Source organism: Taudactylus pleione, unplaced genomic scaffold (genome assembly GCF_031769625.1).
Source record: "Taudactylus pleione unplaced genomic scaffold, aTauple2 ptg000170l, whole genome shotgun sequence".
Taxonomy (NCBI): Eukaryota; Metazoa; Chordata; class Amphibia; order Anura; family Myobatrachidae; genus Taudactylus; species Taudactylus pleione.
This window is the reverse complement of record NW_028284572.1, coordinates 2,000,714-2,072,802: the sequence shown is the minus strand read 5'-3', so window position 1 is coordinate 2,072,802 and position 72,089 is coordinate 2,000,714.

Sequence of the window (72,089 nt, the reverse complement as noted above, 5' to 3'; positions counted from 1 at the left end):
CTCCCTGAGCTTGCCTGGGTTTCCTCCAGGTACTCTGGTTTCCTCCGACAATCCAAAAACATATTGGTAAGTTAATTTGCTTTTTACAAGTAATTAACCTTAGTATGTGTGTATATGTGCACATGTGGTTTTGAATATAGATTGTAAATTCTACTGGGGTAGGCACTGATGTGAATGACTAAATATTCTCTTTAAAGCAGATGTAACATGTGTGCACAATATACTGTAAATAACTGACAATAAAGAAATAAACAAATAATGGTGTCTTACTTTTTAAAATACAAGTGCATACACTACAAAACCTACATTTGAAAATTCCCACTGAGGATAATGTTTCCAGCCATGTGTATAATTAATCGTGTTTACATCTGACTCTGACAACAAAATCATTAATGCTGTAAAACCTCCTGAAACGAATAACTGGTTTGTTCCTAGATTTAACATGTAACAATTTATAGACTATATAGAGACTGCAGACTATATAGGGAAATATTGTGTTGTATTATATTGTTTGTTATATTGCGCTAAAGATATCCATACAGCCACTATGATATATGCTCTATATTTTAGCATCCAACTTACTGCATTTTTTAGAGGATGTAAAAATGAGGTATTTGGGCTTCCTCAGAGCACAAAGATCAGGGTCAGAAAAACTTGGGTGAAAATTTAGGGTTGCTCAGTGATTTAATATCTCCTGCTATCACAATTGATTTTTGTATATACCCAGGTCAGATACTGTAATGCCTGTTTCTAGTTTTATGCTAGAACCCAAAGGGCCTATACTAGGGAGCCAAGAGAATGACCTAAAAATCTTGCTACCTTACTAACACCTGTAGAAGAAAATTGCTGAACATATATCATAAATTAGATTTTTAGAATATTTTTAAACTGGTCATAAAATAATTTTTGAGAGAAAGCGCTCACATTGGTGGTATTGTATATCTGAAAATGACAACATCTCATGCAATTAATCTCCTTTTTTCACATACTGTAGCTTTTTTCACATACAGATTGGGTCAGATCTCTCCAATAAATTTGCTTGCTATTTAAAATTTCCATCTTCCCATATCTTCCTATAGCCATGCCCTATTTGTTTTCTTATAATGACCTTATTATTATATTCTAGAACATCAATCATCTCTTTGGGGGACATTTACTAACTTAAATTAAAATAAATTGCATATTTTAATTAGCTTTGATGTATGGTTTATAAACTGTAAGATATACTACACACATCAATGAAAACAATCTGAAATCGAAGTGGCAATTTAAAGCAATACCATTGCATTTCGATTGGTGAATGTGTTATGTCATGGTTGGCCAATACACACAGCTAAACTGTCACTTACAGTATTAGGTAAAGAAAATGTATTAAATTGTGCTTTATAGAATGGTAGAAATAAGTATATAAAGAAAATATAAACTAATTTAAAGTCACTGCAATTGCTCATTTGAAACTTGAGAAAATAACGGAACACCAGCGCTTCAAAAATTAGGTGCAGCAAATATATACAGGGCTGGTCCCTATCACGCTTATTAGAATACAGAATGAAAACAAAGTGTATAAAATGTGCACCCTCTTAGGTTACTATTTATTTATAAATGGCCTATAAACACAAAGCATATTCATTGTCCAAATGGAAAAATCTATTTGTTCTGATATATTTCAAAACTCCACCAGAAGTGTAATATCCCCAAAACAATTCCTAGGGTATTTATTCAAATTACTCTGTCTCTTCTGTTTCTGGTTGTTTTAGTCCTTTTGCCCAACCACTCCATATGGGATAAAAAATATGAATGGGAGGGAAAACAAGGTGCAAATAGTAAAGTACCATTTTATTGGGGAAAAAAGGTAACAAAAATAAAAACACTGCTTCAACAATCCTCCATTCACAAAAACAAGGTGTTGTACCAGATTTTAGGGGTGTAGTTTCCACACACCCAAGTTAGCATGAGCAGTAAAATCCAAGGCCTCTCGGGAATGGTCCTGAACACCTGCTGGTAGTATGGAAAAGTCTCCCCAGATGTAAATCCTGGTACTTTTTCTCCTTGCTGTTATCCACGTTTCAGTGGATATTTGATGATATATAAGTTATTCCTGCCACTACACATACATACCTTGAAAAAGACTCCTTTATGAGTTAAAACACATCAGTGGATAGAAGCAAGTACCAGGAATTAAATCTTGGGAGACTTTTCTGCACTACCAGCAGGCATTCAGGACCATTCCCGGGAGGCCTTGGATTTTACTGAACATTCTAACTTGGGTTTGTGTAAACTACGCCCCTCAAATATGATACACTGCCTTGTTTTTTGTGAATGGTGGATTACTGATGCGTTTTTATTTTTGTTACCTTTTTCCCCAATAAAAGGGTATTTCACTATTTGCACTTTGTTTTCACTTCCATTCATGTTTTTTTTTATCCCATATGGAGTGATTGGGTCAAAAGACAGAAACACCTAGAAAGAGAAGGGAAAGTGGGATTTGAAGAAATATCCTAGGATCTTGTTTTGGGGATATTACACTTCTGGTGGACTTTTGAAATGTATTGGAACATATAGATTTTTCCATTTGGACAATGAATGTGTTAATTGGTCATTTATAAATGTATATCATCTTAAGAGGGTGCACAATGTATACATTTTTCTTTTCACAAATGCTCATATGTTATGAGTGTCACCAAGCTACTTGGTGCGGTGGCTACCTGATTGCCTGTGTGCAGGAACCCCCACATTTAACAGCCTGTTCTATTGTTTGTGTTCTAGTAACACAATATTTACATAAAGCTGACAAATTTGGGTACTACCATAGGTGGTTTACTCTGCCAAAAAAAAAAATCACAAATATTAAAATTTTGCCTCAGTGTTTGACTGTGTAGGATCACACAAAACAGAAATAAAATCAGTTATTCTGTGTTAGAGGGGAGTGTGTTCCTGTGCTGCCTCCTCCTCGCTCTATGGCAGTGACCCCAGATGGATGACATTACTGTGCATATGTGTCACAGCGCATGCCATTGTGTTAGAGTGTCACAGTATAGCATACACTTACAGTGCTTAGCTCCATAAAGGCATTATAGGCATCATTGTGACCACTGCTGTTAACCCACTGTATACCACTATGTATATTACACCACTGCTGTTTAACCATGTGTTTCACTGCTGTTACAAATATGCAAGCCTGGTTAAGTACATTCTGTGTGGACTAACCTCCATTTTATATCTGCTAACATCTATTGTAACCTCCCAGATATTACCAATAGGTTACATTAATAGGTTATGGACCCAGGTACCCCATATGTAAAGAATATAGAAAAGTCCTGCATTTGAAGTAAGAATACAGAAACTGCTTAATACAGCAGCCATAATAAGATTTGCAAAATTAAGAGGCTCAGAGAATTACTCCATGTAAAAATTAACTATGGAAATGCAGCAAAATCTGGAAAAGCTGTGGAAAATTATAAATGATCCAGGTGACAATGGAAAAATCCTGATGAAGTCAATAGAGCCATGGAAACCATTATCCTAGTTGTAGAACAGCACCTGTACTCCATAATTCATGGGAAAGTGTCAGTACATGACATGTGGATAGCTCTGCAGGCAACATATGAAGGTAAAGGTTTAATGAGGAGGATAAACCTGGGGTTTACATTGTATAGTACCAAACTGAATGCATGCAGAGACATGATTGAGTACAATGACTAGATGTTTATCCATAAGAAACTGTAAATAAATAAATAATAAATCCATATCCCAGCAATTGACATCTGTAGGAATTCGGGCGCATGACGAGGAGGTTGAAATGGTGTTGCTGCAGAATTTTATGCCTGAATTTATTTTTTTGCTGGTGGCTTTGGAATCCTGAGACATTTAGCTATCAATAGAAATTATGAGGGCTAAACTGCTGCAGTTTCAACAACGCATACTGGTTTAGACATATTGTGAGAGTTCTGCTTCACTCACAAAGATCTCTAAGCTCAAAAGGCATAAGCACAAGTGTTCATATGTAGACTCAAGTGGTGCACAGAAGAAGCATAATAAAATGAACAAATCAATTTTAAATGTCACAGTCTCAGGAAAGATTGGTGTTATATGGACTTGAGAGCCACAAGTCATTTCCATGGTAATCATGAATGGTTTACATTATTGGGTACATGTGACCCTATGTCAGTCAAAAGAATAAGAGACAAGGTCCTTACAGCTACAAAAGTCAATCATGGTATGCCTGAGAATAAAAGGTGAGACCTTAGTCAGAGACATCTAGGATGTGTAATATGTACCAGATTTGGGGACCAACTTTATTGCCATAAGTGTCATAGTAGATAAAGCATTCAAGGTCAAGTTCACTGAGGTCAAGTATGTTGTGCAAAATAAAAGAGGGACTGTATTAGCAACAGCAACAAGGTGCCAGCAACTATATGTCTGAAACACAGAGGAGTGCTATGCAATGGCGACATCTGATTTGAGCCAGTCTATGGAGCCATGGCATAGACAGCAAGGCCATTTAGTGTATGATAATTTCTAGAAACTCCATGAGAGGCCAGCATGTGAGAGCTGTATAAACAGTAAGCAAACCCACTGGCCCTTCCTAAAGTCAGCAAATAGAGCTGAGACACAAATAACAAATGGTGTATAAAGATGTCTGTTGTCTGTTGGAGGCCCCAATATTTCCTGACATTCATCTATGGCTTGACTGACACACATTTACTTTATTAAAGTTAAATGTGAAGTACAGTAGTAAGCAAAATAGCAGACTACAAAAGTGTTGCGGAGACTCAAACAAACCAGAAATTTAAGATTTTGTGATTTGACAAAGGCAGGGAATATGGAAAAAAAATGTTGCCATCTTCCTGATGAAATATGGCATTGAGCACCAGCTAACCATTGCATATAAGCCAGAATAGAATGTTGTTATTGAGCAAGCCTGCTCCACAATTGTGGAGAGATTATGGACTATGCTAAGTGATGCAGGCCAAGAAACAGTTTTTGAGCAGAAGCCGTGTTTGAAGATCCATGCACCCATAGTAGCTGTGAAAGGTAAAACACCACAAGAGGTGTGGTTTGAAAGTAAGCCAAATGTCAATAATGTATTGATTTTTAAATTAAATCTCTTTTAGCCACAATATCTTGAAAAAGACGCTTAAGGGCGTCGAAACGCATTGATAAAAGTGGCATATAAGGAGTCCGTTATTGGTGCATGGCACAGACCCTGTTATTCACCTATTTGAACCCGGGTCTTTGTTCCATCTTGAGGTGATCAGAGGACTGTATTTGAATGATGGTACAGATGTCCTATCTCTTTTTTAGAATTTGGTGTCTTTTAATAAAAAAATGTTTTTATACACCTGGAGTTTGTTTTTCCCTATATACATCCCTTTGAAGTGGAAGGGAAGGGAGGAGACTTAAAGATACATTGATGAGCATGTCCCATGTTTATTTATGTAAGCATGAAATGTAAGCTATTTTACCATTGAAAAAAATCACAGAGGTGTTTGGCTGGAGAATATCTATATTGGTTTCTGGGACCTTTCACCTGCAGTAATCTTGGAAAAATTCTAGTCCTCATCAATATACTGTATGTGTCTTCTTTCTCCTATTTATATTCACTTGCATTGGAGAGATACCATTAGTGGAAGAAAGAAGATTTATATCTGTATGGAACAACTTTTGGTGCAGTTGGCACCCCCTGTTTTTGAACAATTACAAAAGACTTTGGATAAGGTGGTGTTATATCTGTGTGTGGGTGGATTGCAGCCGGGAGTTGTCAGCACCTGTACATTGCAAAATATTTTCTTTTCAAATGTCAATCATCTTTGAGTCTTTTGGTGCAAAGCATATGCACACATATCTAAGGAGAAGATAAGTAAGCTGTATCCCAAGTCAATTGAGTGTACCATGATTGCCAAAAAAGAAAAGGTTACAGGTTATGGGACAATACAAACAAAAAGCTTAGAAATTTGCAGCACAAAAATCACAACACAAGTTTGTGAACTTGTGAACAAGTGGGTCTTGTAAAACGCTATATGTTGACAGAACTATTGACTATAACAAAGCAAGTCTTGTTGCTAAATGATACATACAGAAAACTGAGATTGACTATGGGGAAATCTTTTCACACACTGCAAGGTACAGTACATTGGGTTTAGTCATTGCCAAAACTGCCATGCATGATTTATTGCTGTACCAGTTAGAATTGATTAAGCTTTCTTAAATGTACAGTCAATTTAAGAATTTACATGGAACCTCCTGAGCATTATGATGAAAACATGGTCCAAGACAGAAAAAAACTGTTTATTAAAAAAAGTATTATATGGTCTGAAACAACATGGCCATTGGTGGTATATTAATTTAAATACTGTACTATTAGAGATGGGCTTTGTGTCTTTACAACAGGACAACACAGAAAAAGTTTTTCATTATAATAATATATGTGGATAATCTGTTGCTAGCAGGTCAAGAGTAGCATATAGCCAGTGTCGAGCATCAGTTAGAACAGAAATTCAAGTTATAAGACCTGGAGCCTGCACATCACTTGTTAGGCTTAAGGATCTTAGAAATCTCGAATGTAGGAACTGTCACAATTAATCAGCGGTGATTTATTTAAGCAATACATATGAAGTAGGCAGATGTAAAAACATTCAGTACTCCATTGACAAATGCACTAAAAATTCACAAAAGTCATGTAACCAACAAGCAAGGCAAAGATATAGGATATATAAAAATTTCCTTTAATTTAATTTATGCAATTATTTGGGACTCGCCTAGATATCACGAAGGTTGTCAGAAGTGTGAGCCAGTTTGCCATTAAACCTGCATTTGAAAGAATCCTAAAATATCTAAAAGGTTCAACTTCCTTGAAATTAGAGTTCTCTAAATCTGGGAATTCTGAATTGAAATAATTCTGTGATGCCAACTGAGGATCAGATGAAGATGACCATTGTTCTTACATGGGATACTTGTAAGGATACTGGATTTCAAACTCTATACGCACCTACCTATACCTTCTAAACCCTGCCTATAAACCTCTAAAATTGCTGCTATTTGTGTACGCAGCCATACAGTAAAATAAAGACTTTAGACCTTGAACATGTGTTTCCAAAGCACAAAGTTTTATTCAAGTAAAGGACAGTCAGTTACATGCTGTGATCTAAGTACAATTTAGCGAAAAGAATTATACAGACCCAAGATACAGTCATACATATGCATGCGCTCTGGACCAGATACCGGCATCAGCAAGAAACCTCCGTCAATTAGCAATCAGCAAGAAGACTCCAGACTGGGGTCACAACACACACATTAATACCCTTACAGAAACAGACAACACAATAGAGAGGTTTGTTGCTGATCCCATTGTTTCCCAGTGCGGGTGCATCTGTTACAGGATATTTAACAGGTTGATTGAAATGGACACAGAACAGCCTCCAACAGCTTGTTGCCTCCTCTATTCCCCCTGCATGCAAATCTAGGCTGTTGGTTTCACAAAATACATTTTGGTGCTTTATATCTCTACGGTCCATAAGTTGAGAATGCATGTTGCGATCATCACACCGATGATACCAGAAAGCTGTTGAGAAAGTGCAGATCAGTATAATACCAAACATGGCTTACTTATCACGTATTAAACCTTAGATACCAAAATAGCCTTTATTTCACAACATTTATAATAAATGAATAAAACTTGGATCTTATACTTTAAAGCTATGGAACCTTTTATGTGAGTGTGCATTATGTAAGTATTAGGGGTTTGGGAAAAGATGCTAGTTAGGTTTATCTGATTTGGGGCAGATGTGCACGCATGCAGCTAATAAACAGTGTTCGCATGCAGGACATTGTGCATTCGCTAATGTGCATCATGTGATTCTATTTATGATGGATTTAGATTTAATATATATATATATATATATATATATATATATATACACATATCTCATTTCTTACTAACATTTTCAAACTGAAATGCAAATGTGTTATGGGCAGTGAGCTTCACTCTCAAACAGGGTGGAGACCCCCAGCGGTGAAGCTGGGGCCCATTCTGTCTGATAGTGAGACTAAAACCTGTTTAGGATTCAGACAAATTCAATTGTGTAGATCAATGTCTGGGTTATATTACAATTGCCACAGCTCATACACGCTATATGTAAAATGCTCACAGTATTCTGGTGTATTGTTAGTTGTTTTCCTAGTATACTGTGTTTTGGTCATGGTATCAAGGTTGTCCCCAGAATGGGCTTTGTGTACATCAGGGCATGATTTCTGGAAGGATTACTAAAAAGTGTTCTAATGCTAATAAGTCATTTTTTTATGTATGTTTAACACTGTCGGTATGTGTTTGGGGAAGATTGTTACTCTGTGGTTTTCACAAAATGGCGTTGTGTGATCTATTTCTAAGATGGAGTCTTGTCGCCATTCATGATATGGCGTCGTGCAGATTAAGATTGTAAACAGATTCTGCCTCAGCTGATTATCCGGCTTTGACACTTGTTTGCACTGGCATGCACTGCAGTGAAACAAAAAGCAACCTACTCTTACAAAAACTGCCAAGGAAGCTTTATGCTTAAAAATACTTTGTGTGAATTGTCTTCTAAGTCAGGAAAAGACTATCAAAATAGAGTGTGACAATAAGGGTGCAATTGACTTGTCCTATAGCATCAAATACCATGGGCAGTCTAAGCACATTGCTTTTAAACATCACTTAATTTATGAGTTACAGGAGAAGAAGACTATCAGCTTCACCTGACCAACTAGGAACCTCCGGAAGCCAATTCCTGTGCAAAAGGTACCCCTGGGAGGGTTTCAGCCATTGGGGTTGGATTAGTCCACCCTCTCCCAAAATACAGGTGCTCCCACATGGCCTTCTAAAACCAGGTGTTCTTAAGATAACTCCATAGAGGTGGAAATACTTGCTTGGGAAGCAGTGCTCTAGCACTGCTTGGTGTTTTGCACTTTAGAGGTGTGGGCTGGGATCGAGTTGGGTCTAATGGGGTCCTTGGAGCCCTATTTCTAGGCTTTCCAATGCCACCTTCCCTGAGTTCCTACCCCCTCTCACCATGGAGCTAGAGTTGCTCAACAGTGGGTACCTCCATGGGCTGTTGGCCAATGTCTGCTTAGGGTGTGGGGACTGGCTTCTGACAATAGCAATTTCTTGGCATGAGCATCTAAATTCACCAAATTGAAAGGGGACATAGGTGAGGGTCCCCTCTGTTTACCGAGCAGTGACACAACATTTTAGGAACCCGGGAAGGGACCAATTAAGGGGTTCTCTGTTAAAGTGAAGGTTGTTCAATGGGAATGTGCTCCAGAGAGCCCAGGAAGGGCTCTTCAGGTAGCCAAGGACCTGGGTGACCTTCCCCCCATGGGGCCCCTAGGCTCTGAACCAAAGTGGTCTCTCAAAAATACTGTGAAAAATTCAAAGTCAAGCCGGTCTGAGACTTGACCCTGGATTGTTTCAATCCCACTGGGGACCTTGTAAGGCAGGATCCTGGATTTCAAATACCACCCCTATGAGCTTCTGCACTCACCCTCCACAGAGCTAGAATCAGTCGACCATGACTCCCAGACCGATTGCCAGAGGTCAATGAAAATTGACTAGCCTGACTTTCATGATCATAATTTGGTGGGGTTGGGACCTAAATTCACCTCTTTTAAATGAGCCCTGGAAGGGAACAAGGAGTGGCATTCCAGTAGAGTGTCTGTTGTTCCACAGGGAAGGGCTCCACAGAGCCTGGGGTAGACCCTGATAGTAACCAGAGGTCTGTGTTTCCTTCCCCCATGTTGACATTATGCCTTGGGCTCTGAACTGGAGAGTTGACACCAAAATCACTTTGAAAAATTCAAAGTCAAGCTTGTCTTGGATCGGTTTGGGCCCATTGAAGCCCTTTTGGTCCTGGATCTTGGCTTTCAAATGCCACCCCCCATGAGATTCCACCCTCTCCCCTGTGTAACTAAAGTTGGATACTTCCAAGGGCTGAACACTGGTGTATGCATATTACCCAGCTCTTGTAGAACTCTTTTTCTGGACATGGGGGTTTCAGGACCCTCCCCCAAGATAGCCCAAATTTTAAGTCCCTCTCTGAATTAATGAGGGTGTAAGTATCTTCACTCCATGTCTACCTTAAGCAAATGTCAAGGCGATGAATGCAGGCTGATTACATGGTTGCCAGCCTAAGTAGCTGAGGCAATGGCTTTTTAAGACTTAAGCTCCTAGAACTCCTCGTGGGGTGATTTTATAGCAAGTGGTATCCTTTGCTGTATTCAACCCAGACAGGAGTTCCAGGAGATGCAGTCCAGAAAACAGCACTGGACCCTGGAACTGTAGGGGGTGTTGCCTAATTGGGGGTGTGATCCTACAGAAAAATTCAATTAAATAGTATGTGTGGTATTGCAAAGCAATGCCAAGTGCTGCACAGGGGGTGCCATTTATCCCCCAGCCAGGTGCAGATCAAAGGGGTGATTGGTGAGATTGTTACTGCCACATCATTATCTTACCTCGCTCCGGCAAGTCGGTCCCTCCTCCTCAGCAGCACCATATTCCCAGTGAAATTCAGGAGGATGGTGCATGTAAACTAGGGAGTAAAGACTCTGGCTTGAAGATGACGTTATGGAGGAGTAAGTATACTCATGGGAGGAGGGCCAGACCCGGGTTCGTGCCGGGCTCCTGCTATAAGCCAGGGCCTGGATAATTAGTACCTGTTCTATTCCCCCTCTCAGCGCCCCTGGCAGTATCATCACATCTCTGATTGCAAAACACAGCTGTGGTCATGTTGCTGTGCATATTAAAGTACCTAAAAAATAATAAAATAAACATTTTTAGGAGTAGATTTAATAAAGCTTCTAAAAATGAAAAGTGGAGGTGTTGCCCAGCAATCAATTAGAGTCTAGCTATCATTTCGCTATTGTATCCTAGAAAATGATAGACAGAATACCCTTGTCTGTATTAGAAGCTTAAGTAAATCTACCCTTTAGTCTTGTTAAAATCAAGTGGTTACAATTGGTATTGGTTCATAATAGGCAAATGGCAGAAAACAGGGTGATATTGCCTTGGCTACTTGTGCAAAGCATCCCCCGAAAACAATACATTTAGTTTTTTTGCAAAATGCAAGTGGTTAAATTGAAAGCGTATTTTTTGTGTGAATGACAGTGTAAGATCTGAGGGTCTTTGCAGCAACCCCTCTTGCAGCCCCCTATCAATAGTACAATACCTTAATACAGATGTGTGCTTATACAACTAGCATCAATACACCATATGGCACAAGACACCGGGCACTACTGAATGCTCCGAGAGGTGTAGAGTATCGACTTTTTGTTTACATTTTGCATCTTGTTCACATCACAGAAACAGCAAAACACTGCTCACAGTGTACTAGATATTTTGGGCTGCGACTTTAACTGCACAGGAATTAGTTTTGAAAACATACAAAGTTGCAGGTGAAGCATAATGGAACTTGGTATGAGAAAAAGCCGCAGTTAATGCATTGTAGCACTTCGTACACAATTCAGACTCATTCCCACACAGATGTGCAAATGTCACACATCAAATTGATCATTGCAATCTAGCAAAATAGTTTTGTTGCTCCCAATTGTTTTATTTATGCAAATAAGATGCTAATTTTGAGCAAGAAAGATGCTTGGCATGGCTGAGTCAGGTGCTGTTTGGTGCAACTGAAGCCTCAGAACCTGATTCAGCACAGGACAGAATTGCAAAGCTGAATGCAAGCAGTTTTGCAATTCTGTCCTTGCAATTATGGTAATGCAGCAGGAGGCATCATGTCTCCTGCAAGCATTACTTATCTGAGCTGCATCCAATGACGCAGCATTGTATAATCAGTGATTACATCGGCCAGCTAAGTGACCCACAGGGTCGCACAAGCTGGTCGCTGCAGATCCAACAAAGAGGCCAGTAAATCTCCATCATCAGATGGAGATCCTGGCCTCTTCCCTCCCCCACAACAGTGGCGACATGCCTCTGTTTTGGGAAATGGAGGCCGTCGCCACCCCCACTCACCCACAAACAGCAGCAGACCATCAATCACTGACAGTCTGCTGCCTTTCTGCGTGCAATCATGCAGGACCCATACTGCACAAGTGCACCATCGGCAATCTGCATTCAGCAGTGCACTAGCATGCACTGTTGAATCACGCCCTAAGCGTATGAGAAAACATCTGTGTTTTTTTTTACCTTAGTCAGCACTCCTTTTTTCGAAACAGTTTTTATTCATCACTATTTGCCTCAAGCTACATCATACTCAAAATAATGGAAAACTGCATCATACTCAAAATCATGCCCATAATGACTCATGCCCAACTTTATGTATAAAGAAAATGAATGGCCTGTTGCTAGATGGTCCCATTTGGGTTTGGTTGGTTTATTAAAAATATAACTATACTAGCAGCATAAGACAGGATACCCCAAAAAGAAAACCCCAACAAGCTGTCCAGGCAAATCCCAATTAATGTATTAAATTAACATTAGATTATAGTACAGAAATGCTGACATGCAACAGAGTAGGACAAACCTAAAACTTTGCGCACTTCTAATAGGATATCAAACATAGTAACAAGTAAATACAAAACTGTAAGATAACCTAGGAACTGTGCAACATAGTGGATGGAGTTGTGGTTCTTCTTGTATGGAATCTTGCAGATAAGGGGGGAAAAAAAAGAAACAAGAAAAAATAGTTTGTGACAAATAGTCTCTCATATAACATAAAGGGATGTGAATTCCTCCCCTGAATATGAACAATGGAGATGATCGTACCGCACTCACGTTCAGGTATTATAAATTCCTCATATAAAGGTATCACTGAAGCACAGTTAATAGTTGTCCGCCATACCTTTTTCCATTCATATATGTACCAGAGTAGCATTTACTAAATGATCATATGAAAAGAACACCAAAGTGTACAATTTTCTTATCAGATCAAACAGTGGGGCTTGGTTGGTTTGTCATTTGTTTGGTAAAACACTGAGAAAACTATGAATACGAATCAGATAGGTTCCCATGAATAATAGCAGTAAAACTGCAAATATGCAGTGGATGACAAATTAATTATTATAATTAGTAGCTGTGAACATATTTGAGCACAGTAGGGATTTGTAATTTGCATGCATTCTGATAAACAATGTTTTTTGTTGTTTTTTTCAGAAAAAGATGCTAAATACAGAGCAACAGTATTAAAAAAATCCCACTGAAGTTCAGTATTACAGATTCTGGCAGTAACAGTATCAAATTATATAATGCTGAAGAGTTAAAAATTATGTAATCACCTTGACATTTAATGACAGTTTGGCCTGAACTCTAACCCCTTCCATCTGTGTCAGTGATGTCACTTGAATAGAGTTTCAGCGTAGAACACATGAACACATCTACAGTCTTCAAATACTTCTGTAATTTCAAATACTTATTCAAAATGCTATAACAGTATAGAAGAAAGGAAAAAAGCACACAGACAGAGAGATAAATAGCACACTATAGAGAATAAGAGGAGAAAAATTGTCAAAAAGCACAAAGATGAGAAAAGGTAATCTTAAGAATAATCAATATATATTCAAATCAAGTGATAATAAGAGAAATAGATGAGGGGAGAGAGAGTGGAGTTAGACAAGGATATAGAGGAGGAGAAAAAAAGAGTGGAGGTGAGCAAAATAAATAGCGAGAAGGAGGAGGAAAGGATAGATAGATAGATAGATAGATAGATAGATAGATAGATAGATAGATAGATAGATAGATATAGTAGATAAATATATAGAGAGAGACCCCAGGCAGCTCCAGGGACAACATCTAGTTTTTGATACAATTTGCTAGAATGCTAAACATTCTTTTAGAGTACACACTAGAGGGTGGGCAACTTAAGTAAACCATTGTTAGTTTGTGCAAGGGACTTTGGTGTCTATGTACTAAGCCTTGGAGAGAGATAAAGTGGAGGAGTTAAAGTACCAACCAATCAACTCCTATCATTTTCCCACCACAGCCTGTATTGTGACTGCCTGCAAAGTGACAGGTTTGTACTTTGTCTCCATCCACTTTATCTCTCTCCAAGGCTTAGTATACAGACCCATCTGAGACTAAATTGGCCTTTTTTTCTCTGAGAATTGAAACTGACTGTTTGAGATGGCAAGTAATCCTTCACCATTCTACTAAGCCAATGCAAAGTTTAGCCAATGGAAGAAAGATAGAGGTGTCTATATATTTAGCCATTTCAATCTTATCAAATGTTATAATAATCTTTTACATTGATGTGCTGTGATGAGTCAGTAGGACAGGTAATTTTTTTCCGTCTGTAGAGTGTGCAGGAGAAACTGGAGCAGGGAAAGTGTTGAGCTGACAACTTTCTCAAGAGGTAGTTGAAATGCTGCTGTCGGGAAATCGGTGCTCAGAATGCTGGCATCGGAATCTGTACAACAGTTGGAATCCTGGCGCCGGCATTCCTATGGTAAGAAGTTGGGCTAGGGGGAGGGATAGGGGCTAGGGTTAGACAGTAGGGAGAAGGTTAGAGTTAGGCACTAGGGGGGAATGTAAGGTTTAGGTACTAAGGGGGAGGTTAGGTTTAGGGTGTGGAGAGGGAGGCAGTAGCGCACACAGGGGGGGTTTCTGAGTACCTAGAAACCCCACTGCCAGGCCAATCCATCCCCGCAGTGCCCAAGTATTTATTTGTTTTTTTAAAGTGAGACAGAGAGCTTTGTCTCTGTCTCATCAGGCCGGTCTGTGAGCTCTGACTGGGCAGCTTCCGCGTAGCTATGGAGATGGCTGAGAGCAGTACTGGGGAGCTGCTGTGGCTGCAGCTCCTCCCTGACGGCTCCCATGTGCCTTTGAGTGCCAGTGATGTCACTCACTGCACTCCTCCTCATCTGCACTCCGGACAGCATGTAATTAGCACAGCCACAAACATCATCACAGGTACTGTACCTCCCAGCTCTGTTTATACCATGGATGTGTGGGGAGATGGTCTGTAGTCCGAGTGTGTGTAATGTGAAGTGCATGGTGTCTGTGTGTAATGTGCAGTGTAAGTGTCTGTGTGTAATGTGCAGTGTATGTCTGTGTGTAATCTGCTGAGTTTCTGTGTGTAATGTGCAATGTGTCTGTGTGTAATGTGCTCTGAGTGCCTGTGTGTAATGTGCAGTGTGTGTCAGTGTGCAATGTGCAGTGTGTGTATGTGTATAATGTGCAGTGTAAGTGTCTGTGTGTAATGTGCAGTGTAAGTGTCTGTGTGTAATGTGCAGTGTGTGTCAGTGTGCAATGTGCAGTGTAATGTGCAGTGTGTGTATGTGTATAATGTGCAGTGTAAGTGTCTGTGTGCAATGTGCAGTGTGTATGTGTGCAGTGTGCAGTGTAAATGCCTGTGTGTAATCTGCAGTGCATGTCTGTGTGTAATGTGCAGTGTAAGTGTCTGCAATCTGCTCTGAATGTATGTGTGTGGGAAGGGAGGAGGGGGGCAGTCCAAATTGGGAATACAACTATACTTACACAATTCATTGCAAAAATGTAACTATCCATGTGTGAGAGGCATGTGGGTGGTACATCTATACAGGAACGGCACTCAGGAACAGCAATAGATAACTTTGCCGGGTGCCTCTACAGTCAATAAGATACAATACCCAGAGGTGCGGCACTTGCGGACGGACAAGCAGACAATCAGGTCAGTGGTAGTAGCATAACGTTTCAGTTTTATAACTGTCATCTTGAAGATATATATATATATATATATAAATAAATTGTATACACATATATATGCAGAAACCCCCCCTTACAAATCCTGCGTTTGTCCCTGGGAGGGTTAGATTTTGGGGTAGGGGTTGGGTTAGGGTACTTACTGGCCATTGTAGGTATTTCAACCCTGTCGGGATGCCGGCATTGGGATTCTGACTGCTGGGATCCTGAACACTGGCATCCCATACCCATCCCTTTTCTCACAAGGACATGTTTCCATCTCTTAAGATGTGTCATCTTGAAATAAAGACAACACCTGCCCACCTTTTCTCTTCTTGTCTATTATCTTATTCCTGTTTGTTATTATTTTATGGATTACAGTTATAGTACAGTTCTCAAGGCCTGTCATGGTGTGGGAAGTCATACAGTGTATAAGTGTCAGCAATAATTGCATTGTATGTTCTTATGTTTTATCTATTTTAGCACACAGTACCTCTTCCACCTCCAACCCCACCCCACCCAAAAAAAAATATTTGGTTACAGAAATTAATCTGATTTTATTATGGTCTCTTGTAACATGTTGTAAGAGCCTATACTGACGTGGCTAAAAATCCATGTCAGTGACTAATCCCCATTCATCCAAATTATGTATTTAATGTGCAATTGTCAATTTTTGATACATATTTATGACAGCTTTACTAATATGTTGCATTTGTTTCTTATACAAATTGAGTTCCCTCCCCCTGCAACATTTAAGCAGCACTAACAACAAGGCTACCTACAGGGGATCTGCAACAAGTTAAGGAGCCTTGACCACATCTTTAAGTATACTGACCTCCTCTTGGACCACATTTCATTTACTTTTAAAATTAACTTTTTTTAAATAAATATATATATATAACAATAATTTAATCCGACCACAAGTGGCAGATTCTCTGCCATCATTTATGTTTAATACAAGTTAAGGGAATGTTTGTTAAAATGTGCTAAAGGTGTAATCTTGCAGGGACAGCAGAGTAAACATATACTTGTTATTGATTAATCAGTTAAATGTAAACGATACATCTGTAGCTCAAATATTTTTTAATATATAATAATATAGTATTAATTACACAATTCTGAGCATTTTAATGTCCTATTTTTTTTTCTCATGTTTGTAGCTAATATTACTGGTTAATGAGGGTTATTAATATAAAGTTTACCAAAATATAAGTGATTATTGAGGGTAAATTTGATATGTGTTGGTGTTAAAATCTTTATATATCAGTTTAGCCAAAGCAAATAGATGTGAAGTGTTTAAAAATGCAGTAACATTTTAATAGAGATTTGTTAGTTGACTATAAATCCCCAGTGTAATGTAAAAGGTGTAATATTCTTAAATAGGTATGAAATACTACTGTTTAGTGGTAAATAACCTAAATACCCACTTATCTGACAATTTTTTTTGCCAAAACCACACAGAAATTTATTTTTAAATTTAATTACATTTAAAAACTATTTTTAAATATATATCTAATAATCTTATATTAAAAAAATATACATAGGTGATGTTTTTTGCACTCTCCCAACCCCTGTGTTCATAGGCCCACTTTGAAATTTCACTTCCCACCAACCGTGAAAAATAGCCACCACAAGAGTAAAAAAAATCACCAGCAATATAAACACCCACCCCATAGTGATAATAGGTCCACTGGCAGAGCCCCCACACTTACCCCCAGGAACATTGGGTCTCCATTTTACCACCCTCCCATGTGTCACTATATATAGTCATACATTTTATATATATTTATATCTCCCCTCAGAAAATTTTTTTTTTTACATTAATTATAACCTAGATGTCCCCCTCATGTCCCCCCTTCCCCTGTGCTTAGCCCCAGTCCCCCACCTCCATGATGCAGAGCACAGCGGATCATGGTCCAGAGGGGACTGCTCATCAGTCCCCCCTGCTGCAGCTGATCTCTACACATGTAGAGATCAGCATACTGGTGCTAGGAGGGGAACTACATTCCCTTCTCGCACTTTAACTGTTCGCAAGGGATTCTGGGGCATGATTCTGTCAGTGATGTTGGCAGTCACAGACCACCGCATCACTGCAGGGGGACTAGAACAGAAGGAGCAAATCCGTTGTCCACTTCTGCAGAACGGATCTCCTCTGCAGTTGCCGGAAGATAGAGTGACAGGTAAGAGGGATCACTTCTGGCTCTGGTCGCATTACATACATCCATGCCAGGATATGTATATTTGCATTGAGAGTAGTGTATCTGCTGCCGAAGCTGATTTTTGTCTGTGTTCTTTTTTTTGCATATGTGCGTATTTATGCAATTTTTGTGTTGGTGTCGCATGTACTGTCCAGGCAGAGTGGACCATATTTCAAATACTGTATGCACTCTGCTCTACAGATGTACAAAATTAAGAGACATGTGCTTTCACTTTTCCTGGACACAAGTTGTGCCTTTTTCACTGCCAATCCTGAATCTGCACCTACAGTATATGTATGTGACTATTAAATAGTATAATAGACAGTCAAATTATTGTTTCTCTTTTTGAATATTACATGTAAATATGAATTGTATTTATTTATTTAGTTTTATATTATTTATTTTTGCACAGGATAAAAGAAGAAGGTCTTATTATAAATCAATGTCTGGTGATATAAAAGGTCTGATAATACTAAAACATTTTTTTCTTTCATATTCGGATACAGAATTCTGTACATTGAAAACTTTGAGTACTTTATAAAGGAAAACAAACTTTAAATACATAACTTACTAATGTAAAGGTCTACAGAGAAACAGTTTCCACTTTGCTGGGATGTTCTCTGCTGACCTTTACTCTCTCTTTAATATGAGCATCAACTCTACAAAAATTTAGTGAATTTCTGCTTTCACATTTAATATTTTTTAAACCTGAACTACAACTATTTAAATATATTTTTTTAAATTATCATAAATAAGGAAAATAGATTACATCCTCAAATGAGCAAGCAGGCCTTTGCCACATACTGTGTAGAACATTTTATATTTTGGGTAGTAGCCTGGTATAGAATTAGTATGAATTACCAGCGGACCTAAGCCCGGCAGATGAAATACCAATTCAGGAAGGCCGGCACATGAAGATCCCGACAGGGCAGGTAAGTACTGTATCCTTACCCCTCCCCCGCAACCCTAACCCTCCCTTAGGGGTGCCTAACCCTAACCTTCCCCCCTAGTGCCTAACCCTAACCTCCCCCCAGGGGTGCCTAAACCTAACCACCCCTCCCTGCAACCGAAACCTAATCCTCCCGGGGGGGGGGTGCCTAGACCTAACTTCCCCCTGGGGGTGCCTGACGCTAACACCCCCTTCCTCTAGCCTGACCCTAACCCTTCCTGGGGGTGCCTAACTCTAAGACCTCCCAGGAGTCCCTAAAGCTAACCCTCCCCCCCGCGATTATCACCTCCCGATGCCCGGCTTACCTATGTACGGTATGCCATGTGTCGGGATTTCGGCACGAGACTAATGATAGGCGTCTAAATACCGACGCCTATCATTAGTCACATGCCTGGATTTCACTGTCGGGAAGCCGGCGGTCGGCTTCCTAACTACATCCCGCCTGGTATATATATATATATATATATATATATATAGATATATGTACAGAAGTAAATGGGTTGGTCTTAAAGGGTGCACATAAGAAATAGGGGTGTGAATGAATAGTATAGGTGGTATAGGTTAGTATACAGTATATGAGTAACAACTATAAACTAAGTGTAAAATGAGGTTGGTACAGTGAGATCCAAATTTGTATATGGATAGAAAACAGTTTTATTACAGCAGAATCAATATATATATAATTATGTACATATGTTAAAACAAATTTGATAATAAAAGCACTCTTTGTACAGGCTGTCCAAATATTAAGATAACTTCATGTATAGGATATAAAGAAATTAATAAATAAAATAACTGTCCAGCAATTAATATATACGATGGAGGAAGATTTGTAATTGTGCTCCGTGTGAGCTGCAAACAGCGCATCCAGTGCATATGATAGCAACAATGTTTCTTTCCAACTTGTGATTTATAAAAGAAGTCTGGTGTCACTGATAACACTTATTCTTCATATAAAAGATTACAGTTGACAATCAGTAAAGAGTTATGGATGTTCCTGCTGTCTATGTGCTAAACAGTGCTCGGTCCTATGTGCTGACAGGAGCTCCTCTGGGTGGTGGTGTGTGCCGAAGAGTCGGGCTGCATGTGCACACTTGTCCGCTTTGCCAGGTAGAGCTCTTGCCTGCAGAGCTGAACTCCCTCGATGTCCCGGTGTATGCTACTTCTTCCGGGTTTGGCAATGAGTAGAGGATGCAGCGGGTGACCTACGCAGTTCTCCTGGTCGGGCTTCGTCAGGGACAGTAGTCTCAACTACTGACTATAAATGACTATATTTATCAAACAAAATGTATGATGTTAATGTATGAAGATGATGATATAAATGCAACACCAAACACAATCCCCTCTGTATATATCACAAACTGAGGAATTTACATTTTGTCTTAAATGTTGTGGTTTATATTTTACAATTCATATTTTTCCTTCTATGGCACAGTTAACCTTTATTCTAATGCACTGTCTTGGTTTTATGCTGCTAACATTTCTCAAAAAAATACCATTATTTTGCAACTCTTTGCAGTCATGTTGTTTTATTATTCATTTTTTAAAGATATTTTCTTACTATAATGTTACATTGCTCAGTATTAATAGAAAATTAGCCAAAACAATAAAAGACCAAAGTAAATAAAATGTTATAAGTTATGATGCACTCAGTATGATCAATCCTAGCATTCATGCAGGGCCGTAACTATGTGTGTGTGGTGGAAGGCCCTGTGAGTGGTAACGTCACTGCATGCCTCATATTTAAAAAAAAACCGTAAATAACACATTATTTCCTTGTGTTTAGAACTGTGTGGCTATCATAATTTTCAAAATCAGTAGGTAGAAGATGGCAATTCTCACAAGGCATGATCATATCAATGTTAAAAATAAGTGTGCATGACCTTATGAGATTGCTGGAGTATTTCACTATGAACAGGAAACTCAGCTTTTAAAGTTACTTCAGGAATCAATTTTCTAACTGTTGAACTTTGCAAAAGATTAATTTAGATAGCTAGCCACTCATGCAATGGAAAATACACTCACTTCATCCATCTCTTAGGAAATTATATACAGTTTGATTAACTTTTCTATTATTGGAAAAGTTATGATATTAAAATGTGTGCAGCTGTCCATAGGTAAGTACAAAACATATTTCTTCTGAACTTTTTACAAAGCTTCCCTGCTTGCTAAATAACCACTGCTGCTCAGGGACTTGGTGCTGATTTTTTTTATGGATGGTACCATTTTGGATACTTTGGAGTGAATAGATAAGTGCTGACTAGTAGTCTAAAACATAAAGTTTTCTCTTAATCCTATAATTTTGTTATAGTTTGAAACTATTAGTTTTTGAGGCAAATTGTGAATGTGAACAAATGGTGAAATTTTCAAGAGAATCTGCCAATATCAGCTTATATTAAAAACACCAATCCTCTATCCCTTCTGAATTGAAAGCAAGCTGTTCACCCTCAATTTGAAATCCTCTAACAACATGTCTCCACATCACTTATCCCGCCTATCCCTTCTTGATCAGTTTTGTGCACCCAAGACTTCTCCCATGCTGTACCTGGGAAGTTCTTTCCCTAGCTTCACTGGATTCTTCACCAACCTAAAATCCTCCAAACATTCCCCCAAAAACAACTCTTCAGGCTTTCCTAACCTTTCCATCCCTATTCATTCTTCTTCCTAAAAGTTTAATATGTGTTACATCTGCTTCTATTGACTACCACTTATTTTTAGAATATAAGCTGCTTACTCACAAACCTATGTCCTTGAATGTCACTGTTGTGCACTAAATCGTGGTGTTGTGCCTTTTGCTTGCACAATCTGATTTTCTACATATTCTACATATTGTATTCCTGCTTTGCTATGATATTCTATTTTTCATTTTGCACTTGTTATTACAATTGTACTCAAACTTTATTCTGTTATCAATGTAATATGGTTGTATTAATTTTCCCTTTAATTGTAATCATGTATTATTGACTGCACTCTTGTATCTTTGACCATATGATACTATGGAGTATGTGGTGCTATATAAATAGACAATGGTGATAATGATGACTGGGGAATTGAGGGCCCACTGGGAAGGCTCTTGTGTAGTGACATGTGCTGCTAGAGGGGGTGAAGCGGTGTGGCCAGTCTACACAGAGCAAGGCTATAGTTTAATGCCAAGGTTCCCAAAGTCAACATTTACAGTCCAGGGTGTAAGGATACCCATGCTTGAGTCCATATGGTTAAATCAAATTGACTGAGGTACTGTGCTAATTAAGTCACCTGTGCTCAAGCATGGATATCCTGAAAACGTGGACTGGCTTAACTAATGTTCTTAAGTGGAAATACTTATGATTACACTATTTAGTTTCAGTGAAACTTTCAAAATGAAGTTAAAAAAAGTTTCACTCTTGGAAATACATGCATGTCTATCAAACAATAATCAACCATTATATAGACAGATAAATGCACATGTGAATTAATGTAAAAATAAACTCTACAATTTAATAAACAATAAAATTAGTAGTTTAATCATTAAAGCATTGAATTAAACACACACTTTATTTATAGTTATGACCAGGGGCATAGCGAGGGTGGTTCCAGTGGAGCACCTGCTCCAGGTGCCTGCTCTGGCTATAGCGCTGGAGATCAGAATCCAACGAAGGGCAGAGCACCTCCTGAGCTGAGCCTGAAACACATAAAGAGATCAGTGCCTCCAGACAGGGGCATTTGTGGAGTAGCGTCATGGGACGGTGAGGGCTGAAGTGCAACTTGCAACTAGACTTGAGGGCTGAGGTGTGACTTGAGACAGGACAGAGAGGCCTTGAGGGCTGTGGTGAGACAAGAACTAGATGGTGCTGAAGTGCGACTTAGAACAGGATGGAGCGGCCTTGATGGCCATTGTGCAACTGGAGCAGGATGGTGCGCCCTCAAGGTCCGTGGCGTGACTGGAACCAAGTGATGTGACTGAGACTGGAAAGAGCAGCCTTGGGGGCCATGGCACTACAGGGACAAGGTGACGGGACTGAGACAGGACAGTAAACAGTTGAACTTAGACACAGCAGGAACAATGACTGGAAGCCGCACAGATGTGAACACTGCAAACTAGACTCCGGTGGACATAAACAGACATGGCTGGATAGTCAATGGATATACAGGCTGTGATGTGGCCTAGCAGGCTGAGATGCAGGAATCAGATGGCAGACAGTTGCACTCAGACACAGCATGAATACAGGCTGGATGACACACTGGCAGATCCAGATCAGACAAACAGGCACTGGGTACTGGAACAGCAGAACTAGGAAAACCGGCTCAAACTCAGGTTACTGAGAGTATGACCACATACTCTAGATGTCATGCAGTATAATCGTCATGGAGTGAAGGGCTGGTTGTAACTTAACAGATGCAGGGTCCAATCAGAGCAAAACCCTGCAAGCCTCCCTAATGACAGACTAGTGTGCACCTAGCCTGTGCACACAGACAAGACAATTAACTAGTGTGCAGCTAAAGTCTGCACACAGACAGACAGGATTTCCAGCTACCTGCAACAGCTGGAACAAAGAAAGACATGATACAGTGTCCCAGTCGCAACTATAACTGGGACCTGCCACCATGATGATCCACAGTTGCGGATCCTAACAGTGAAAGAGCTGTGTGTATGAGTGTGTGCATGGGTTGGTCTGTGTAAAGAGAGGAGAACTGTGTGTGTGTATGTGTGTAAGTGAAGGGGAGATATGAGTAAGGAGAAGAAATGAGTAAGGGGGGAGTGCTGAGTGAGGGGGAAGTGCTGTGTGTGAGGGGAGGTTGAGTGAGGTAGGAGAGCTGTGTAAGGGGGAGAGCTGTGGTGGGGTCTGAATGATGGGGGATCATTGTGTGTGTTTGAGTGGAGGAAATATGTGTGAGCAGGGGGAATATCTGAGTGAGAGGGGAGTGCTGTGTGTGTGAGGGGAGGCTGAGTGAGGAGGGAATGCTGTTGTGTTAGAGGAGGCTTAGTGAGGGGGAGCGCTGTGTGTGTGAGGGGAGGCTGAGTGAGGGGGAGAGCTGTGACGGGGTCTGAGTGAGGGTGGATCTTTGTGTGTGTTTGAGGGTAGGAGATATGTGTGAGAAGGGGGAATATCTGAGTGAGTGGGGAGAGCTGTATGAAAAATGTATACACTGTATGTACTTATATATACACTAATATGTAGCCCCAAGGCAGTATTTTACATGGGGCCATGTGAGATTTTACTACTATGGCATGTCTAAAAGGGACACTATTGTGGCATAACTTAAATAAAGGGCACTAATTTTAGGCATAATGTGAATAAGGGGCACTACTCTGGCACAATGGGATCTATGGACATTACTGTGGCATGCGATGAACTGTGGGGACTACTGTGTAGCATAATGTAAAAAAATAGCCAAAACTGTGGCATAACACAAATTAATGGGCACTAATGTGTGGCATTGTGGCCATTATTGTGTAACATAATGTGAATAAGGGGCACTACTGTTGTGTATCATAAATAAAAAACTAATGTGTGGCATAACTTGAATTGTGGGCACTACTGTATGGCTTATTTTTAATTGGTGTAATTAATTTAGTGGGTTAGAATATATCTAGCCCTCCATGCCCCAGTTTGATACTGCCCCTAATGTATACTTTTATTTCCCTTTAATTTGCCCCTACATGCTGAACACACCTCCTACCTGGCACACTTGGGGGGTGGGGATGCAGTAGCACACACATGCTTCAGGCGCCATGGTTACATGCTACACCCCTGGTTATGACATGCTACACCCCTGGTTATGACCCTGTGAAGATTGTCTAAATGAACTTGTTGGATCCTAGCACAAGCTCTAACATCTTTGATGCTACCATGCATGTAAGACCGCTCCTCATTTAACAGCTTACTTATGTCTTCCTCCCACCAAACCCGAAGAGGCAACAATTCACATGAATAGACCAATGAAATAGGAGTAGCATATAAATGAGATATTAGTTTTGAGGACCCAAACTTAGTGAGTAAAATTTTAACAGGAGAGGCACTCAGCACCATAGGAGTGTCCCCAAACTGTGCCGACAGGGCAAGTGTCAACTGTAAGTACTGTAGCTGTAAAAAGCAGAGTTAGGGATTATATATTCCAATTTAAATGATGAAAAGTTTTATCCCTCCTTCCAAATACAGCTGGCTTAATCTGCAAACACCTAACCGCACCCATCATGTCCATCAAATTTTCCAATTCAGGAAATCTGACCCAGAGGGGAACATCAAGATCAAAGCAAGTAGCAATTTCTAGCAAAGTACACATGTGTCATGGGCTGCCTGCATATATTTAGGTATGTACAAGCGAATCTGGCCCATAAGCATCTCAATCTATAATCTTTTACAACTGAGTGGGCATTACTGGGTTTCTACTTGGCAGCAACAGTGCATAATGGGTGTGTTGCAAGAGGTGCATACTTTTATGAGTCATGAATGTGCTCAGTACAATACAAGCCAAATTCAGCTGAATGCCTTTCACCTAGCAAGGGGTAAGTTTAACTGCCAATGATAGTAGTGGCTGCTCTCAAGGATGGAGAATAAATGCCACCTCAGTATATAGGTATATAGTGGCATTAGCAATCCAATTGCATTCTGTATGCAGCAGATGGCCAGAATAGCATTCAGGCTCTCTATGTTTGTAGAAGGGAGACAAAAGTGTAAATATATCAATTATATAATCAAATATGAAATTCCATGTAAAGTTCCATTCAATTTGAAACAGCAAAATGATTGTAACAATTTTGGGGAAATTCACTTTTACTATTTTAAGCTTTGAAATAACTTTTTCACAATATTACTGAGTACAACTAATGTAAGAAGTGTTTTGTAAACTGCAAATAGGTTTGCATGTGCAGCAGAGTGTAAATTGTGAATGTAAAGAAGCCAGATAATCTGAAATTGGAGTTGCAATTTCAAAGATCTCCATGGATGGAATGAGACACTTAGTACTTCAAATCTCATCCAACCGTGGAGTAAGACATTTGCTTCACTAATGACTTTAATATCAAATGACAGAGACAGTAAAATGTGTTAAAAGCAATAAAACAATGTTCTTCAGACTGGTCAGATTACCTGAAAACTGTTTGCTCCACTAGCGTGTGTCACCAATTTTCTTTAGTCTACAAAATCATGTCCTTAACACTGGTTACAGGAATGTTCTGCCACATAGACAGTCTTTTGTAAGACTGAAATAGAGCATGCTGTTTTTACTAAAGGTCAACATACCAACGTTAATTGAGGAACACATTGATTTAAGTCTAAATAGACCAAATTCAGAATTTACTCATAACAAGAAATGTAGACAGAATAACAGGATATGTGGTTTATGTGGGCCTGTACTTGTACTTTAGTAATGTCCACTTTCTATATATTCCCATCACTAAAAAACTACAAGCAATAATAGAATATTAGAGATGAGGGGTTCAGTTTTGGCTTGGAAATTCCTGCATGTTTGAATCCCAGAATGAGTCAAAACATCATCTTTCATGGACATCTTGGCACACATGTCCGTGAAAGATGATGTTAGGCGTTTTGATAGTGTTATATCTCGTTTTAAGGGCTGCAATTGGTGTAAAGATTCCAACCAAAACTGAACTTGTGATCGAAATCAACACTTTTTCCACCTCGCCCATTGTCCATTATATAAGAGCACATAAATAGTATTCAAAGTCTCCTGGAAGTGCACTTAGCTCTTATCTGGACGGTGAATGAGATTAATTTGAATAAGCGAAGGGACTTGGAAAAGTATGTTTACCAGTTTGACAGATTGTTTTCCAAATGAAGATACAAATTGTTATAGACAGTATTGAAATGTGTCTGCTCTGTTGGTTCAGCTAAGAATGTCAGACAAAGATATTAGCTGAAAGAAAGTCTGTATTTAGATGAATCCTGTAAGCAGGGCCAGTGCAAGGTTTCTAGGTGCCCTAGGCAAACTTTTAAGCTATCACCCAATCCCGTCACCCGTGTCCCAGCTCCTCTGTGTTGCCTCCCCTCCCCTACCCTTCACCTATATTCCAGCTTTGCTGTGCCACTCCCCTCCCCCATCCCCTCACCTGTATTCTCAGTGATGCAGTTAGGACTTGTTACTTTTACATACATTATATATGCAGTATATATACATATATATATATATATATATATATATATATACATTCCAACCTCTCAGCATCTATTTAAGCTTTTTTCAAGGGTACAGCAGATAATAAAACACAGCCTTACCTTTAAGTAGGTACACCACAAGGGCACAGATGCGCATCTCCCTGTGGCATACGTAATTAGTGATGACCACTACCAATTAAAGTCAATAACAAAGAAATGTAATTACCGCTGATAGGGTGAATTTATTGGAGTGTACAAGTTTTGTGAGTACTGCTGATCTCCTTGTATATGTTTCACTATTTTATAATGTAGAGGGCACTTAGATATCTATTTATGGTTACTCTATGACTATCGGTCAATTGATTAGATAGATAGATAGATAGATAGATAAATAGATATATAGATATGGGATAAATAGATAGATAGATCGATAGATAGATATGGGATGGATGGATGGATAGATCGATAGATAGATATGGGATGGATGGATGGATAGAGAGATAGATAGATAGTACATGATAGATAGATAGATAGATAGATAGATAGATAGATAGATAGATAGATAGATAGATATTGGATAGATAGATATTGGATAGATAGGTAGGTGGATAGATAGGTAGATAGATATGGGATAGATAGATAGATAGATAGATAGATAGATAGATAGATAGATAGATAGATATTAGGTATGTGCACCGACTCCAGTGTTTTGTTTTTGTTTTCAGGTTTTGTATCTGTATCTCCTTCATGTTTTCGATCTGGATTTTTTTTTCTTTAATAAAGTAAAAGAAGTTGCTTTTCCATTTCCATGGCCTGAGCCCTGGGGCATCGACCTTCATTGAATACGAGGACGTTGACGGCCTTGCATCATCATGACTGCTGCTGGCAGCTACAATATGTGGATTCTTGCTCTCCTGTTATGTGACTGCCCTCCATATTCACTGCAGTCTTGCAGCAGAGTCACCAAGCAACCAGCAATAGTGTTACCAAGTTGCAGCTAACGCACATGCATGCAAAAAAAAATACACTTTTTAATTATATAGATTTTTTTGTTGTTGCCCACAACGTGGGGCCTGGAGCACCCCTGACCGTGGCAGCAGCGACTGACGACAAAGGCAGCACTAGGTTGCTGTCTGAATAAGTGCAGCTAATGCACATGCACTCACACAAAAAAATAAACTTTTTAATTATTATATATATATTTTTTTGCCCACAACTTGGGGCCTGGAGCACCCCTGACCAAAGCAGCAGTGACTGATGACACAGGCAGCAGTAGGTTGCTGACTGAATAAATGCGGCTAACGCACACGCACACACAAAAAATACACTTTTTAATTATATAGATTTTTTTTTTTGGCCCACAATTTGGGGCCCAGAGCACCCCTAACCGAGGCAGCAGCGATTGACAACACAGGCAGCATGCTACCAGATGGACACAGCACAGCAGCCCAGATTGACACAGTAGAAAGCACCTGCCCAGATGGACACATCAGATAGCACCAGCCCAGATGGACACAGCAGACAGCACCAGCCCAGATGGACACAGCAGACAGCACCTGCCCAGATGGAGACAGCAGACAGCATCAGCCCAAATGGACACAGCAGACAGCACCAGCCCAGATGGACACAGCAGACAGCATCAGCCCAGATGGACACAGCAGACAGCACCAGCCCAGATGGACACAGCAAACAGCACCAGCCCAGATGTACACAGCAGACAGCACCAGCCCAGATGAACACAGCAGACACCACAAGCCCAGATGGACACAGCAGACAGCACCAGCCCAGATGGACACAGCAGACAGCACCAGCCCAGATGGACACAGCAGACAGCACTAGCCCAGATGGACACAGCAGACACCACCAGCCCCACACTACCCACCCACAGCCAGAGTGAAATGACGCAGACGCAGGCTACTTATAAAGCAGAGACGAAAGCACGCGAGCCACAAGATTTCGTCTCTGCGGGTTTTGCCTCGGTTTGAGATCCGGGGCCAGTGGGGGAACCGAATGCACTTTCGATTCTGGGCCCAGATCTCTAAGTTTGGGTTGGTTCGGATTTCTGAGATCCGAACCCGCTCTTCTCTAATAGATAAATAGATATGGGATGGATAGATAGATAGATAGATAGATATATAGATAGATAGATAGATAGATAGATAGATAGATATGAGATAAATATGAGATAGATAGATAGATAGATAGATAGATAGATAGATAGAAAGATAGATAGATAGATATGGGATAGATAGATAGATAGAATGTAATTTGTATATTAAACAATACATCCCCTTAGCTCCAACAAAACATTACTAAAGCCACCACACACACATAACTTAACTTTAGATCACCACAAATAACTTTAATATACCTACATTCAACATTAGTACACACCCCCACAATGGTACTACACTCATACCCCACATAAAATTACTACAATACTCACCTCCTCATATTATATTAATACAGACCAAGACAATATTACTATGCACCACAACCCTCTGAAAACACTAAAAACAAAAACACCTCCATATACTTACCTCTGCTTGAAGGATGTTCTATAGTTTCCTCACAGTCACGGTCCACAGAGCAGCAGGGGAGGACAGGCACACATACAGATCGTCACAAGACCAGAGGAGAAAGAAGGGGTGGGGTTTTGGCAAGTAGGGGCAGAGTCTCTGTGGGAGCAGGAGAAGGCACTCATAGACATCAGCACATTGGTGGCAGGTCCCGAGGGAGGGAGCCGTCACCACCATACAGAGAGGGATGGGACGGACGTATGACACTGCTGCTGGCTGCGCTGGCTGCAGTCTCGGCCAGACAGCAGCTGGTAATTGATGGGTTATGCAAACTGTGGCCACTGCCAGGATTAAGTAAAATAAGGATGTCTCTTTCAGAGAGATCCTTATTACTGTACTGGCAGCCTCAATGTTACCCCTCAGGTGTCGGCGCCTTAGGCAGCTGCGTAAAGCTGCCTAATACTCCAGTGGTGATTGGCAATGTGGTATTGAATCTGTTTTATGTGCTATGGTTAAGATTTGGATCATTGGAGACTATAGAGGTTATGTGATAGGTTCAGATTTTATGGAACCACCTGGATTTTAGTGAGATTACCATTACATTTAAAGCAGCAATCAATTTTAAGGCTGGTTTTGTGGTTCTAAAACTTGCTCTTTAGTAAATCTGAAATTGAAGAGTCATTTATGTTTTATTCTATTCTAAAGTGTGGTTTCACAGTTTTTTAAGCTGGGTTTAAGCTTAGTAAATTTGTAGTATGCAATCCAACCTTAAAATCAGAATTTCAAAACCGACACTTAGCCACGTGCATCAACATGGGAATCAGAACAAAGGTACCGACTATCGTGACAGTCCCTGCCTAAATGGACAGACGTTATACATTTCTGCAATGTGCTACAAGTGTTTGTAGATATCCCCTGCACTAACACAGAGGACTTACTTCTGAGTAGTAAGCTGCTTCAACTGCTTCAGTGACTTTTGCCATAGTTGTGCCTGTGACGTTATGCTAATGCTTGTATCATCCCTTCCCCTAGTGTACAAGCAGGCATCTGAATCTGCAAGGACTGGGAAGCCTCTTTTGAGCATCTTTAGATGCCACCATCAATTGCACAATTGAAACATACACCAGCCCTATCGGATGTGCAGGTTTCATGTCTTAGCACGGCCTCCAAGGGCATAGGGAGGGCGGTTCCACTGGAGCGTGAGCTCCAGGCACCTTACTTAACAGAGGGCACCCTGAAGTCGGACTCTGGAGCAGCTGTCAAGCAGCTGACAGCCTGTGCTGGGTCCGCAACAGCAGCTCCTGTCCTGCCTTCCTGCTCTAGTGAGAAACTTCTGGTCACTAGAGGAGCTTGTGCTGAGTCCTGATTAGTGGAGTTCAGCACATGTTCATCTGACCCCAGCAGGGGGCGGGGCGACAGCAGCATGTCGAGGAAGAAGCTGCAGGTTATACCCCAGTAGTTATGTCTATCACCCTCCTGCCTGTATGTACTGTATGTGTGTATGTGGGTATACAATCGGGAAGCCGGCTGCCTTAATACCGGCAGCCGGCTTCCCGACTGTCATATCCCGGCGAGGGTGAAATGCCTGGCGTCTAGATGTGATGCCGGGTGCCGCGAGCGGACAGCCACGGGGGGGAGGATTAGGTTTAGGGCACCAGGGGGGGGCTTAGGGTTAGGCACCCCCCAGGAGGGTTAGGGTTAGGCAAGGGGGAGGGAGGGTTAGGGTTAGGCACCCTGGGGGGGACTTAGGTTTAGGCAGCGGGGAAGGGGGAGGTTAGGGTTAGGCACTTAGAGGGGGGATTAGGGTTAGGCACTTGGGGGGGTTAGGGTTAGGCACCCCTAAGGAGGGTTAAGGTTAGAGGGTTAGGTTAGTCAATACTTGCCTATCGATGATCGGGATTTCCAGCGCTGTCAGGCTTCCGCTTCCGGGAACTCTGCTGTGGTCGGCCAGGCGCTGCCGGGAATCAAACCGCCGACCATGCGGCCGGCGGTATTTCACACCGATTCCTGTATGTATGACCCTCCCTGCCTGTATGTACTGTATGTGTGACCCCTCCTGCCTGTATATACTGCCGGTATGTATGTATGTATGTGTGACCCTTCCTGCCTGTATGTATGTGCGACCCTTCCTGCCTGTATGTATGTGTGTGTATGTGTGACCCTTCCTGCCTGTATGTACTGTATGTGTGTAAGAGTGACCCTTCCTGTATGTATGTACTGTATGTGTGACCTTTCCTGCCTGTATGTGTGTGTGTACGTGTGACCCTTCCTGCCAGTATGTGTGTATGTGTGACCCTTCCTGCCTGTATATGTGTATGTGTGACCCTTCCTTCCTGTATGTGTGACCCTTCCTGCCTATATATGTGTGTATGTGTGACCCTTCCTGCCCGTATGTACTGTTTGTGTGTATGTGTGACCCTTCCTGCCCGTGTGTACTGTTTGTGTGACCCTTTCTGCCAGTATGTACTGTATGTGTGTATGTGTGACCCTTCCTGCCTGTGTGTACTGTATGTGTGTATGTGTGACCCTTCCTGCCAGTATGTACTGTTTGTGTGTATGTGTGACCCTTTCTGCCTGTATGTACTGTATGTGTGTATGTGTGACCCTTCCTGCCTGTATGTGTGTGTATGTGTGACCCTTCCTGCCTGTATGTACTGTATGTGTGTATGTGTGACCCTTCCTGCCTGTATGTACTGTATGTGTGTATGTGTGACCCTTCCTGCCTGTATGTACTGTATGTGTGACTCTTCCAGCCTGTATGTATGTGTGTGTGTATGTGTGATCCTTCCTGCCTGTATGTGTGTATGTGTGACCCTTCCTGCCTGTATGTACTGTATGTGTGTATGTGTGACCCTTCCTGCCTGTATGTGTGTGTATGTGCGACCCTTCCTGCCTGTATGTACTGTATGTGTGTATGTGTGACCCTTCCTGCCTGTATGTACTGTATGTGTGTATGTGTGACCCTTCCTGCCTGTATGTACTGTATGTGTGACCCTTCCTGCCTGTATGTATGTGTGTATGTATGTGTGATCCTTCCTGCCTGCATGTGTGTATGTGTGACCCTTCCTGCCTGTATGTACTGTATGTGTGTAATGTGTATGTGTAACCCTTCCTGCCATGTATGTACTGTATGTTTAACCCTTCCTGCCTGTATGTGTATGTGTGACCCTTCCTGCCTATATGTACTGTAAATGTGCATGTGTGACACTTCCTGCCTGGATGTACTGTATGTGTGTATGTATGTGTGAACCTTCCTGCCTGTATGTATGTGCATGTATGTATGTATGTACAGCATGTGTGACCCTTCCTGCCTGTATGTGTGTGTGTGTATGTGTGACCCTTCCTGCCACTATGTACTGTATGTGTGTATGTGTGACCCTTCCTGCCTGTATGTACTGTATGTGTGTATGTGTGACCCTACCTGTATGCGTGACCCTTCCTGCCTGTATGTGTGACCCTTCCTGCCTGTATGTGTGTGTGTGTATGTGTGACCCTTCCTGCCACTATGTACTGTATGTGTGTATGTGTGACCCTTCCTGCCTGTATGTACTGTATGTGACCCTTCCTGCCTGTATGTGTGACCCTTCCTGCCTGTATGTGTGACCCTTCCTGTCTGCATGTGTTTATGTGTGACCCTTCCTGCCTGTATATGTGTCCGTGTGACCCTTCCTACCTGTATGCGTGACCCTTCCTGCCTGTATGTGTGACCCTTCCTGCCTGTATGTACTGTTTGTGTGTATGTGTGACCCTTCCTGCCTGTGTGTATGTGTGTGTATGTGTGACCCTTCCTGCCTGTATGTGTGCCCCTTCCTGCTTGTATGTATGTATGTGTGACCCTTCCTGCCTGTATGTGTGACCCTTTGTGAGCCTTCCTGCCTGTATGTACTATATGAGTGTATGTGTGACCCTTCCTGCCTGTATGTATGTGTGTGTATATGTGACCCGTCTTGCTTGTATGTATGTGTGTGTATGTTTGACCCTTCCTGTCTATATGTGTATGTGTGACCCTTCCTGCCTGTATGTATGTGTGTGTCTATGTGTGACCCTTCCTGCCTGTATGTGTATGTGTGACCCTTCCTGCCTGTATGTACTGTACATGTGTATGTGTGACACTTCCTGCCTGTATGTACTGTATGTGTGTATATACGTGTGATCCTTCCTGCCTGTATGTATGTGCATGTATGTATGTATGTATGTACAGTATGTGTGACCCTTCCTGCCTGTATGTCATAGTTGCCTACCCTCCCGAATCCTGCAGGAGACTCCCGCTTCACTGCAGAGTCTCCCGCTACCCCGGAATGTTAAACAAAACCCCGGATTCCCCACTGTCTCGTAGGGATTCCGTCTGAATACTAGCCTGCCCACCTCCTGAGAGAAGTCCACATAGATCCGCCTCCACTCCTGCCTCTGAACCTCCCACTGGCAACGAGTGATATGCAATGAAGGCTGACGCTTGTATCCTCCGGTCCGCCTTGATCCACCCACACAGCCACATCCAGGCTGCCTGCTTAAAACGGTGTTCAAAGAATGGGCGGCGCTGGTCTTCCCTGGACCGCCCCAGCTCCTCCTTCACTGGACGCTTCCTGTCACTCAAACTCCAGAGGTCCCAGGCTCACACTGCTCTGTTGCTGCCCTTGAACACACTGCGCGGATGACAGCGCTACCGCGGCCAGACCTTCAATGTAGGTCTCTCTCCCCTTTTCAAATGTTCCCTCAGGACTTCTTAATGGTCCACAGTGCCCCCCGCACTTGCTAGCTGTATTAATGTCGGACCCACATCCCATATGCCACTGTCCCTCTCCTCTAATGGTCTGTCCTCCAGCCACACTAGTGGGCAGACAGGAGGCCTCACCATCTTGAGTCCGGTGGGAGAGTTCATGCAACGTGAACAATGAACAGTCTGGCTGACTGGGGAAAATCATTAACCCCTTCTGTGGGCTGGTGGCATATATTTTGGGCTACCTAATAGATTACCGGCCTGCAGCTGTACAGTGCAACAGAGTCAACGCTGCTTTGCAGAGTATGATCCATAGGCTGCAGCGTTGACTCTGTTGTATATGTGTATGTGTGACCCTTCCTGCCTGTATGTGTGACCCTTCCTGCCTGTATGTGTGTATGTGTGACCCTTCCTGCCTGTATGTACTGTATGTGTGTATGTGTGACCCTTCCTGCCTGTATGTACTGTATGCGTGTATGTGGACCCTTCCTGCCTGTGTGTATGTGTGTGTATGTGTGACCCTCCCTGCCTGTATGTGTGACCCTTCCTGCCTGTATGTATGTGTGACCCTTACTGCCTGTATGTGTGACCCTTTGTGAGCCTTCCTGCCTGTATGTACTATATGAGTGTATGTGTGACCCTTCCTGCCTGTATGTATGTGTGTGTGACTGTGTATGTGTGACCCGTCCTGCCTATATGTATGTGTACGTGTATGTGTGACCCTTCCTGCCTGTATGTATGTGTGTGTGTATGTGTGACCCTTCCTGCCTGTATGTGTATGTGTGACCCTTCCTGCCTGTATGTACTGTACATGTGTATTTGTGACACTTCCTGCCTGTATGTACTGTATGTGTGTATGCATGTGTGATCCTTCCTGCCTGTATGTATGTGCATGTATGTATGTATGTATGTACAGTATGTGTGACCATTCCTGCCTGTGTGTGTGTGTGTGTGTGTGTGTATGTATATGTATGTATGTGGCCCTGCCTGTATGTGTGTGTATGTATGTATGTATGTGACCTTGCCTGTGTGTGTGTATGTATGTATATATGTGACCCTGTCTGCATGTGTATGTATGTATGTATGTGACCCTGCATGTATGTGTGTGTGTGTATGTATGAATGTGTGAGTCTGCCTACATATGTATGTATGTATGTATGTGACCGTGCCTGTATGTGTATGTATGTGACCCTGCCAGTATGTGTGTGTCACTCTATGTATGTATGAATGTGTTACCCAGCCTGCATGTGTATGTATGTATGTATTTATGAATGTGACCCTGCCTGCATGTGTATGTATGTCTCTGTGTATGTATGTATATATATATGTATGTATGTGACACAACTCCCGTATGTGTATATGTTTGTATGTATGTATGACCCTGCCATGTATGTATGTGGCGGTTATATTATATAGCACACACTTTTTAAGGGGGGGCGTGGTAGCACACTCGTGCTCCGGGCACCCTGGCCACATGCTACACCTCTGAAGGCCTCCAATGGGAGCAATTAAGCCTCTGTGTCATCTACCAGTTCAGTGACACACACATGACAGTCACATAACACACCCATAAGATTAAACATTTTTGAGTTTTTGAATTGCCACCTCCCAATCGCCACCTAGGAACACCCAGCACATTTCCAATTCATTTCTGATTAAATGTATCTCATTCACAACTGCAGATCTGTGTGCGTATACAGTATGTGCCATGGGAGTTTTTAGGGATTTTCATGCATGCACAGTAGGAAACAATTGCTCAACTCTGCAAACATTGGCATTGTGTGTAACTCAAAATCATGCCCACAGTGTAGGAACACAATGGGCCAGATTCAAGTACTGGCCAGCAGCCACCAGGATGGCTTCTGGCAACTTCGTGGGCTGTTTCTCTATGGATGATTTCTGCTTGCAGCCTAGGAATAGCTATCAGGCTACCATAATTGTCCAATAGTGTAATACAGCAAATTACATTAAAATTCAAAGTTCTAGTTCAAACTGCATTGGTTCAAAATTTTGCACCAAAAACAAAATATTTTGTGAATCATCAAATATAGAACTGTTGGTCCTATCAGCCAAAACAGTTTTTTTAATAACAACATGGAGAGTCTCTCAGTTAAAAATATTTCAATTGATGACAATATTAAGTATTTTAAAAATATTCTTATAACAGTTTACCTAATTTTTTAAATTTAAGTAATATATTTATTGTTATTCTCAAACTATAAATACTGTATGTACCAATTCAGGATGACAGGGTGGAGGGTAAAAATATACTTATTTATCAGTGACCTGACAAAACTTCAAAAGCTGTTGTACAGATGGCATTCTTGTAAAATGAAATGTCTTACTTGTGAGATTTGTGTGCATCAAACCACAATCTGTCAGGAGCTCTGTGCTTTTATTTTTCTGACTGATAATAAATCTTTAATTTCAGTAACTTCATTTCATCTTCTAAATCTGGTGTTATTGCTGCTTGGTGAGAACAGTAGACACAAGCATTACCACATGCAAGAGATATTACATTGCATTGCTTTGTTTACTCATATTTCACAGAAGTGGGAGGTAAATAGTAATATCCATTGTTTAAACTCATTTCTATGTTGAGAAGACATAATCTGTGTTCCCATTACAAATCATCTTACTGTGGACAAGCAACAGACAAGCTTTGGATTTCATATTGCTCATACACTATATCTGTAGATTTTGCAGTATATTATTTGTTTTAAAACTGAGCCTCAAAATATATTTAAACTATACAATAACAATATAGAAATAATTAAACAGAAATATATGTCTAGATATGGTGTATATATAAGAGAGAGAGAGAGAGAGAAAGAGAGAGAGTCTTATTTAATTTTTGTGTGTTATTTAATGGTAGTGTTATTACATTAATAACTCTATAATGGTAGATTTAGGTAGGTAGGTTTTTTTGTTTAGAGAAGAAGGGTGCAAAAGAGAAAAAGGGTCATGGAAAGAAACAAATATTAGGAAGGCCAGAGAGGGTTCACAGATTGTGAAAACAAGTATCAAATAACGTTAAATACATTAGTCAGAGGTATATGCAGTACACAATCATATACAGTAGCATGGACAACCAAAAGACACATATAGAGCAGCAATAACCCTGTCATCAGGGCCGGATTATAGGGAGGGCGACAGGGGCAATCGTCCCGGGGCCCCCACACATAGGGGGCCCCCCACTCTGTCCCCGGCATCATCAGCAGGACTTTTTTTTATCTTTACCGAGCCGCGGCCTGCAATTAAGCCCCCCCCTACATTTGGCTCTGCCCCCTTACGCTGCTGCTGGCCTGCTGCAACTAAAGTAAGTAGCACTACTGTATTATGTGTATCTGTGTCTCTGTCTATGTGTGTGTGTGTGTGTGTGTATATATATGTATGAGTGTGTGTATATATATATATATATATATACACACACACACATCAGGCAGCCCGATGTATGTTTGCGTGTATATATATATATATATATATATATACGTACATATATATATATATATATATATACGTATATATATATATATATATACACATACAGTATGTGTATATATATATATATGCATGTGCGTATGTATGTAAAAGTTATGTATATGTATATATAAATATATATATATATATATATATATAACCTTTAAAGAAAGGGGTGCACTCACCAGTCTTCTAACATCTTGACAAAGGTCCATGGTTGGGACCGAAATGTTGATCCTGTATTTACTTTTAAATGTTGGAATAAAGTACTTTTTTAGAAGACTGGTGAGTGCACCCCTTTCTTTAAAGGTTATACAAAGGACCTGAAGGTCCCTTTTGGGCAGCTACCCCAGCACTTTTGGACTACAAAGACGTGAGTGTGGACATACTTTGACTATATATATATATATATATATATATATATTTGTACATACATACACAACTTTTATCGATGGGGCCCCCCACACATTTGTTGCCCGGGGGCCCCCACACTCCTTAATCCGGCCCTGCCTGTCATGAAGGCCCAGAGTGAAGACAGTCCAAAAGACTACAAATTACAGGTTGACCAGCACTGCTATTACCTCTACGTTCTCTCAGTATTCACTCCAACCAAACCATCTCATCAAAGGGGAGGAGGCTGAGGTGGAGTACTGTAGCTGCAGTCTGCTGTTTCAAATTCAAGTGCTTCTGTTTCTTATTCACAATGACAGACAAGCTAGACTCAGAAGCAGTGTGAAGAGTTGGGTAATAGCTGATTTAGTAGCTACAGTATAAGGATATGTCCCTGAATGTATCTATCTCCAGAAGCTATATCATCTGGAGGAAAGTGAAAGAGAGCCAACAGTGGATCAGGAGACACCCATAGAGGTCTGAGCAGTGGACAGTCCCAAAATATGGGAAATTTCTCCCACCTGTCCACAATTCCTTCAACAGTATTTAGATATGAAAGGCCAGATTTTGTGCTGCCTATCTTGGGCGAAGTACGATCAATGTAGTAATTTAAACAAAATGTACGTATGATTGATGCAACGAGACACCTTAAAGCAAGTGCAAAATATAATTGCCAACAATGGTGCCTAATTAGCCTTCCATTTGAGTTGAACAGGAATTTACCCTTCTTAGTATCAAACGGTAGCAGACAGTACCACCAAGTGATACCACCTCTATGGGTAGTGGAGGAAAACTTTGCCATGACATACAGAGGTAAGAGAGGTTTCTTGAGTACTGGGGAATGTATACTCTGTAGTAATGCATCTGTTGCAGCTATTTATAATCCCAGAGAGGAGCAGCAAAGACATACTGTAAATGGGAGAATGGAATCAAACCAGTATCAGATATAACCTTTCCTAGAGTTACTATGACATTGATAATCCAATTATTAAACTGTAAATTTAGGATCAGGTGACCTATCCCAGCCAAAGAAAAAGTTGGGGAAGACAGCTGTATTTCTTCACTAGCATATGCCATGCCACAGTGGTGACTGAAACTGCCTTAGAGGATGTAAACTTATTAGGGTAATTAGATATAGGAAGCCATAACAAACCTGGAAGTGAGAATGGCTGAGATAAATCACTTTCAAGAACAACCCACAGCTTTGGGGTAACCGCAAACCAAACCTGAGCTTGACTTAACAAGCATGTAATCTGGCACTTCTCAAATCTAGGGAACGTCACACCCTCCCTTCAATTTAGGCATGGATATGGTCATCTGGCCAATGGAGGTTTATCCGATTTCAACACATACTGTATTTGAAAATCACTAAGTAAAATCTATTAAAGAAAGTGGCAGATATTGTACTAGGAATGGTATAGCTCTAGGAATGGTACATAATAAATACAACAGTTTCAGGAGCAGCACTATTTTTATCACAGATGTAAGTGGCTGGTGCTACATTCCCCCGTGAAGTCTAACGATAGACCCAGAGTGCAGCCAGGAACAGCAGGAGCTTTCAACAAGGCCCCTCAAAATGATAATTGTATTTTGAAGTGGTTCCGGCGCTTCCTGTGATCTAATGAAAATCTTTTCTTTTTGGTACTTTTTTCCCAAAAATATATGAAAAAGAAAAAGAAAATATATAGTGTAAAATCGTAACAATGTTTTATAAATCGTGAAAGGTTGATATAAACTCACCTTTTAGAAGTGAGTTGTAGACGTTGGACCCAATTTTCACCGTGGTCCTTTGGTGGTTGCATAATGCAACGCTGACCTTTAAGGTGAGGTCTTCAATTCCTCCCACATGTAGTGTTGTAAATGGGGAAATAAATACAACAAGCCTCCATGGTACAGATCAATTTATCCATTCCAAGATTTTACACAATATGCAGTGTACTCACCTTGAATGGGATATATTATACGCCTTGGACATTCATTTTCTCATCCTGATGTCAGTCGGTATATTACTATGGGTCCTTATAGCCAGTCCAAAAATAATTGCGGATATAGACTAATTTCTTTATAAAACAGTAATTTTATTTATTAATCTGTATATGATAAAAAGGTCTTAGCAGTATGTTGTTAATTTCATCAGACCTAAAAAAAAACATACAACAATTTCTGTTTAAATAAAATTTAAAACATATAAAAATGCAAAAATCAAAACATAAATAAATAAAGCAAAGATAATTACAAATCCTTAGGCTGACCAGCCTGGGGAAGCAGACGTAGGATCTGAGAAACACGTTGCTAGGTATTCATTATTAGAATCCTCCACTCATTAATTTCTCCTTTTTCTACTTTTAAGATTTATAGCAAACATCTACTGTATATCATATTATTCATGTTCATTTGGATTTGAATCAAATAACAATTTTTTATTAATCTATAAAACATTTTTATATACTAAATATTAGGGAACTTAAGAAATTAGCTTATCTCCAATCAATTATTAATGAAAGGTAATTAATCACATTGTAATTTGGTTCTGTTGGCTGTAGTGTCAATTATGTATTATTTGCTAATGGATCAATATAATGCTCTTACAATTGATTTTTGCTGCTAAGTCTATAGGCCCCCATACACGGTGCGATACTGCAGCCGATCTGATGGATTGGAATGATATTGTTGCTATATCGTTCTGTGTGTGGGTATAATATCGGCCAGTGTGCTATCTCGTGGGATCGTACATCGCTCCTCCAGATCTTTCTGCATGTTCAGTTGATCTGGGGGAGTGATGTACAATCCCATGCAGCGCTATGCGGCTGGGGGAGTGGGGTGACAGCATATCAGGCAGTCAGTCACCCGATCAGTCCATGTGTGGGGACCACCCAATATGTCAGCCATCGGATCGGCCGTCGCATCACAAGGTGTATGGGGGCCTTATGAGCAGGGTCAGACTGGCCCACAGGGGAACAGGGGAAATCCCTGGTGGGCCCCACTGTCTGAGGGTCCACTCTCTCCTCTAGGGGTCTGTTCCAGACTGTGCATATGTTACATTATACCTCCCAGATTTATGGTGTATTCACTACAATGCATTGTAGTTATCAATCTGGTACATTATCATGCATGCACTATCATTATTTACTATATATATTTATAAAGGGGCCCAGACCATGCACTTCTTAATGGTTGGCCAAGCCTCTGCGGTGGCTGGCCACCCCCCCCCTCTTGAGGCTGGTCACACCCCTAAAGCATGGGTCCTTACCACTGCATTCCCCCAATGGGCCCTCCATGCCCCAGTCCGACACTGCTTATAAGTCTATTGCATCAAGTGACTTTGGAGTTGTATAATGAATTTGTATTTTTTACTATCATCTGGAAATATTCAGTGATGTGTATTATTTAATGTATTTGAATTTCATTTTTGTTTTTAATTAGCAAAAATCTCCAAATACACCAGTGTCTTTTGTTAAACATCAAGTAAGTAAACAATGGACAAATTATTATTTCCATCAAACAAAAATAACATAAATGCACTGTAGTATTTTTTCAGGAAATATATATGTGACACTTAGATTTACTGAATGATTCAGTTAGCGACATCACACTGCTGTTTTTATGCAGCTGATATCCTAATTTCTCTTTCATGCAATAAAGTAAATTGGGTGTTAAATTGAAATTTTTTATACTTTCATAGCCAGTGATCAAACATTTCAATCAGATTTAATTTGACAGTTATGTTTGTTTACAGTGAATTTTCTTTACAAATACAAAATTAACTTTAACGATGCATTTTACTGTAATTGCTGTTCATGATTAACATTTGCTCTTAATGTACTTTTTGCTGAAATGTTGTGTTTTGTTAAACAAATGTCATCAACATTGGTGAACATCACCCAAAATATAAAACTCTCATTATGAGGAAAAAAATATTCAATTTTAAACTGTAGTATAAATTTGTTTATTTTAGCTTTAGAATGCATTAGAAATGTTTTTGTGTCCTATACAGGCACTGATAGTCCTAAAGTTCATTTCCAGGATTCAGAACTGGTTTGTTTATCCCTCTCTCATACTTTTACTCTATGATTGCTGTGCCCCATCAGTTTATGTCGCCATAAAATCATACAATTATCCTATAATTGCTTTTATTAATGTAGGTAAGGTGTAGAATAATTGTGCATAATTTACTGATTATAGCCAAAAAAAGAATTTATATTCAGGAACATAAAAATTTTAAAAAAAATAAGCTACGATTACAAAAATCATTATTTTCTTTCTTTCTTGTACAGTGTTCTACAATATTTTTTAAATATCTGTAATTGATGCCTATAATCTCAACATCTTTGCTGTTCATTAATATGAATATATAACTAATAGTGTATTTATAGCCTAATTTTCTAACCAATGTCTGTTTCTAAAATAAAATGCAAATTTTAAGTAATAATTCCAGACATAAGATTATTTGTAATCTTAGCCCACTTCCTACTACATTTCACACCCTTAACTTTTCCAGCAGTGCCCAACACTCACATGGTTTGGTATGAATTTTGAATAGAAAAACAGCTCTGTACTGCATTGTCAGAGAAAAACTAACTTTACAAGCCAAGACAGTGTTGCATGCTAACATTGAGAATTGGCATTTTATTATAAATAAAGTCATTATATATCTACTTACAGTATGTTCTCCAGCCTCATCAATTGCCTGACCAGTGCAACATTTACACCTACTACCAATTTCAAGTGGCACTCATATTTGGTGAAAACATTTTGTACCTTTATTTTAAAATTGACTTTAATGACAACTGCTATTCTCTAAAAAAACATAGGTGCAATATTTCCCATCTTAAGAAACAAAAATATATGATTGATGAGCAGAAGCTGTATATAAAAAATATGGCTCAAGAAATGACTCAAAGGCATTGTCACTAAAATTTCTACATTTTTCTAAAAAAAAAATCATATATGATAAACAATACAAATATAAAAAACTTATATACCCATTAAGGAACGTAATATAGTTTCAATCCACATCAAATTCAATTATGTGGTGGATACCTAGTCTGTGAATTTTCTGCACGGTGCATTAATAACACCCCAGAGTGTTTGCCGATTATATATGTATGTATATATATATATATATATATATATGTGTGAAAGTATGTGTAGGGACAGCGCACAGATACAATAATTCCCTCAGATAGGATTAAGTATGAAGGAGTCTAAAACAAATGTGATAAAGTCAAGATTCTTTGAAATCACTGATCTTTGGTTATAAGGTGGCAGCAGTCTTCTTAGTGTTCCATTTGGCCAGCCGTTAAGTGATTCTGAAAAAGGGGGTTAAAGAGACATGCGCCTGATAGTCTAGTAAGTTATAGTGATGATTGGAGCTCAAAATTTAGTGTGCGTACCAAATAAAATATATTTAAAGCTTATCTGATTTCCAATGGTATGGGGTTCGTACAGGATAGGATGTATAAGATGTCATCTACTGGAATACCATAGGAGGGGCTCATTCACGCACAGGAAAGAATAGATGATATAGTGTAGTTTGTTGTTAATAGAAGTAGCAAGACAGGACTACAATTAGCTGCGTACCATATATTGTTGTATATCAAGCGTGTAGTATGTATATCCAAAATATCTCATATTATCCCTTTCTCCTCAGTTTTCCTTGAAGGAGTATGCATTGTGCACAGGCTTTGGAATAGATACAGAAATGATCCCCCGTCAGTATATATTAACACGGGTTTTATTTGGATACATTAACAAAAGGGAGACAATTGTAGGAATACATACAAATAATAAAAACGAATGAAAAATGCTTATCTTTTAAAAAGGTACCCAGTCCTCTTAGGTATAAGTGTCCAATGTCTAGAGAGCCTTGGTCAGGTGGCCTCAATGTTTTTCGTCCAGTAAGTCCAGTAAGTAAAAAGGCAAAAAGTATTCACCCCAAGCCCTGATAGTGGCACGGTGGCAAAATAATTTGCTAACAGGACATTACACAGTTTTTAAATAGGAATGGCGCTAATGCCTCATATGGATAAAGAATATATATGTATCCCAATCAAGGATAAAGAAGAGAACAACATTTTTTTAAAACATATATATATTCCATGAAATCAAGTTAACATAAATATTGGGGTAACCAGAAAACAGCTTCTCACTACTAGACAAGGCTGTGGTGGGCTTGATGCAAACAAAGCAAAATCCAAGAGGTCCTGGGCAATGAAACACGGCACCACCACAGAGAATGTAAAGTGCACTGGCTTGCTGGTAGTCAAAGGTTTCCCAGTAGCATGTAGTCCATAACATGTTTCGAATTGTAATTAATTCTTCTTCAGATGTGGATAACATGCTATTCAGATTGTGGTGATAATTATACCCCCAAAAGCAATCTAATTGGGTACTCACAATTAACATTCAAAATCACGCATAATCAATTTTCACGATCACCTAGAATAGAATTGATGCTTGCGGTCCACGCGTTTAATTTCCGGCTGCCGGAACTGGAAGTGACACGGGCGCTATGCTCAAACATCACCTCCGATTACATCAAAAACTGGGAGTGGTGTAGAAAGCACAAATCTCCCTAAGATCACCGGCAGGAGTGACATAGGCACTACACTGCCTCCGGGCACAGTTTGTTTTGGGAGCGGCATCTAACACATTAAAAACACTCACTTCCTTTTACCGTGGTCATATTGCCAGAAGTGACACATGCCTGTCACTGCACTGTGGTCACAGTTTGTTTTGGGAGCGGCGTCTAACACATTAAAAACACTCACTTCCTTTTACAGTGGCCAGAGTCTATAGTGATGCTCACCCCGCAGGTATGCTGTGTGTCCTGGAAGCGCCAAACAGTGGGGGCTTTCTCACTCTTTAAGAAAGCCTCCACTGTTACCAGGGGCAAAACGCGTCAGGGGGATCCCCAGCTATTACATGTTGGCCAAGACATCCATTTGCTGAAACCCTGATCATCCAGGATGCTGGTGCACCGATCACGTGGCGACCGCTGTTGACACATTGCTGCAAGACACTGTCCCAGCGGATTAAAGGTTGGTGCAAATTCACACATCCAAGGCACCCACAGCCAGGACACGGCAAGGCGCTTCCAGGACACACAGCATACCTGCGGGGTGAGTATCACTATAGACTCTGTCACACTCCAGGCCATTTCTGATTTTCACCCTCATGGGACTACAACCATATAGAATATTCTGAAGAGGGTAATTGTCTGGCTAATTTTTATGATCAATATAAGTATATGTAGTATATACTACACGCAGGACTTATACATTATTATCTGCAGTGTACATCAAGCCATTTAACCTGGATTTGACATCAGTACTAACGAGTTGAGAGATCTTTAACTCAATCTACATATTGACATTGTGTCTAATATTGTTTCACCTATTTCAGCTGATTGATGAATGATAATTAGAGATAATATGACGTCTTAAATCCAAAAATGTGGTATTTTAAAAGTTATAATTCATGTATTATCATTCAATTAAAATTTGTATTTATGCATTTTTTGATCGAGTCCTGACAATTTCTATATAATTACATCTTTGTTTTTGTCTGCCATCTCACATACTGTGCTTATTTTTCATTAGCGCAGAAATATATTGTCTTTTTTTAGTGTTTGATTTTAGAATGAGTTTTCACAGGATCATTTAAGTCTTTGCAGCTGGATTTATATGTCAATTATATTTGATAGTAACTCATTCAATTTAAACTGATAAGCGCCAGAGTTTTTGGATTATTTTCTGTTTTGAATGTACCTATTTGTGCCTGTGTCACAGTGCCCCTTAAGCTGCAAAATGATTGAAATGCTGTGTCTGTTTGGGAGCAGAGAGGGGGTGGCGATAGCCAGCATCCCAGAAACCATGCCGAGGCCAGTGTCTGCATCCACCAATTTGGCTTCATTGCCTCAGAAGTTTGAATTTCTTGGCCATCCCGAGTAACCTAAGGTGTACTCATATGGCCGATGTTCACACGAGATCTGATGGCCGCATCCTAGGACACAGCATTTATGCTCCTTTTACACTAAAACCCCTTGTCCAGCCTAGGTCACTGAACAGGGGTTTCAAGCTGTATCACTGCAGCTTAAAACCCATTCATACTGCAGGCTGGACCTGGGATATTGTCGGGGCTTCCATCCTCTGGTGCTTGGAGATTACATCATGTCCAAGAATCGAGAATGCAACACTCGCTATGCATCGAACCCGGACCTGGATTCAATGACCTGGGAAACCCATTTACACTGCCCTGCAACCGGATCCAAAATCCCTGGACACTGAACCCAGGTTAACCCTGTTACACTGAGCAGCAACCTGGGTTAATCTGGCAATAACCAGTACGTTTTAACTGCAGTGTGAATGGTTCCCCCCATGGGTCTGTTCCTGAGTTGCACACATCTGCAGTTGATTTTCTGTATGACCATGACAGGATTCTTACTTCCTAGATAGAGAAAGGATAAACAGCACTTACTGTATATTAATTGGGGTCAAACTATTTCAATCTGTATCGATAGCCTATAAACATTACCATCTACATCTAGTTGCCCATTGTTCAATACTGTAGATAAATATAATTGGTTTTAATAAATATACATATATATAAAAGAATGCACTCACCAGGGCTTCTCTTCAGATTACAAATAAGGGTATAGCAAACCACTTTGATCAGGCACAATCATGTGGTCACAAGGTCGACGTTTCGACCTCACAAAACATGGTCTTCATCAGGACATACACAGACAAAGTACAGGACACACATACATATACCCTCCATCTCCACCACATTAAATACCCTAGGTAATTACTGTAGAGCCTAACTCCACCCCCACCATCCCTCCGGGACCGGAAGTGACAATCCAGGGTGGAAGTGGCTCAATACACCAGATATGCACTGTCTACAGTTGCCAGGCTCACCTTTACAGCACCATCCCATTCGGTATAGCAGTCTCAAAAGCGCTGCAGCTGAAATTAGCTCTGCAGAGGTCCCAGCAGGATCGGAAAACCGCGCACTTCCAGTTTGCGTTCCAGCAATACCGGAAGTCATGTGGTCCACACACCCGATCATGTCACTTCTGGTTTTCATCCTAGTGTGTCAGGGAACTTAGCTTTTGGTCTAAGGTACCTATAAGCAAAGGTAGCTATCAGCATTAAATAGGTGGATGCAGTAATCCTATAGTGCCTAATTAACCTAATATATATAGCTAGAAAACATGCATATCCACATATATGCATGTTACAAACAACCTGCAAAGTGCACTGGTGGTTTCAAGGAGGGTAAATAACACATAGAAGAATTACAAAAAATAACATATATGGAAAGAAAGACATTAAATATTTGAGAGCAGACAACCTATAATATTACTCTATAGCAAAAAAAAATTGAAGAATATAAGAAAAAATTATTAGAAAAAATTAATAAAGAAATATAAACATAGGTAACTAATAATTAAAGTTCAACTAAAGTGATGCAGAGAATTATACTGGTTAAGGCCCTTAGGGGACACTGTTCCCAGTTTGTGTATCCAAAGGGATTCTTTTTTCAACAGTAAAAGGCCACGGTCACCACCTCTAACGGGGGGCGGGATCCAATCAATCATCATATATTTCAATGATGCTACTTGATGATTTTTAAGCAAAAAATGCGCTGCCACTGGTTTATCCGTGACTCGTTTATCAAGTGCCAATCTAATGTCTGATCTGTGTTGAGCCATCCGCTCACGAAAAGACCTCACAGTTTTACTGACATAAACAAGGCTGCATGGGCAGCATACAATATAAAATTACCGAGGGTATTTAATGTGGTGGAGATGGAGGGTATATGTATGTGTGTCCAGTACTTTGTCTGTGTATGTCTTGATGAAGACCGCGTTTGTGTGGTCAAAACGTTGACCTTGTGACCTGATGATTATGCCTGATTAAAGTGGGTTGCTATACCCTTTTTGTAATCTGAAGAGAAGCACTGGTGAGTGCATTCTTTTTATTATTTTTATGAATTTTTGATACCAACTGGATATCAATGAATGCACACCCCAGGCACTTATTGTGCTAACTGGAAGTGAGTGCTGACTACTATGAAATGTCTACAAGAGAAAGGATGGATTATGCATTTTTTCTTTGATCATGCACCCTGAACTCTATTGCGATATTATGTCATTTTGGGTGTAAGAAACACTAATATTTTTGATGATTACATCTTTTTTTTTACACAGCACATGATTATCATCTATACAGGACTCTAAATTTTTCTTCACCTAGAATAGGTGGTTGTTGTCCATAAGAGACTGTTTTTACTTCGTCTAAGTGTGATTTCTTGTTTTTCCTGAGAGCACTTTAAATCCTACAATTCTCTATGCTTGTGTATATATGACTGTTTATGTTCAGTCATAACTCTAACATAATTCTTTTTTTTGTGTATTTTTGCATTTTATTATTAGGTTTTGGTGTGGTAGGAGAACTCTAATCTCCCCTAGATATAATGGCAGAGGTCATTGCTTCTTGAGTGAGACGCTTCTTTGTGATGCGGAAAATGTACAAATAAGCCTCACTGATGATGATGCAGCAAGGGTCCTCTTCGAGCAGTTGAGAGTTTACCCTGTCAAATGCCGAGTGAAATTTATAATAAAGTAGGCTCAAGCGCCGTGACATGAACCTTATGCTGCATGGTCAGTTTTTGGCCAATTATTATAGAACTAAAAAGATACCAAGGGGTTGTCGCATCAATAACGTGCCCACCATCGGCCACAGGAATCCCAGCTTCTGCAGCCGATGGTGTGGCATTCTCAACAAATGTTCCCTTGATTTATTATTGCTGGTGGTTGAAGAGGTGGGGAAGGAGCTGGCTACTATAAAGGATGAAATCCTTTTGTTTGATAAAGAATTTAGCCCTGTCCTTACAAATGATAAAACTGAACCATGGCTAGAGAAACTAGGTATCAATATAGAAAAATACTGTTCTGAGGTGATTGCCTTTAAAAGGAAAAAAACTTGAGACTGTAGAATATGACTACAAAAATCACACAGTGTATAAATGGTTGCTGGGGGAGGGCAACACATCTAGATTTTGTTGCAAACGTCATTACAGGGATACATGTTTTGATATTAGCTCAAATTCCACCTCAGAATCAGAGAGTACCGACACCAGACCCCCCATCTGGTGTTTTTTTAGGTATGGCCACAAGATCCCAGATGGGAGAACCAATAAAGACAAAAAACATCATAGGCCACACCCAAGGAGGGGGAACCACAAGAGGGCGACCATGAAGCAAAAGGGGAATGATGAGAACCTGATTTTCAATCTATTGACTCATATACTCACTGATGCTGAAACCAGTCTTCTTTCAAGAGGTCTGAGTTTTGTCCCAACTTGTAACTTTGATTGGTCGGCAGACCATTACAAGGTAGGGAGAAAGTTAAGACTTAAAGAATATTTTTCACACGATAAATCAAATGATGGTACTAAATCAGATGTATTAGGCAATAAGTTTAAAAAATCTAGCAAATTTGATCCATCTTCAAACAACTCTAGCATTAAGACTTTTCTTAGGATGTTAGATAATGATGCTAATGACATGGCTGAGCAGAATCGTAATCATACCTATAGTAACTTGAGTCAGGAAGAAAAATTGGCACTTAGGAGCCTTCAAAATGATACTATACTAGTTATCCAAAAGGCAGACAAGGGCGGAGGAATAGTCCTTCAGGATTTTGCTAAATATGATCTAGAAATCCATAGACAATTGAATGATGTAGCCACTTATGAAAAAGTTTTGTTTAACCCAGGTCCTAGGATTAAGAAAGAGGTCGACACCCTGGTGGGTTTAGTCTTACTTGAGGGTTGGATTAACGAGACCACAGCAGATTTCCTGATGGTAGATTTTCCTATAACACCAATTTTGTATACACTCCCAAAGGTGCACAAGTCTCTTATTGACCCACCTGGCAGGCCGATCATTTCTGCCAGGCGGTCAATTTTACAACCCATTGCTGAATTATTAGATCACTATTTACAACAGTGTGTAGTTAGATCTAAGACCTACACTAGAGATACTGGTCATTTTTTGGAAGGTTTAGATGAATTAACCGTGATCCCTGAGAACTGCTATTTGGCTACTATGGATGTCTGCTCCCTCTACACCATCATCCCACATGATGGTGGTGTAGAGGCAGTTCATCAGAGTTTGTTACGTGGGCCATATGTAGGACCCCCTACTGAATTTTTGCTGACTTTGTTGAGAACTGTATTGGAATGTAATCATTTCCTCTATGAGGATAATTATTATATGCAGAAGGCTGGGATGGCCATGGGATCGAATATGGCCCCAGCGTTTGCAAATCGGTACATGGACTAATACGAACACTGTCATATTCTGTCACCCTATCAATACCATATTTTATATTATCGACGGTATATAGATGATATTTTCATCATATGGCAGGGTAATATTGAGTCTTTTAAGATGATGCTTGAGACTCTAAATTCACTTGACAGCCCTGTGCATTTTACAAGTGTAATTGAGGGGGAACGAACGAATATCCTTGATGCATCAATCTTCAAGAAACAAGGTCGGTTGGGTTATACACTATACAGAAAACCTACAGATAAAAATACTACCTTATTGGTCACTAGTCACCACCCAGTTGGATTAAAACATAATCTACCAATATCGCAATTTTTATGGGTGCTCCAAAACAATTCTGAACCTGAGCAGGTGGAGCTCCAGCTAATTGACATTTGTCAGAGATTTTATGACTGTGGTTATGCCAAGCAAGAAGTTGAAAGATACCTCACCAAGGCAAGAATATTGGCTTCTAAAACTGAAGTGGTAAGGTCCAATGATTTGTCTGATGCAAATGAAGGTAGATTGATATTGGGGACTCGATGCGACACCGGTTTAAAGGCGGTGCAGAAATCAGTGAGGAAGCACTGGCCCCTGATACAAACAGATCCAGGGCTCAAGAAGATTGGGTCTAAACTACCTCTATTGAGTATATGGAGAGGAGCCAATTTTAAGGATCTCCTTTACAGAACTAATAGGACGACCCAGAAGAAGGAACAAGAAGGGTGGCTGGTTAAAAAGAACGGAAGCTACCGCTGTCTGGGTTGTACCACTTGTAGAGCCCTATTGGTTGGGCCATCATTCCCACATCCACATAATGGGAAACAAATCAATATTAAATACCGCTTAACATACCAGATGGATCATATAATTTATATTTTATGCTGCCTATGCAGCCTTGTTTATGTTGGTAAAACTGTGAGGTCTTTTCATGAGTGGATGGCTCAACACAGATCAGACATTAGATTGGCACTTGATAAACGAGTCATGGATAAACCAGTGGCAGTACATTTTTTGCTTAAAAATCATCAAGTAGCATCATTGAAATATATGATGATTGATTGGATCCCGAAGCCCGTGAGAGGTGGTGACCGTGGCCTTTTACTGTTGAAAAAAGAATCCCTTTAGATACACAAACTGGGAACAGTGTCCCCTAAGGGGCTTAACCAGTATAATTCTCTGCATCACTTTAGTTGAACTTTAATTATTAGTTACCTATGTTTATATTTCTTTATTCATTTTTTCTAATAATTTTTTCTTATATTCTTCAAGTTATTTTTGCTATAGAGTAATATTATAGGTTGTCTGTTCTCAAATATTTAATGTCTTTCTTTAGATATATGTTATTTTTTGTAATTCTTCTATGTGTTATTTACCCTCCTTGAAATCACCAGTGCACTTTGCAGGTTGTTTGTAACATGCATATATGTGGATATGCATGTTTTCTAGCTATATATATTAGGTTAATTAGGCACTATAGGATTGCTGCATCCACCTATTTAATGCTGATAGGTACCTTTGCTTATAGGTACCTTAGACCAAAAGCTAAGTTCCCTGACACACTAGGATGAAAACCGGAAGTGACATCGGGTGTGTGGACCGCATGACTTCAGTATTGCTGGAACGCAAACCAGAAGTGCACGGTTTTACGATCCTGCTGGGACCTCTGCAGCGCTACTTTCAGCTGCAGCACTTTTGAGACTAAATGTATAAAAAAACCTATATTTTATATATATATATATATATATATATATATATTTTACATATAAAAAATCTAGACCATGGGCTCTCCACCAGCTGATCTGCAAATGTTAATTAAAATCTCATGTGAGTCCAGTAACAGAACCAAATGTATTGGTCAGTTCATCAAATCCTTTTTAAATACCAGATCCTTTATTCTTCATAAGTTGGACCGCAGCTCCCCTTGTAAGAGGATCAAGCCCAGATCCACAGTTCTGTTAAATAAAAATGGAAAGGGGGCACTTCATAGTGCAATATCTTTTTAATTATATAAACTGCCTGTTACAGTGGTGCTTATACCTTGTATAAAACTGTGTAGGCTGGTTACTACATGGTTTTTTTAAAAATACTCCCATCAACAGTCTTTACCGCATTGTCCCTGAAAGCTGTCAGGTTCACACACCCCACCACTCACCACTTTTCAAGAGGTTGCCGCTGGTCGGACCACAACAGTGCTACACACGGATTTTGGTGGAAGCCAATGGGGTCTCAGTGTCACAAGGCCATGCCCTAATGCGTTTCATCAGAGACTTCAAATGTATGTATATATATATATATATATATATATATATACATACAGTACATATACACACAGATTGGTTACAAATTTATATATTTTATTCTTCAGTATTATGTTAACATAATAATTACATAATAAAAAACTAAATATTAATTAATGACAAAATGAAAGGCATCTTACACTAATGAACCAGGACCATAAATTTTTTACATTTATTAGGATCTTAATGCATTACAAAATATTAACAGTGTCAGTGATAATATCTGGAAAATTAACCAACAAATTAAAATGTTACCAGTTTAAAGTTTTGAAGAAATCTGTCCATTTGGATTAGCAGGAAGTCGTGCAAAAGTCTGTGCACACCACGATGTACTGTAAGTTGCTGAAGGTACATCAGAAGGAATTTGAAGACCATACCTGTACAACAATGTGTCCTGAAACACATCTGGAATGTGAGAAATGCATCCTCTAATCTTGGAAAATTCAAAAAATTTACATTAGGGACAAGGCACTATAACCAGTTTCATGGTGGTTCACCAAAAGACCTGAAAATCTGTTGCATTGAAATAATCAAATTAGGAATAAGGGGAAAAGGCATAATGAAAGAACTACTCAGAAAAGAAAATCAGTGGATATTCAATTTAGTGTAATTCACACCAGGAGGGCTGAATGAGGATATCAACTTTATTGTCTACCTGGAAAAACTATTACTTCAAAGTGGTTTTTACATAATGATCCTCATGTCCCTCTGTTTATTCATATGAGAATGGCTGATGAGAATAAAATTATCCAGTTAGGAACTGCACCACAAACCTTTTGTCACAGTAAAATAACCTAAACACTAAAGGGTATATTAACTAAAGTGCGGGTTTTTAGAAGTGGAGATGTTGCCCATAGCAGCCAATAACATTCTAACTACTGTATTATCTCCTAGAAGATGCTAGATAAATGTTAAGTAGAATCTGATTGGTTGCTATGGGCAACATCTCCATTTCTAAAAACCCGCACTTTAGTATATATATACCCCTAACTCTCTTAAAACGCTGATCAATTGTGACAGTAATTTCATTACAGGAACCATTTGGCTTTTATTTTATTATTTTTAGGATTTTTTTTCAAACCCCACTATTTGTTATTTCTCCGTTAATAAATATTTTTCATGTATATCACACTGTACATGGTCACCGTTATTTTTAAGCACACTCCCTCGCATTTATTTTTCCACACTACAAATATCTCATTGATTTTTCCACTTAAATATCACTTCATCATTGACTATATCCTTATCACATTTGCCTTTTCTATCACCCCATCTTTACACTTAACCATACTTAACAGTATACATAACTGTAGACCACAAGATCTACACCGCTCTGCATCTATGCAATACACTCAACTCCAGAATTATTGGCAAAAAAAATAAAATATATATATATATATATATATATATAGAATAAGCCACACATGCAATAAGCAGTAGTATGTAGTAAACTGCAAAGGTTTTAATTTCCCTTGTGGAATAAAAATACTTCTCTTTTTGAAAATAAGAAAATATTTGCACCCCCATTATTGTTGTTGAGAGGTTTTGGACCATTCCTCTGTGCAGAATGAATCCACTTCCTTGGTTCAGTACTTTATTCTTGGGTTGTCACATGTGGACTGCCCTCTTCAATATAAACCAGAGGTTCTCACAGATTCAAATCTTGAGACTGAGAGGGCCATTGCAACATTTTGATTTTGTTATCCTGCAACCACTTCAGTGTGTTTTTTGATGTGCGTCTGCAGTCATTATTTTGCTGAAAGCTCCACCATCAGCCAAGTTTTGGCCTACTGGTAGAGACAGACCGATATAGAATGGAATTAATTATGCCATTGATTTTGCACAAGAGCCGTTGAACCACTAGCAGCAAAACAGCCCAAAAGAATCAATGTTCCACCATCACCTTTGACCATTGCTATCAGGTTGATTTTCCTTTTTATGCATTGCCTTTTTTATCTTCACACATGTCAATAGAGTGCACAGCTAAACTGTAATTTGTTTGGTCTTATTTGACCACATCACATGATTTCATTGTAGTTCAGTGATCCTTTACAAAGTTCAAGTGCTGCATTTTGTGTCTTGCTGTAAAGAAAGACTATATTTGTGGCACTTCCAAAATGCTTGTGGTCATGAAGATGGTGTCTAACAGTAAATTTTGAACTTTGAAATCTTGAGATTCAAATACAGTAAACTGCAGTCCTGAAACTGTGAACTTTGTATCCATCATTGCCTCTCTTACCATCCTCCTCGCTGTAAGTGTGGGCAGTATACTCGTGCTTTTACTGTGAAATTTCCAACCGCTCAATTATTTTCTTGCTTTTTAACTATCCCACTGATTATGTTTAATGGTACTTCCAACTGACAACTGTTTTTTTATAACCATTTTGTGCTTGTGCTGCCAGCTCTTTGGTTTTAGCCACATTGTTGGACAAGGTATTTTACATGTGTGTGACGTCATATTTATACCCTAGGGAGACAGGAAATGATCATAGCCAACATTGGAGTTTATATGCACTAAGATGCAATTTCATATTTAAAATATTCTTATGGGGTGCCAATAATTTGCCCCATATGTTTTTGAAAGAATACATTTTTCTACAAATCAATCATCCCTTTTAGAATTGATGGTCTATATTTACGATATGGTGGGTTTTGTAATTATTGGTTATCAGGTTTGATATGAATATTTAAAATAGCACTAACATTAAGGGTAAAAGCACGCCATGCAGCAACTTACAAAAGTCATCACTTCAAACATGTAGCCCATTGTCTGTTATACGTTTGGTAAATGGAATACAGCGCTCATGAGGACCATATATTAGTTATTAGTAATCAGATGAAGTGCAATAGATAATAAAACTTAAAATATTTAATAGTAAATGTATAAAATTAGGTCATACATAAAATATAATCCAATCCGTACTAGTGCTACCCCTGCATATAATAGGCTGTATTCCATTTACCAATTGCCATTCCCTATTGAGTGTGACTACACTCAGTTATTACAGCTGCTGTGGGAACAATTGCCCATTTGAGCGCCTGTTGTGAAGTTTTCTTCACATTTTTTATCTCTGTTTACATTTTCTGTTATACAAATGGCAAACAACTTCTCCCAACATGTTTCAGGAATATTTGAATTACTGTAATACATGTATTTTTTGGGTTGGGTATGAAATCCAGGCTGTCGGGATGCCGCTGGTCAGAATACCGACAGCGGCATCCTGACAGTCAGAATCCCAAAACCCATAGGAAGTAACAGTAAGTATTTTTCTAACCTCTACCTTAACCCTAACCCACCCTCTCCAGTGCCTAACCTCCCCCCTAGTGCCTAAACCTAACCTCCCCCTCCCCACACCCTAAACCTAAGACCTCCTCCCCAGTTCCTAAACCTAACCTCCCCCTAGTGCCTAAACCTAACATCCCCTTCTTCGCACCCTAATCCAAACACTCACTACCCGGTGCCTAACCCTAACCCTCCCCCTAATACCTTACCCTAACCCCGCTACTTAACCCTAATCTCCCCCTAACACCTCGATACTTACCTTTGGGATGCCGGCAGTTGGGATACTGGTGCCGTGATCCCGATCTGTCGGGATTTCAGTGCCGGTATTCAGACCATCGACATCCCTCACGCCGGGATGCCGACTGCATCCCGTATTTTTCGTGTGATTGTTACTGCACAACTTCTTGAGGAGAGCCAATGATTCTACAGTTGACAGTTCAGTATATAAATTACTAATAATAAACAAGGGAATTCATTATTTAATTATCATTAACACAAATTTTCACATTTATAAATTACTAAATTTTAATGACTTAAGGTGCATACACACAACGATTTTTTGAATGATTATCGATAATGATATAATTTATCGTTCAATCGTTGAAAAAATCTTTCACTTTATGAGTTAAAATGATGAACGATTATCGTTCATGCGCGTTCACGTTTGTAGTTTGTAGTTCAGTCAGACTGACCAACTGAACGATTTTCATTAAGTGAATATGCAAAAATCGTTTGTAGTTCAAAAAAATCGTTCATTATACTTTAAAAAATCTGACAGATAATCTGATAGAATCTAACAGAAAATCATTCATAAAATCGTTCATAAAATCATTGGTAACAAAATCATTGTGTGTGTATGCAGCTTTACAGCTTCAGCCATGCACCATTTCCTTATTACTGTTACTAATGATTTTTAATAAAGAGTAAAGGTGCATACACACACAACGATTTTTTGAACGATTATCGATAACAATATCATTTATCGTTCAATCGTTGAAGAAATCGTTCACTTTCTGAGTTAAAACGATGAACGATTATCGTTCATGCGCGTTCACGTTTGTAGTTTGTAGTTCAGTCAGACTAACCAACTGAACGATTTTTATTAAGGGAATATGCAAAAATCGTTTGTAGTTCAACAAAATTGTTAATTACACTTTAAAAAATCTGACAGATAATCTGACAGAAAATTGTTCCTAAAATCATTCATAAAATCATTGGTAACAAAATCGTTGTGTGTGTATGCAGCTTAAAGCTGCATACACACACAGTGATTTAGTAAATGAACGATTTTAGTAAACGATTTTCGTTCATTTTTTCAAGGGAAAAATGAACAAAAATCTTTTACTAAAATCGTTCATTTGCTAAATGTAATGAACGATTTTTTTTAACTACAAACGATTTTTGCATATTCCCTTACTGAAAATTGTTCAGTTGGTCAGTCTGACTGAACTACAAACTACAAACGTGAACGCGCATGAATGATAATCGTTCATTGATTTAACTCAGAAAGTGAACGATTTTTTCAACGATTGAACGATAAACAAAATCGTTATTGATAATCGTACAAAAAAATCGTTGTGTGTGTATGCACCTTTACTATTATTGTCTCCTTGAAGAAATTTTAGCAATCTCATCTACAGAAAAGTGATCAACCAATTACGGACACTCTTTCCTTAACCCCTTTCACTGCTGAGGATTTACTCACTCTTGTGCTGAGGTCATTTTTTCACATTTGCACTTGTCACATCAATATCACTGATTTTATTATGCAGTGCCCACACAAATTATACCTTGTTTTTTTTTGTTCTTTTTTCGCCAATAATCCACCTTTCCAATATAAGAAAACAATCAGGATTATATGTGTAAGTTTTTATCTGCACTTGAAATGAAAATACTTTTTTTAGATGTTCTCTGTCTCAATTTGTGTATGAGGAATATGGTAGCACAACAAAACCTATCATTTTAAAATCTATACATTACCGCATTAATTAGGGATCAATTTTCTTTAATTTGACACACATCTGTAGTACATTTTATTTTTTTGTGTATTGCTTCAGTTATTGTCTGGTGACCACCAAACCAAAACTACTAAGGGGGCACATCACTTGAAAGTGAAGTCTGCTCTCTTTCAAGACAGGGTACCCATATGTGGTAGCGTGCCAATATGGAGGAGATGGGCATAATTATGGAAGAAAAAATGTATGTAATGCTGCACAAAATTTTCTGTGGATCACAGGGATTACCAAACAACAATTGCTAAATGGGACACACAATCTGAAAGAGGGAACTCCCCTCATTCATATGTGGATGATCCCACATTTACAGATGTAATTATGGAAGTGATAGGCCACATAATGCACTCCCACCCATATGTGACAAACATCTGTTTTCGTAGTGCAGGAAAATATTGTCTTGTGATGGGCCACATAATTTGTAAGTGGACTTTTTACACTTTAAATAATGGCTGCCCACTTGGTGTCAATTATAGGGAGTGATAGGACATGTAGTGCCCACTCCCATATATGAAAATGTACTTTCTGTAGAGTTGGTTAACATTGACTGGTGATCACAAGTGATCACAAGGCAACATGTACTAAGGAGCCCATCATTTGAAAGAGAGACACTCTCTTTTGGGGGAGATCTACATTTTATTATGTAGCACTGAGGGTTAATGTCTGGTGATCATTAAGATCACCTGACATTAAAGTTTATGTGGGAACACTGTTTTAAAGTGGGGACTCCTTGTTTCTAGGTGGTGAGGTTGTGGAGTTGGAGGGATTTAAAGTCTCCCCCACCACTTCCTTACATTTTTATTTTTTTTAAATGTGATTTTGGCTTTGCGCCGAGTAACTTCCCATGCAGCTCTGGAGAAAAGGGGTTAATAGCTGTAGATTTCCAGCTTTTCTCTTCATCTACACTATACCCTCACTTAATATTTTCATATTCTGCCTACCTGCCTTGGAATACCTTTACTTCTCCCATTACCCTTATTGCACCTCTTATCACTGTTATTTCATATACTGGGAATTATTATTGAGAATGATTACCCATTATTACTGTTATAAATTGTATGTTTTTTTGTATTTTACATGTTGGTTTTAACTAATTGATTAAAGTTTGTATTTTAAAATGGCGTATCAACTAGCCTATACCATGGCATCATTGAGCCCCAGAAATCTGTGTCCCTTCCTTCTTGTTTGACATATGTTTCTGCTCAAAGGGAACACCACTATTGAAATCCATCATTCTTGAGTAATAGAATTATTTTTTTTTAGATATGGTGCTGATGTCCTTCTGTATTTAATATACTATGCAGAAAAAACTTTCTTAAACACAAGTGCGCAGTAGTTCCAGGCCTTATTTTATTTAAATAAAAAAGAAGTGGGAAAAACTAAACGACATGTCAATTTTTTTAATTTTGGCACATACTAGCACTATGCAACATAAGATACAAAATCGCAAGATAATGAGACACCTTTAAGTATCTCATGGTTCTTCTCGTCAATCATTAATGTTTAAAGTAATCAAACATTGAAATGGAAAAAATTATATCTCCTTTTTAATATAAAAGTGATATCTGTTTTTTAATGTAAACCCTATTTTTCAAATTGGTTTCTACTAGTTTTAAGATGATTATATTATTTGAAATGCTATTATTTTGAATATTATAATCATTATCAGGTTGTATATGTATATATTGGCTACAATAGCATTGTGTGGTGATGGGGTAAGCTAATTGGCACAAAGTTACAAAAGGGGCATATCCGCATGATAGAGGGGAAGTGACAAACACTAATAAGTTCTTGGCTACACCTTATCCTGTTCTAGTACCCTTCTATCTACATACTCCTAACCTTTCTATGCTGTATACACCAATGGCAGATGCATTCAGCACTCATTCACCAAAGGTCTGCTAGGCAGAGCAGCATAAAATTAACATAACTCACAACTTCTGGGCAAATTGGGACTGCATTATTCCAAACATGACAACAGTACAAAGCCATTAAATAGGTATTGTACTTTCCCACTGAAGTAAGGACAGTTGGAAGATATGCAACTACATTTTAAATTGCCCTGTGAATTTTGACCTCTGTATGCTGAATGTTATTCTTAATATCTACTCCTATTATCTGTGTGCATGTGTGTAAAGAAACCCCACTACATGCTATGAATAACTTCCTGTGATTTGTTTTTGAAATAAAAAAAACAGCTTATTGTTGCCTATTGTGTCCCATTGAACAGCGTTTACAACATTCTCGTTTGTGTTATGCCCTTGTTCCCACTGACACCTCCAGCATAGTTATAACCTAAAGTAATCAATAGAGTGTTCTTATTCTAATTGTTTTACAGCCACTCTCACTCGAGAATTTTCGTCAGGAACAGAGAGTGAAATGTTGAAGAGAAGATACAGAAAGTAGCTATAGCCGCAATAACATTTATAAATCTATGCAAAGAAAATGTCAATACATATAACAAATCACTTTACAATGGCACGTGCACTACATATAACAAACAGACACACACAAATATATATAAAAAAAATAAAATATATATATCTTGACATCTTATTGCAGCCCTGCATAACAGGGCATCCTAATGTTCTGTTAAACACAACCTCATTTTTTAATAAGATCTTAGTATTAGGTGTAATTCCATCCAATAGTCTATTATGTACTGTAGAATTGACATTTCAAAACTTTATATGATCAAACCTAACACAGATGGTATAGAGGCAGTATGTAAATTGATTGGTGGAAATCCTCTATATGTCGGTCCAAGGATTAATCTTGTTGCGGAGCTCCAGCAGATGATATTGACTCATAACTATTTTATCTTTGATGGCAGAGTGTACTTACAATGCAGTGGCTGTGCAATGGGGTCCAATGTGGCCCCATTGTATGCCAATGCATATATGTTTGCTGCAGAAAAAGACATCTTTTTTTCATCCATCTATGTATCTGAGTGTATACATTTTTACACCAGACACATAGACGATATTTTCATTATAAGGACAGGCACTATGCAATCATTTATTGAGTTTATAGAAGGCCATAATGCCACAACTTAAATGTACATCTAATGTGGACAAAGATTGTGTTACTTTCTTGGATGTTGAAATACGAAATTGTGAGGGGAATTTAAGCACATCATTGTACATTAAGCCAACCGAGTGAACCACATTACTCCATGCTCATAGTTTTCATCCAAAGCCATCCAAGTATGGCTTGCCATGCTCACAATTTCTCCATGCAAGATGCGTTTGCAATAATATGGATTTGGCAAGTATAAAGATTGATGAAATGGTTGTTAAATTTCTCAGTAGAGGATATAATAGAAAAGCATTACTGAAGGCTAAGGAATGTGCATTGAAATTTCCTCAAGAACAACTCCTTAGATCCAATCCTAAAAAGTTGAATGTAAAGCATATGCCTTGGGTAAACCACTATAATACGGCAAATTCTGAGATTAGTTCTATATCAAAAAACATTGGCCTATTGTGCAATATGACAGTGACTTTAATCTCTCTAACACCACAATCATGCCATGTTATACATGTGGTAAAAAACATATGCGATTTGGTGGCTAAGGCTGACATCAGTAAATTTGATAAAAAAAAGTGAGGAACATTTTTCGAGAATGGGTGCTTTAAATGTTTGAACTGTCTCACATGTAGATGCTTAACTACTGGTGACAACTTTACCCATCCACATAGTGGGAAGCGCTATTCAATTAGACACAGGTTAAGTTGTACAACTAAATATGTGGTCTACCTGATCACTTACCCATGTGGATTAAGTTATGTGAGCAAGACTGATAAAAATGTACTTGACAGAATGGCACTCCATCGGTCCGCCATCAGAGCGGCCATTTACTCTGGGTCCAACAACCAGCCAGTGGCTACACATTTGGTGCAGACAGGCCATAATCTGTCTACGCTTCGATATATTATCAGTGGCCAAATTCCTGCATCTAGCAGAGGAGGTAATCGATCACAAAAAACTGCTACAATGCAAATCCCATTGGATTCATATGCTTGGCACTTTGGGCCAGATTCAGAGCCGCTCGTAAGCGGCCGCACGTTCGCTCCGAACGATGTTCGCACATCTGCGCATGCATATGGGTCATAATGCGCATGCGCCAACCAGTCAGTGTGGTCGGAAATCGTGTGTTTGCAAAATAGCGAGTGCCTGCTAATTTGAGTGACAGGATGAGGCATTTGTGGGTGGTAACAGGGGAAGGTGCTTGAAAACGGGGAGTGGAGATCTGAACGCAGGAGTGCCAAACAGTCAAAACGGGCGTTTTAAGGGTATGCATAATTAACAAAGCAGCGTCATCGGCCACATCACTTGGCTGTCTTTTAGCCTGAACTGTTCCCATTATTGCGGTAGGAAAATCAAACCACAAACACTACAAGCAGTTCATACGTCTTTCGATGTACTCGATTAATCTAATAAATAGCGGAGATGACATAGGATGCGAGCGGCCAGGGGGCATCTTTACAAAATAGCGAGCGCATGTTTCGTTCACTCGCTCAGACATAGAGGCATCAACAAAGGGCGAGCGCTCAATTTAAATAGCCGGCCCCTTTTTCTGAACGAGCCAGCGCAAATAGCGTCTGGCTCTAAATCAGGCCCTCTGTTCCCAATAGGCTTTAATGATAGTCTTAGCCTACATTGTTTTTTGTGATCTATTCTCATAATATGCCCTCTGCTATATAATTTTCCTTGATAATACCAGTATGCCTGTGTCCGTGGAAGTCCTGGAGGTATCATGTCAACTGCACCTATGTACTGGAATACTAATTTTGTGCCTAATGTTGATAAGGACTATACTTTTGTCAATTAAGTTTTTTTGGTGAGAAAATTGAATAGCATATCTCTTCTATGTATTACTTTTCCTGGGGATGAGGTTTTAGGGTCCTTAGGGAGTGGCATAAACATCATCCTTATTTATACTACATGGAATATTGCTATATCCTATTATGTGTTATATATCCTGACTGGGAATGTTTATCTAATGTGTGGATTGAGGTTTATTCCTTTTGATACTCTTGAGGCATTGTGATGATTGAGTTAGTGCACCGGAACACCAATTCTGTATTTGATGGTGATAGTGATCATATTATATTATTGTGGAAGTAGTAGAGTTGGAATCATGATTGGATGAGCATTCCATGTTTACATATCCCCACTTTTGTCCTATCAACATCTTTCCGAGGTTATGTATGCTATGTGCTGCATAAATTTTTTGGATATAAATCAGACCCCTTACTTGTTGACAAATATAATTCTTTGAATAAAACTCAGTATTATATTCTATATAATTATAGTCATGATTTGGCAATGACATATGTCTGTAATAGGATCCACTTGTAAGATCAGGATATATATCAATTGAATCTGGTGGAGCGATGAGAAAATCTCTAAGAGCTACCTTTTGTTTACCTCATTTATTAGTAGGATGCCTAGCATTGAGTAAAACCTGCAAAAATATTAGTTATCCCCTGAGTCTTATGCGGAACTTGTGTCTTATTGGCAGATAATTTTGACTATGTTCATAAGGTCTCACTAATCGATTAATCTAATTCAATGTATCAGATTACCATTAAGATTTTAATTGTGTGAAATGTACTCATTACCGTTTTTGTGACTTCTTGTTTACATTCTTTGTTTTTAGCTTCGCTATGTTACTGTGGCAACGGGTCGTGACGGTGACCTCATCAGTGGGCTCTGTCTTGCTGGACCCGGAAACCGCAGCTGAGTACATGGTGGTGGTGATGTTATAAAGTAAGTGCAAGTTTTAATGTATGTTGTATCCTGATGATGATGTATTTAACATAGAAACATTGATGCATCCATCCTGCTACTTGTATGACCTTTATTACAGAGTGCCACCGGTCTGTATTGTATGTTGGATCCCCACTGTTGGTGCTTCTATGGAAGGCACCTGGACTGCTTATGATTATTTATGGGAGTGCCTCCTATATTGTTTTTCTTTATATATATATATATATATATATATAGTTGGCACTCCAGTGCATAGAAAAAATACTTGCGTCCGGGGCCCTCCAAATGTTTCTCCCTTGGTAGGTGAAACTATGTATATGTAGCGATGGCGGCACTCGCGATGACTAGTAAATCAGACAACAGCCCGTTGTTAAATAATCAACGTTTCAGGGACTTTAATGCCCCTTTCGTCAGGATATAGAAGGAAAAACAGTAACATACGTCCTACCTTAAGTACACTGAACCACGAGTGAGCAGACGCCGGGTGCCCATCACAGATGCTGCTTACCTCTGACGTCATCATGTGACATACCCATCACCATGACAACAATACTAACAGACGGAAACCTGGAAGGTAAAAATAAGTGCATTAAGCGAATCTATAGGTACAAGACTGCATATTAGTACTACAGTACCATAATTTAACTAATATTACTTATACAATAATGACACTTTTAACTCATTTAACATGGAATAAGACATAACTAGCCGTGCCAAAGTATATTCGTAAAAAGTAGTTACTGGCCACAAAACCTACTGCATAATTTCTTAAAGGAAGCATTGTAACCCAAATTGCTCATTTAAGCCTTTCGGGGTAAGCGTATCCAACTCAAAAATCCACTTAGACTCTAATTTTAACAACTGGCGTGAATGATCACCCCCTCTAAAATTCCAAGGTACATGATCTATTATCCTGTATCTGATTGATGCTAAACTGTGTCTTGCCTCCAAAAAGACTATGAAAAACAATACATATACTCATTGCTCACTGGGGCCCAACAGCCACGATGGATCTTCAGGCCAAAAAGGTCACAAAAATATTGGTTTGAAACAGATACATCGGAAGAGTCTAATAGCACAGCGAGTGAACCGGAACGTCCAGTAACTACCCCACAAGTGAATACCTTCCCTTTAGGTATGGCTACCAGGGCTTTGGCCTCAGGGACAAGAGACCCTACATGCAGCGGAGCAAACAAAACCAAAGGGAGAGGAAAAGGCAAGAAACCACCGCTGGTGCCGAGAATTTAGTTTTCAACTTATCGGATAGAACTCTCGCAGAAGGAGAGTTGAAAGTTTTAAACCTGGGGTTATCGTTTGTCCCTACCACTGCCTTTGACCAGTTTCAGTGGCAGATAGAAAGTTACAAGTTGGAGAGGGCTCTTAATTTAAAAGACTTCTTCAAAAATTAATCATTGGTACCCATACCTGTTAAAGATGAACTAATACAACAGAAGTTGAAGCCATACAACCAGGTTCGAAATTTGACCCCATTTCAAATAACCACTCCATTAAAACATTCTCACGACTCTTAAAAAATTCAGTGCTCAAGGATAAAAGTACATTTCATCATTCGAATTTGAATAAATTAGATCAACAAGCACTTAGAGATTTGAGTAGCTATGGCAACATTGTCATTAGACCATCCGATAAGGGGGGATCCATTATTGTACAGAACATGACGGATTACAAAGAGGAGATATATGTCCAGCTTTCAGATTTGAGAACTTACAAAAAACTTGGAAATGATCCCACTTTCATCTTTAAGAAAGAACTTGATGGAATTCTGACTAAAGCAGTAGCAGATGGAAGATTAAGTTCAGAGTTACAAAAAACTATGACTTTGGATTTTCCACTAACACCGCTGCTATATACAGTTCCAAAAGTTCACAAATCGCTTATAAAACCACCGGGGAGGCCAATTATATCGGCAAAAGGCTCCCTATATCAACCCATCTCTATTTATTTGGACAGTCTATTACAACCTTGTGTTCAACATGAGAAAACTTTTCTTAAGGATACAACAATGTTGTTACAGATTTTGCAAGATCTACCAGAACTACCTGAATCTCTTCTTCTGTGTACAGCAGATGTGAAAAGTCTGTACACGAGTATACCACATCAGAGTGGCCTGATAGCTGTGAGACAACTCTTGACAAACAATTGTAATTATCGAGGCCCAGACATTGATTTGGTCATTACTTTACTGGAATTGACTCTCACGCGTAACTATTTTTACTTTGATGGTAATTATTATCTTCAGGCAGCTGGATGTGCTATGGGCTGTTCGGTGGCACCATCGTTCGCAAACAGTTATATGTATGCAATTGAAAAAGATTTGTTTTTTGCAAGTAAAGAGATTAGTCAACATTTGTTTTTGTATCTTAGATACATAGACGACCTCTTAATTTTTTGAGATGGTCCGTTAGATAAATTCAGTCATGTATTAACTACACATAATAATAGTGAACATCCAATTAAGTTCACCTTTGATCACCAACATCAGTCAATTAATTATTTAGATGTCACGATCCAAAAAGATGGCACTAAGATCAAGACGTCTTTATTTACCAAACCAACGGACAGAAATAATCTGCTACATGCAGAAAGCTTCCACCCATATGGTCTCAAACAAGGGCTTCCTTACTCGCAATTTTTGCGAGCTTGTAGAATAACCAGTAGCAGGGAAGAGATAGAACCCCGATTAGACTTAATGGTAACTAAATTTTTACAGAGGGGTTACAAACTAGGGGATCTCCTGAAACAAAAGGATAAGGCATTAAAAATAACACGGGAACGATTATTAAAATCTAACCCAAAAAAACAGAATGATAATCGGATCATTTGGGTGAACCAATTTAATACTGAAAGTACAAACATTAAACGCCATACCACACAGTTATCGCCCATCATATCCAGTGATAATAGTCTAGTGAGTTTAAACAATAAAAGAATCATGCCATGTTATAAAAGAGGTAGAAACCTCAAAGACATACTTGTTAAATTGGATGTAACTGCAAGCTCATCAAATCCAGGTAGGACCTTTTTGGGTGTTAAAAAACATGGTTGCTTTAAATGTGCTAGCTGCATTACATGCAGATATTTAATCAGTGGTGCTTGTTTTCATCATCCATTAACTGGTAAAGTTTATTCCATCAAACATTTTTTGACCTGTACCACTAAATTTGTTGTGTATATAATCACTTGCCCCTGTAGTAAAAATTATGTCGGGAAAACCGACAGGATGTTTAAAGAGCGTATGGCTCTCCACAGGAGTGCCATTAGATAATCATTGGAGAGGGGACATAGTGATCAGCCGGTGGAAAAACACTTTTTGGAGGCAAGACACAGTTTAGCATCAATCAGATACAGGGTAATAGATCATGTACATTGGAATTTTAGAGGGGGTGATCGTTCACGCCAGTTGTTAAAATTAGAGTCTAAGTGGCTTTTTGAGTAAGATACGCTTGCCCCGAAAGGCTTAAACGAGCAATTGGGGTTACAATGCTTTCTTTAAAAAATTATGCAGTAGGTTTTGTGGCCAGTAACTACTTTTTACGAATATACCTTGGCTCGGCTGGTTATGTCTTATTCCATGTTAAATGAGTTAAAAGTGTCATTATTGTATAAGTAATATTAGTTAAATTATGGTACTGTAGTACTAATATGCAGTCTTGTACCTATAGATTTGCTTAATGCACTTATTTTTACTTTCCAGGTTTCCGTCTGTTAGTATTGTTGTCATGGTGATGGGTATGTCACATGTTGATGACGTCAGAGGTTAGCCACGTCTGCGACGGGAACCCGGCGTCTGCTCACTCGTGGTGCAGTGTACTTAAGGTAAGACATATGTTACTGTTTTTCCTTCTATATCCTGACGAAAGGGGAATTAAAGTCCCTGAAACGTTGATTATTTAACAATGGGCTGTTGTCTGATTTACTAGTCGTCGCGAGTGCCGCCATCGCTACATATATAGATATATATATATATATACTGTATATATCATAGTTTCATAAGGTCGTACTCAATGGAAGATAAAGCATGGGCCCTACTAGCTACCATTGCAAAGGAGATTAAATGGACTAAGTATTTAAGGACCAGGGATGGGATGGAGCAGAGTAGAGTGGAGTGAGGGTGCTAGCGGAAGTCAAAACAGGGGGTAGAGCAGAGGAAACAGGCAGTGGGCTGGACAGAGTAGGGGGTGGGGCAGACTGAGGTGACCCCAGGTCCCTTTACTAGTATATATATAATGTAATCTTACTTGCTAAGGTACTCACATGCATCACAGAAGATACAGAAAACCCAAATAACATTGGCACTCTGGTAACTTGTAAAGTAAGTGGGCCTAATTAGGTGGTGTATGCAGTGTTGATGATGCATGCTAGTGGCTGGTTGTTTCAGTCTGGACATGTGTCTGAATTGCCCTATACATGCATTCCATTGGTTACCAATGGCAGCCGCAGAACAAATTTAGATGCAGAGAGAGGCAATTTCAGTTGGTGGTAACAGTGGTGTGGTTAGCCAGATGAGGGCATGAATCAGTTAAATACCTAATCAGAGTGCATCTATGTTGCAGACAGTGGTAGTAAAAAATGCTGCTATGTTTAGAAGTTATAAAGATATATGAATGTGGCACAGGAATAATGAGGTTAGGTTTAGGGTGCAGGAAGGGGAGGTTAAGGTTAGGCACCACCGGGGGGAGGTTAGGGTTAGACACCACTAGGGAAGGTTAGGGTTAGGCACCACCAAGGGAGGGTTAGGGTTATGGGGGGAGAAGGGGAGGGTTATGGTACTTACCAGCCCCTGTCGGGATTCTGCACCATCAGGATTTGAACCACCAGCAATTGATCCAATAGCATTTCATACCCATTACAGAATGCCCATTACAGAATAATGCTGTCCATGTAGGAGTTAAACAGGCATATATAAACTCTACACTGCTGACACAAAATTCCCTATCAGTATACAGCTACATAACAGACAGGGGTAGTCGATATTGCTACTACTGTACATTTAGAAGCTATACTAGTATGTAAATTTAGCACAAATGTAATGTAATTACACAGGCACATATAAACTCTACACATGTCATGAAAGGTGTAATGATACTTAACAATTGCAGAGGAATAGTGAGGGTGATTCCAGTGAAGCAGCTGCTCCAGGCACCTGCTCAGGCCAGGGCACCAGAAATCAATATCCGACGAAGGGCAGAGCACCTCCCGAGCTGAGCCTGAAACACATAAATAGATCAGTACCTCCAGACAGGGGGCATGGTGTGGGTGGAGTGGCACTTGTGGCTATGCCCTCACCACACTACAGTATGGACGCACTGATCTCTTTATGTGCTGCAGGCTCAGCTCATCAGCAGGTGATTCACCCCCCAGTCAAATGGCTGATCTCTGGCGCCTTGCAACAGTAAGGAGGGGGGAAGGAGATCTGATTAAGGGGGAATATCTGTGTATGGGAAGGGAGGGGAGCTTTGTTAAGTGGAAGAGCTGTGTGTATGAGTGTGTGCTGGGGTGGAACTGTGTGTGTGTGTATGAAAATTGTGTGTGTGTAAGTGAAGGGGGCGATGTGAGTGAGGGGGGAGTGCTGAGTGAGGGGGGGTGCAGTATGTGTGAGGAAAGGCTGAGTGAGGGAGGAGAGTGATGGAGGAGAGCTGTGTAATGGGGAGAGCTGTGGTAGGGTCTGAATGAGGGGGTATTGTTGTGTGTGTTTGAGTGGAGGAGTTACGTGTGAGAAGATGGAATATCTAAGTGATGGGGTAGCACTGTGTGTGTGTGTGTGTGTGGGGATGCTGAGTGAGGGGGGAACGCTGTTGTGTGAGGGGAGGCTGAGTGAGAGTGGAGCGCTGTGTCTGTGAAGGGAGGCTGAATGAGGGGGAGAGCAGTGGGGGTCTGAATGAGGGTGGATCTTTGTGTGTGTTTGAGGGGAGGAGAGATGTGTGAGAAAGGGGAATATCTGAGTGAGTGGGAAAAGCTGTGTGAGAAATGTATACACTGTATGTATTTATATATGCATTAATATGTAGCCCCAAGACAGCATTTTGCATAGGGCCCTATGGGATCTTACTACTATGGCATGTGTAAAAGGGACACTATTGTGGCATAACTTAAATAAGGGGCACTATTGTTATACATAATGTGAATAAGGGGCACTATTTTGGGGCATAATGTGAACTATGGATATTACTGTGACATAATATGAACTGTGGGAACTACTGTGTAGCATAATGTGAAACAATAGTCAAAACTGTGGCATATAACTAATTAATGGGCACTAATGTGTGGCATAACGTGCATTTAGGCACTACTGTAGCACGTTATGCCATTATTGTGTGGCATAATGTGAATAACGGGCACTACTCTGTGACATAATGTAAATTGCGGGCACTACTGAGCCCTCCATGTTCCATTTTGATACTGCCCCTAATGTTTATTTTTATTTCCCTTTAATTTTCCCCTACATGCTGGAAATGCCCCCTTCCTGGCACACTTGGGGGGTGGGAGCGTGGTAGCACACACATGCTTCAGGCACCATGGCTACATGCTACACCCCTGTTTATATGATAGTAGATAATGAGTAGAAGTGGACTAAAAATGTTAGATGTTAGAGTATTAAATTGTAATCACTTGATAAACATGTAATGTTATCCATATTAACTCTAGTGAGCACATGTAAACTTTGCATCTATGGATAGTTATTGGACCCCTGATTGTATGTTGTTCATAATCTATGCAAGGTTAACTAAAGTGTAAAAAGGTTAAATTTGGCTCAATGATTAGCCACTGGTTGTTCACTTGTTCCTATAAGTAAGGTCAGGCTTTTTTAATCACTAAACGATGCAGGGCCTTTATTTCCTTGAAAGTTTGTTCCATCTAACCCACATATAATAAATTCCAGGGGCATATGAGAATGTACACGATAAAAGTACTGTACCTAAACAGGAAAGATTATATTCGATATGAAAGGGTCTTTGGTGTCCAGGGGGATAACATTTGTCTCCTGATATCAGATTGATACATGTTAAACATTAAATGAATTTGAAGCATCTTTTTTTACACAATGTCCTAGTTTTTGCTGGAAAAGTACCCTAGTGAGTATCACATGTTGGATTAATGTGAAGAGTTTAAGACTTTTACCAATTTGATAGCTCATTAATTGTCTGAGAGGACATACAGTATGGTGGTTAAAGACATATCAGAAGAAAAGAGGCCAAAATTGTTTCAGTGATGTAGATTAAATGTTGGCCTTAGTGTTGTACTTGGTTACTATCAGTAAGCACTGTTCAACCTTATCCTTTTGAGTTTTGGAGATAAAAGGGACATTTGTGGGATATTAAAAAATTAATACATAGTGGTCCTGATCAAGTGTGGATTATATCCTCTTATTATGAAGTCATTACCCATGTTGATCATGTTGAACATATCACTGTGTGCTCTTTCCAAGTTAGATGAAATGCTGCATTTTCTCAGGAATTGTTTTCTAGTTAAGCCTTTCTTGAGGCTGGGTGATAGAAACTGTTTGTTAATAATATGTGATTGACATATGTTCTTTTTTTATAAACTGAGATCTTAATGTGTCAGAAAATTAAGCATGTACATTCAAAAAATGTTTTGTTTGCTCATTATATGTTAGAGTCAATTTAATTGTGTATCACATAGACCAGTCCAGTGAGGAAAAATTTAATCTACTGTATGTAACAATAAGAGCTAAATATGTACTGTTTGTAAATGGAATTCAGGAAATGGGTTTGTTCAAAGATAGACATATAGGCATTTGCACATGAAGGTGCCACAGCAGAACCCATAGCAATTCCTTTGAAGTTCTATTTTCCCTCAAATGTGAAATATTTCTTTAGTTAAATAATGGTCAATAGTTCCAATATAAAATGTATTTCTGGACCTGAATTTGAAGGATTGTCAATCAAAATGGTCTGTACTGCTTTGATACCTTTTTGTTTTGGGATGCATAAATATATGAGCCTATTACATCCAAAGTCACAAGTAGGCAGGGACCATAAATAAATGGTAGTCTGTGTAATGCAGTAAGAAAAGCTGAAGTGTCACAAAGATAAATTGGAATTTTTACAATACAGGGTTGGAGTAGTGAATCCACATACTGCGCCATTGGTTAATTTAAGGAACCAAGCTTTGGAAGATTTGTATGGATCTTGGGCAAAGTGTACTAGTAAACCCTTTTAGTATGTGTAACCTGTAAAAAATTGATAGATCATTGCTGATGTGTTAGAAAGGCAAATTAGTATCACTTCATCTGTCTCTCTTTTGAACCTTGAGGTACTGTAGGATCGTCCGTTAATAATTAGTAAGTGTTTATACAACCATATGGTGAAAGGATTTCATTCCAATAATCAGCTTAATCCTGTAAT